Source organism: Rhinoraja longicauda, chromosome 18, assembly GCF_053455715.1.
Source record: "Rhinoraja longicauda isolate Sanriku21f chromosome 18, sRhiLon1.1, whole genome shotgun sequence".
NCBI lineage: Eukaryota > Metazoa > Chordata > Chondrichthyes > Rajiformes > Arhynchobatidae > Rhinoraja > Rhinoraja longicauda.
Genome location: NC_135970.1, coordinates 27,795,322 through 27,864,579, shown reverse-complemented (window position 1 = coordinate 27,864,579; position 69,258 = coordinate 27,795,322). Strand labels below are relative to the sequence as shown.

Below are 69,258 nucleotides of genomic sequence, written 5' to 3'. Positions count from 1 at the left end.
TGCATGCAGAGTTAGAGTCCTATAGCACAGAAACAGACCTTCAGCCCAACTCATCCATGCCAACCAAGATGCCCCATATGCCCATAATTAGCACATATTCCTCCAAACCTTTCCTATCCATGTACCTGCTGAAATGTCTTTTAAATGTTGTATTTCCTGGACTCCAAGGAAATTTGACAGGTATGTGGGTAGGAAAGGTTTTAGCGGAATATGGGCCAAACGCAGGCAAGTGAGATTTGTGTAGATGGGGCATCTTGGCCTGCCGAATCTCTCCCTCGATCTCAGGCCCTCAAGTCCTGGCAACACCCTCACGAATCTTCTCTGCACTCTTTCCAGCTTAGTGACATCCTTCCCACAGCAGATTGACCAGAACAAAATAATACTCCAAATCCAGACTCATCAATGTCTTGAACAACTGTTACATAATGAACCAACTACTCATCAATATCCTTACTGATGAAGACCAATGTACCAAAAGCCATCTTTACCATACTATCTCCCAGTGACACCACTTTCAGGGAACTGTGTAACTGTACACATAGACCTCTCAATTCCCAAGTAATACCAGCAACTGGAGAGATCCACAATAGTGGGCCGCACCGGGCACTGAAAAGTCCCGCAGCCGAGCTGCGCCGGCGATGTTAAGTCCCGCAGCCGAGCCGCACCGGGCACTGAAACGTCCCGCAGCCGAGCCGCGCCGGCGATGTTAAGTCCAGCGGCCGAGCCGCACCGGGCGATGGAAGGCCCCGCGGCCGAGCCGCACCGAGCACTGAACCGTCCCGCGGCCATACCGGGCGATGGAAGGCCCCGCGGCCGAGCCGCGCCGGGCACTGTTAGGTCCCGCGGCCGAACCGCGCCGGCGATGTTAAGTCCAGCGGCCGAGCTGGAAGGCCCCGCGGCCGAGCTGCGCCCCGGGGAAGAGACCCAATAAAAGAAAGGTTTCCCCCACCCCCCCACACCCCCCACACATACACAGCCAAAAACAGAAACAAAAACCATCCCAACACCGACACACACAAAAAAAAGACAAACAGACTGCCAGAGAGCCGCAGCCGTTAGGCGCAGCCACACGTGACCGGAGCCATCACTTGGTTCCCTCGATTTCAGGGATTTATTTTTCTCCATGTTAAATGAATTTGATAACAGCACCTCCACAGTTCCCCAGGCTGGGAAACTATTGTGGGGGATGACCGTTTAGATGAGAGCAACAACAGTCTGTGGCAGCGGACCTAGCTCTGAGACACAGAGAGGTAGGTGGCAGGGTGAAGTCAGGCAGAGCGATAGTGATAGGGGATTTGATAGTTGGGGGCAAAACAGAAGATTTTTATGGCAGCAAATGGGGCTCCAGGATGATCTGTTGCCTCCCTGGTGCCAGGGTACCAGATGACCAGATGACCATCTGCACAAATGACATGGGTTGAAAAAGGGATCAGGTTCTTGCAAAATTAATATAGGGAGTTAGGCAAAAGGCTAAAATGCAGGACCTGGAGGATGGTCATTTCTGGATTACCAGTGCCACGTGCTGGTGACGGTAGCAATCGGAGAATAGGACAGATAAGTGCGTGGCTGAGGAGTTGGTGCAGGGGACAGGGATTCAGATTTTTAAACCATTGAGATCTCTTCTGGGGCAGAGGTGACCTGTGCAAGAGGGAGGGGTTGCACATGAACTGGAGGGAAACAAAAACTTCCTTGCAGAGAGATTTGCTAGTTCTACTCTAAGCTAGAATGGCAAGTCAGCAAATGGAATGGTTATTAAGAAAGTGAAGGATATGATAAGTAAGTCTCAAAGGAAGGACAGGCATGAATATGGGGATAAAGAAGGACTGAAGTGTGTTTACTTCAATGCAAGGAATATTGTGGGCAAAGTGGATGAACTTAGAGTCTGGATCAATGCTTAGAATTATGATGCTGTGTCCATTACAGAAACTTGGTTGGGAGAGGGACATGATTTTTGAGGTGCAGCTTAATGTGCCAGGGTTTCAATGTTTCAGATGAGATAGAGAGCTAGGTAAAAGAGGTGGAGGAGATGCTTAGCTAATCAGGGAGAATATCTCGGCAGTACTCAGAGAGGATATACTGGAGGGTATTGCTACTGAGGCAATATGGGTTGAGCGCAAAAATAAGAAAGAAACAATTACTCTATTAGGATTAAATAATAGGTGATTTTAACTTCCCCAATATTGATTTCTGACTTCCTCTGGGCAAGAGGATTAGAAGGGGCAGAATTTGTTAGGTACATCCAAGAAGGTTTCCTTACACAATATGTGGATAGTCTAACTTGATTAGGGACTATATTGGACCTTGTATTGGGAAACAAGCTTGGCCAGGTGATGGGTGTTGTGGTGGAAGCAGAATTTGGGGATAGTGAGCACAACTCCATAAGTTTTAAGATTGTTTTGAATAGAGACAGGTCTGGATGTTGTGGGAAGGTTCTTAAATGGGGAAAAGCAGAATGAGAAAGCATACAACTATACGCCTGTTAGCGTGATATCGGTTGTTGAAAAATACTGGAATTCATTGTAATGGAGGTAATAAAAAGACAGACATTTAGAAAATCAAATTTGATTAGTCAATAAGCACAATGAAAGGGGAATATTGTTTGACAAATGTATGGCTTGTGAGGATGGAACTAATGGACAATGTGTGTTTGGATTTTAAAAAGTGACATTTGATAAGGTGCCATACAAGGTACTGCAAAAGTTAGACTCCTGGTGAAGAGAATAATCTTTGAGCAAAAATGTAGTAATGTACAGGTCATCCTCAGGTGACAAATGTCGAACTTACCTACATCTGGTGGCTACGAACAAGCGCATACAGGGTTGACTCACATGCACACATTAATTCTCTGAATGGCAGATTCGCACGGACAGAGGGGAATGAGAACACTTGATTGGAAGACAATTCAAGTTTCCTGTTGTCATCATGTGAGTGCCATATTGAAAACAGTCAAGTACAGACTGCTGGAGTAATTTGATGGATTAAGTAACATCTGTGCAGTCAAAATGATAGTTTCCATATTGAGAGCAACATTTGTGATTCTTAACAAATGGTGCACATTGTACTGTACTGTGTAATTCAAACCAAATTTGCCATCCCATTCCTCCCAAAACCCAAAGTGATACATGTGATGGTAATCTAAGAAAAGGAAAACTCCAACTGTTGGAGTTTTTGCAGACATCTTCAATCTCTCATTACTAATGTCTGAGGTTCCCACCTGCTTTAAAAGTGCATCAATAATACCAAGAAGATGCCTCAATTATTGTGTCCAAGAAGATGCCTTAATTATTGCCAAGTGCTTTGAGATGTTAGTTATGGTGCATATCAACCACCCAAAAGCCAGGACCACTACAATGTGCCTACCGCCACATTAGATCAGCAGAATCCGATCTTGTTCACTCTCCACTCTGCAGTTGATCACTTAGACAATAAAAACATGTATCGGGTTGTTATTCATAGCCTACAGCCTAACATCTCCTCCAAATATGTTATCGTTCAGGGACCTGGGTCTCTGCGCATCTCTATTCAACTGCATCCTTGACTTCCTCATCACACACTACAATCAGTACAAATTAGCAACAACACTTCTTCCTTGATAATCATCAGCAGAGTAGCTGGACTGCGTGCTCAGTCTCTTGCTCCACTCCAGACCCATGACAGTGCAACACAGACCAAATCCATCTTTAAGGTATCACAATTTGTACCAGCATCTGCAGTTATTGTAATGGCAGTTTCCTACAGTTATTTTCCTACACAATTCCATCTTTAAATTCACTGACGACATCTCCATTGTTGGATGAATTACGGGTAATGGTGAGTCAAAGTATAGGAAGGAGATTGATTGTCTGATTGAATTGTGGCAGAACAACACCTTGCTCTCAACATCAACAAGACCAAAGAGCTGATTACTGACTTTAGGAGGCCGAGGATCCACAATCCTATCTTCATCAAATGCATGGCGGTGGAGAGAATCAAAAACTTCAAATACCTGGGTGTGCATATTATATCTGAAGATCTGTCCTGGGCCCAGAACATTGATGCAATCATAATGAAAGTCAAACAACGCCTTTACTTCTTAAGCAGATTCAGTCTTCTATAGGTGTACGGTAGAGAGCATATTGACTGGTTGCATCACAGCCTGGCTCAGCAACTCGAAGACCCAAAAACAAAGGATTAGAAAAGTGATGGACACCACCCACTCCATCACCGGAACTGGCCTCGCCAGCATCAAATGGATAAGGTACAGCCTCAAAAAGGCAGTCAGCATCATCAAGTACCCACATCACCCTGGCCACGCACTCATTTTACTCCGGCCACGAAGAATCTGAATACCATGACCTCCAGGTTCAAGAACAGCTTCTTCTCAATAACCATCTGTCCCTTGAACATTACAAACACTAACTGAACTATGAATTATGGATTGTCTTAGTTGCACTCGGGACTTTGGGCTATTTGCAATAACATTGTGCTTTAAAAAAAATTATTGATATTTTTTCATTTATTATTGGATCGATGAGTACTGTGTTTACAGGCCTGTTATACTGCTATAGGTAAGAATTCTATTGTTTCATTTTCAGTGGATTAGAGTTAAACACTCTTGATCATCACAATTGAAGTTACAATGAATATAACTAAGCAATTTGAAAGGGAGAAACCCCATTCAGTATTGGCAAAGCATTTGGCTTTAATTGTTCAACAGTAGGTACCATCGTAAAGGACAACTTGGGTATGTTCAAGGATCAGCCCTGATGCAGGCTGTCATCATTACAAAGCAGCAAAGTGGGTTGATAGAATGTAGGAAGAAGGAACTGCAGATGTTGGTTTATACCAAAAATAGACAAAGTGTGGAGTAATTCAGCAGGCCAGGCAGCATATCTGGAGGAAAAGGATAGGTCAGAATCGTTCTTCAGAAGGAAAAACTGTTGGTGACTTGGGTTGAAGATCAAAATCAACACTGATGATCCAATCAACTTGATGATTATTCAAGAAACATCAAGAAGCTTTTGTTAATCAGAGCCTGTACAAAGATTAGAATATAAAGCATGGTAATGAAACTGAGGAATTCATTGCAAGTAGAGGGTGGTTAACATGTTGCCAACATATTTAAAGCAAGGGCAAAAATGCATAACATTAAAGTGCAAGGGGAAGCAGAAAGTGCTGACCATTCTGCACAAATGCATTTCCTGATAATTTGGCTCAGGTAATTGGTGGAGGGTTTATTGTGCCAAACAAATGTTTAATGTGGACAAGACTGGGTTACTTTGGAATCATACACCCATATGTACAATGTATTGCAAGGAAGGAAAAGACTGTTTCAATACATTAAGCAACAAAAGAAAAACTGTTTGCATTGCTTGGAGGAAATGTGATGGAAACTGGGCCTTTGCTTGGTATTGGTTTATTATTGTCACGTGTACCAAGATACAGTTTAAAAAAAGGTTTGCGTGCTATGCAATCAAATCAGATAAAACGATACAGTTTGAAAGGAAATCAAAACAGAAGTCCCGCAACATCTCAAGAACCACCTCGGAAGCATCAATTACCTTTTTACCTTTTATAAATTCCAACAACTTTTCCGGTTTTGCACCAGACATTCCTTTAGGTTCAGTGGTTTGTCAGCCTTGAAAACAGACTTTGTGCTCTTCATGATCAAGTTCACTTTTTACAGCTCAATACCCAATGGTTCCTGTAAATATGCTAAGCCATGTCATTAATGCTGAGGCTGTATCACAATCTTTCATGTTTTACAAAATGAATATTGCTCATAAAATCTTGAAGAATTTGTAAAACTAATATACATGACGCTATTGAAATGTCTTTAACAAAAGGAAAATATTCTGGAATTATAGAGAAAAGGGAGTTCAGCAAGAATGTGAAATTTAAATAATTAAATATTAGAAAGGACGGAAAAAGAGAATGAATGACAAATCTATTAGCAGTCTAGTCGCCCTGTTGCAGGAGGGATGTGGAGGCTTTGGAGAGAATGCAAAGAATTACCAGAATGCTGCCTGGATTAAAGGGTTCAGATACAAGGAGAGGTTGGATGAATTTTGATTGTTTTCTCTGGAACCCTGGAGGTTGAGGGGAGACTAAAAAGAAGTATTTAAAAGTATTGAGACAGATATGGTAGATATTCAGAACCTTTCTCCCAGGGTGGAAATGTCCAACACATAGCTATAAGGTGAGAGGGGAAAAGTTTAATAGAGATGTGTGGGGCGTTCTTTTTTACAAAGTCAGTGGTGGGGGTCTCGAACGCAATTGCCAGGGGTGATGGTGGAAACAGATACAATAGTGGTGTTTCAGAGGCTTTTCGATAGGCACATGGATCTGCAAGGAATGGAGGGATATGAATCATGTTCAGGCAGATGAGAGCAGTTTAATTTGACATCATATTCAGCACAAAAATTGTGAGCCAAAAGCCTCGCTCCTATGCTGCACTGTTCTATGTTCTCTGATCCAAAGGTAATTATCTCAATAGGCAGACACAACAAACTGTGAAAGGTTGAATCTTGAGCAAAAACCAATGCTGAAGGAACAGCAGATCAGGCAGAATTTGTGGAAGTCCAAAATCTTTATGCCTTTGTTGTTCATCACTCGTTCTCGAGTAAAACCACAACATCTAGTTAATAGCGCTGTAATGTGTGCAGAGGTGGCTGATTTTACTAGTCTAGGTTCCTTCCATAAAACTAACAGCTGTAGTGATGCTGTAGCATAATTGGTTCCTGAGTTAAGACTTATTTTAATCTTTGCTTCCTTCATTCTGGCTTCTAGCTTTGAGAGTGATGTTCACATCCTCGAAATGAAAATTAAAACAAAAATAAGAAGATTAACTTGCCTAAGTGTGAGAATACTTCAGATGTGTTAAACCATATTTATAAATCTATGTCCTGAAAAGAACATATATTTTGATATATTGTTGTTGAACACCAGGAAATGATTATCAGTGTTATTGGGTAGAACAAGCCGAAATGCATTCTCTACTCATTCAAGTTTTGATAGAGAGCCGGGGAAAAGTTACATTGATGGAAAGAGTTGTGTGAAATGACAATAATTGAGAGAGAATAGAAATGTACATGTTTAAAACATTTTAAAATTGACAATTCGCTTAACAGGCAAGTAGAAAGACAGTTGTATTGCCGACGCTCAGGGACGAATGCTGTGTCATTCGGGTCTAAATATACGTATAAATAAAAGTCTAAATATATAACTACATCCATCAAGCTAAATGTTCACTGCTCTTCCCCGTTGCACACTATCAAATGCAAGTAAATGTGTGGAATACCACAAATGCATATCCCAAATATGCAACTTCTATCATCAAGAAGATGAAAGGCAGTTGTCACATGGAACCACCATCTTTGAGGTTCCCTCAAAATACATGTTCTACTTCCATAGATTACTGAGGCAATTCAGTGTATTGCCAAATACTCTTTCAAACCAGTACAGGTGCATAGTAGGGAGTACACTCACCAGTTGCACCACGGCTTGGTTCCCTAATTTGAACATCCAGAAACAGAGGAGGCTCGAGAAAGTGGTGGACAGTGCCTCAGATCATGGGTACTGTCCTCCTCATCACACTGCCTCTAAAAGACAGTTAACATCATCAAAGGCTCATCATCCTGGCTATGCTTTCATCTCGCTCTTATTATTCAGAAGGTAGTACTGTACAGGAACGTGAAAACCGTGACCAGGTTCAAGTGCAGTTTCTGCCCAGCAACCATCAGTCTCTTGAACACTGCACAACACTAACCACTCCCTCGGCAAAAATAAAATACTATTAACTTTTGCTCTATGGTGTTCTAATTACCTAGTGTTACTGATTATTAATTAAAAGCAGTATGGATTATTGTATATTTATTTGTGTGTTTTTGTGTTAATGCACCTGTAAAGCCGCAGCAAATAAGAATTCCATAGAGCTCCGTTATCGGTAAATGGACAATTAAACACTCTTGAGAAGCATGTAATCCTAGCTTGAAAATATTGGTCCATTGTCGCTCCGTCTAAATTCTGAAACACCCGTTACCCAATTGTGAGAGTATCCTCGTCAGGACTGTAAAAGGTCTGTTCTGCCAGCTCCACCACCCAAAAGGAATCCGAACCTGAAAGAAAGGTCTCGACCTCTTCCTTCTCTCCAGAGATGCTGCCTATCCAGCTGAGTTACTCCCCGCATTTCGTATCTAGATTCAAGATAGCTTTATTTGTCATCCAAAAAAACGATTTTTTTGGACGAAATTCAGTCACCCACATTCCAACAATAAAAGCATTAAAATAGGCAGATTACACAATAAAGCATTAAAATAGGCAAATTACACAACCCCAAAAACACACAAAAAAGGAAACATCCATCACAGTGAGTCTCCTCCAGTCCTCTCCTCACGGTGATGGAAGGCCACAATGTCTTTTCCCTTCCCCTTTATCTTCGGTGTAAACCAGCATCTGCAGTTCCTTCCTATTGCAGTATCCTTCGCCAGGGCTGTGAAAGGTGAACAAATGCCAACTCCACCAGACCAAAAAGGATTTTCTGTTGGCGCTTTCCTTCTTCGCGGCTGGCTGTTCACCGTTCGCGTTATCCCCCAGCACCTGCGCAGGTGAGCGATATGGACTACATTTCCCTAGCGACCACTCGAGGCCTCGGCGGATGTGGGTTCTCGCTGGCGGAAGCGGAAGGCGCTGAGTGGGTTGGTCGGTCGGACGGGCGGGTGGCTGGTGACGGGCCGCCTCGCGCCCATGTATCCGGCCTCGGCGCGCGACACTCTTCCTTTGGCGCCGGCGGCTGTTGAAACGCAGCTTCCATGTGCGCATCGCATCGGTGGGCCGCTCGCTGAAAGGCCGACTCCGCACAGGCAGGCAGCAGGGCCACGGCTTCACACATTGTCATAATTTTTTTTTTTTTTTAAAAGGAGAGGCGACGCGACATTTAAAAAAATAAATTAAACATCGATTTTCCTCAAGAGCGCGACAGAGAAACTTCCCTGGCCATGGATCCGAATAACATTATCGAGGCCCTGAGAGGGACCATGGACCCTGCACTCAGGGAGGCCGCCGAGCGCCAGCTTAACGAGGTAACGAAACAATTGAAGGCCAGGCCCCGGCGACTGGCAGGTGACCGTGTGCGCTCAGGATGAAATCAAGGCCTGGGACCGACCGAACAGGCCTCGGCGACAGTCAGTGCCAGCGCTACGTGAGCCGCGGCAGACCTTTTACAAGATGTTGCGCCCGTGTCGCCTCTCATGTTTTTGGAATCGACGATATTGTTAGCGGTAATACGTGCAATCAAAGTTAAACTTGTCGTTTAGGGATTTGTTCTCAGTCCAGGCTATCAATGTCGCGATTTCTGGTTCACGTATCCGGGGATTATGAGCTTTAGTGCGGACACAGCATTCGTTCCTGAGTTTTACAATACAACTGTCTGTTAAGTAAAATCATAGTTTTTAACGAATGTTTTAACCATGTGTATATTTCTGTTCTCTCGTTTATTGTCATTTCGCACAACTCGTTCCGTCAATGTAACTTTCCCCCGGCTCTCTGTCAACACTTAAATGAGTAAAGAATAACACTGATGACATGTTTTCCATTGTTCAACAATATAGGCCGGGGTGTTAGTAATTGGGGTAAGATAAGGAAGTGTTGGTTGTCACCGAGCCTTCACTTGCAAGTTTGGGCATTACATTTTAGCAAGTTATCTTTTTTTTAAAATACATCTTGATCAAGCAAATTCAGTTTCATCCTCATGAGAGATGACATTTCAGAACTGCTGATTCACAAAGCAAGTGTTGGGGCAGATGTAACTTGTGTTTTTTCGTAATCTCATAAGTTCTAATAGACACTTATTGAGACTCGTTGAAATGATGTGGGTTGTCCTTGCGTTTTCTCTCAGAAAGAATTGTTCCTCTTTTATTTGGGGATAAAACTCAAGGATGTTATTGACTATAATAAAATTAACACACCCCATCTCCAAGCCGAGAGGTGAATGATGTTGACTTTTGACCATGAGGATACTTCCTAAAGAATCCAATTTGAATGGGCCATTGAGGATGGGAAGCAAGACCGTGATCCCATATATAACATAAACAAATTAGAAATAAAAACAGGAAATACGGGCCATAAATGGGCCTGGGCGAGAGAAGGAATGAAAAGATGAATTGATGACTTAAGACATTATTGTGCACTTATCCTCTTATTTTTTGTCACTTATTCCTGGTTCTCAAATTCATGTTCATCTTGGATCAGTGTCTGATGTAACAAATTGTTTTGGAGAATTTGACGGTGCATTGTGTAAAAAGACAATGAATAATGTGCTGATCATAAACCACGGGTTTATATCTTGCTAAGAACAGAACTAGCCAACAGAATGTAAATTGACTGTAGCTTTTCAGTGAAGGTCATGTTCTAATTTTAAATCAATTATGATAACAGTAAAATTAAATACATAATGTATTTTAGACATGCAATTGTGGTATTTTTGAGAATGAAAGGGCTGCCTATTTAATAAAGTTTTCTTGTGTTTTAATAGAAATTGATAAGTGTTGGGTCAACCTGATGAGAAATGCATTTTTATGAAAAGGGATTATGTTTCAGAACAAGCATGTGTTTAGTAATTTTAAACTTATGCATTTTTGAATCTGTTAATTCCTATTATTTCTTCTGTAAGACAAGTATTTTTTTGCCTTGTCATTTGCCTTGATCAATGACCTTCTAAATCTTTTAATGCATGTCTGCTTATTCAGTTTTGTGGGTGAAAAAAGAATTCAAAAACCTATGTCATAAATTTGTTTAGTATCTGCACAGGTAGTTGATCTGTTTCTAACATTTTCTATTTTTCGTGTTCGTAAGTGATAGGAGCAGAATTAGGCCATTCAGCCCATCAAGTCTACTCTGCCATTCGATCATGGCTAATCTATCTTTCCCTCTCAGCTCATTCTCCTGCCTTCTCCCCATAACCCTTGCCACCTGTACTAATCAAGAATCTATCCCTCTGCATTAAAAGTATCCATTGATGGCCTCCACAGCATACTGTAGCATACTGAATTCCACAAATTCGTCATGTGTTCACATTCCTGTGATCATTCTCGTAAACCTATAGACCCTCTCGAGCGCCTGCACATTCTTCCTCAGATATGCACTGCGAATTGCTCACAATACTCCAAATGCGGTTTGACCAACGCCCTTTAAAAAAATATTTAAATAGGCTGCTTTGGGAATGGGTTTGTGATAGGTTAGCATCCCTCAAACAAGATTATAATTGCAATGACTACTGTTGAGGTTGTTCCTTCAAGTTGTTCAATATTTCCCGTTGGAAAGTGTACCCGTTTGACGGGATGCAATGTGGTAATGTTGTCCAAAAATGAGTAATTTGATTAATCCTCCACTGTCAACCTCCTTAATTGATTAATTCTTACTGAATATTTAACACATCTGATTGTTGTAACCATACTTGAACGGTAATTTTAGGAGGGAGTAAATTGGAAATATGGCAAGTGATATTCCTGAGAATTTGTTTTTTAATATTTCATATACAAGAAAGCATCAATCTAGGAGAAATAAGAACCTTGAAGTGACATTGATTGTTTCACATTTTCAACAATTGTAGCTATGTTCACTTCCAGATTCATTTTAGTTAAAATTGGAGTGAAAGAAAGCGTCTGGTGTAAATTGTCTTGAAGTGAATTCAAGGACTATTCAGCTAGTTTTGGGACAGAAACGAGGATTATAAAATTTGGTACAGCATTTAGCTGAAGGTAAAAATGTGAGGGATTGAGGAGGAGAGAAATATTTTTTCTGGTATTGTAGAGGTTGCTCACCTAAAATTAGGAGTAAAATGCATTGAGGTTGTAATATATTGTCAGGATGATTATAAAGGTCTTTGCAAGACATCCAGCTTTCCTGGAAGAATGATGGAAATGTTATTTGCTGACATCTTGTGTTTTTCACCACTGAATCCTCTACTTTTTTTAAATATACTAATTTTGATCTATATTTTTGTAATTAGTCATATCATTTGACTATTTTTAATAGATTATATTCTTGGATATTACAGGCAAACAAAGCTGTTACCTTTGTATCAATGCTGCTTCAAATCACAATGTCAGATCAACTGGATTTGCCTGTAAGGCAAGCAGGTATGTGTTTAACTCTCCAGTCCAGTAATACAGTACGGAAAAGCCTGAATTGGATATTCTATTTTACTATTGTCTACCTGTTGCATCAGTTTATGGTCAAAAGCAAAATAATCTGGAACTATAAAATACGGGGTACGACATTTGATAAACTAACCAATTGTCTGGGAGATTTATTTCACTTTGCCATCCATCCCCTTCTCAAATCATCCCTGTCCCAATTTTCATAATTTGGAGCATTTTGTTTGGTAAAGGATGTTTTCTTGTTAGTGTGGGTAAACCCCATTCTGTGCGCACAACAATTAAATACTTTAGTGTGGTATTGGACTAGACACTTTAAAAATAATTTGTTCTTCATCCCTCACTGCACGAACAGCAAATAGATTGCCTTTATAAATTGGATTGCTTAAGTTCTAACATTGTGATGCAGCAGTTTGTGTTGCAACCACATAGCTCCAGGAATATGCGTTGGGTGCTTGCATGTTATCAATACAGAGCTTGCATATTCTCACCATGACCACATGAGGTTCTTCCAGGTGGTCTTGTTTTCTCCCATATCCAAAATATGTACTGGTTGGTTAATTGGTTACTATAACCAGGTATATCTATTTTGTTAGGGCTTGAATTTTTTGCAATTAACTGAAGTAAAATGTTGCGTTAATGTGCCTGTGAATCTACAGCAAGTAAGAATTTCATTGTTCCTGGTGCATATGACAATTAGACACTTGTGTCTTGACTCTTAATTAATAAATGCCAAACATTAATACCAAAAACAGCTGAACTGAACCAGAGGTAAAAATTTAAAAAAATCAACCCCACTGTTATTATTGACAGATAAAGATTAAAATGGGATAGGGTAAAGACATATTAATTCAACACTCATTTTTACTTACCGACATGGTCCATTGCAGCACTGACACCAAACAAATTCAGTTCCCAATCTTAAGTTGATTGCTTCAGCTGGGAATTCAACTTGGCAGTGGCAAGTGAAATTTGGGGACTGAGCATGTGTTTGTTGTTGGCCTGCTATATTACCCAGTCGCTAACCATTTTAACTCGCCTTCCCATTCCCATAATGACCTTTCTGTCCTGGGCCTACTCCATTGCCAGAGTGAGGCCACAAACAAACTGAAGGAACAATGCTGAGTATTCCACCTGGGTAGTTTACAACCTAACCGTATGAACATTGAATTCTCCAATTGTTGGTAATTAACCTGGAAAATGAAGCATTCAATGGTTATGGCTGCGACCCTGCTATTGCCTAATTCAAGGTACTGATGTGGATTGAGAATTAGTTACTGGACTGAAAGCAGGTGATTTTCTTTTTGAAAAAACAGATTGTCATGCTTTGGGACCATTAGGATTGGTGCTCAAGCACCAGCTATTCATAATCTAACAAATGGATGAGAACATGGAGAGGTGGAAAATGATATTATTCACTTTGAATAAAAAAGCTAAATATTGAAATGTTGATGTTCAAATGGGCAGAAAGTTAGTGCAGGCTAATATACAGATGTTATGTGATCAGCAGGGTAAATGGTATTTTAGCCTTTGATGTGAGAGTGTTTGATTGCAGAAGTAAGAAACTCTCATTGTATCAGGGTCTTTGAGACGGCTTTTAAAGTGTGACGGTTTTGCCCTGCACAAGAAAGGATTATTGCTGTAGGAGTGCATCGATTAATGAATCTATGGCATCTGTAGTTGGAACTATTTGTAATAAAGACATTTCAAATAAGTCAAAAGTTTCACTTTCACAGCTGTCCACGGGCTATCTGCATTTAACACAAAAACGTTCAAATAAAAACTGGAAGTATAATGAAAGTGGGTAATTAATTAAAATAAGCCAAATGAAAGCACATACCACCAGATTCAAGAACAACTCTGCTGTTATCAGACTCTTGAATTGCCCTCTCATAAGCTATGGATGTTTTTCCGATCTTCTGACTTTGTTGTGGCCCTTGTACTTTTTTCTCTGCATTTTCTGTGTAGCATTATCTGTTGAAATCGGGTGTGGTATCATTATAATCATGTATGAATGATTTAACTGAACAACACACAATATGTCTGTTCATATCACAATAATATACCAATAGCTTTTGCAGGTGCGGAGAAGGTGGCACGATTAAATAGCTTAAGGAAGTGGTTTCAAATGGCAGGGTATACAATATAATCTCGGCTTCAATACATAGATCCACTGAAGTCAATTCAGTTTCATTGTTTCAGTGAGAGGAAGTTTAGATCTACTCTTTTTTGGGTCCAGTTGTGATGCTCATTTCCTTGCATTCTGTATCTTGTAGTGTTTATGATCAGTGCCACAAGTTGAAGTGTACTTGAGGTGATTGCAGAAGAAAATAAACTCGGTTCGTGTCTTCCCCAAGGTGCTATATTGCTTAAATTATTCTGAACTAATAAATAAGATGAATTTTGACAGAGATTAAAGGAGCTTTGTGCAGTAAGATTTGTTTATTGAACATAAATTTATAGTTGCATTTTTTTTAAACACATGTCAAAATGTGTGAAGTTCTCAGGCTTTCCTGCTTCACGTTTGTTTTTAAATTGAGAGAATTTCTGCATGCTTTCTTACATTTGATTATAGCCAGGGTGCGGCATGGCGGCGCCGGAGACCTGTTTTGATCCTGATTGCGGGTGCTGCCTGTACAGTTTATATGTTCTCTCCATGACCTGCGTGGATTTTCTCCGGATGCTCCTGTTTCCTCCACATTCCTAAAAGGCATACAGATTTGTAGGCTAATTGGCTTGGTGAAATTGTAGATTGTCCCACGTGTGTGTAGAATGGTGTTGGTGTGCGGGGATCTATGGTCGGCATGGACTTAGTGGGCTGCAAGGCCAGTTTCCGCGCTGTATTTCTAACCTAAATTAAACTGTGTTCCAAAGGTTCTGACCTGAAACGTCGCCTATATATCTTTTCCGGAAATGCTGCCTGATCCGCTGAGTTAGTCCTGCGTTGTCTTTTCTGTGTATGCCCTCCATTGCAGAAAGAAGTGGATAAAGCAGACAACAATGTCAATGTATGCTAATGTGCATATAAAACATACATGCAAATAATGCCGTGAAGCATACGATTTCACTGTCTGCTCTGTAGTCTCCCCTTCGCAAATAGATGGTACTGCCAGCAAGTTTTCTCGGTGTCCATGGTTGCAAAGGGGCCAATTTGGGTCCGTTTCCATTTGTGAACTTTGGGTGGGGATGTGTTTTTTCTGTGATGCTGGGAGAACCACTGTCCTCCTTTAGTGAAATATATGCAAATAAATATGTTACTGAAGTTTGTGAGTAGTGAGAAATCAAGGGGGGGGGGGGGAGAGGGGAAAGGTGAGAATAAATATTGCAAAAACAAATCTTAAAGGTGGAAATATAAGAAAGACACAGGTCCGATAAGATCCCAGTGCATCAGACAGGGAAGATGGTCAGAACCTTTTTTCACAGTGGAAATGTGTAAGACTCGAGAGCATAGCTTGAAGGTGAGAGGGGCAAAGTTTAAAGGAGACAAGACCAAGTGGACCGTTGGGCCCAAACCTCTCCTGCATTGGTGCAGCACCCTCTTCCCCCCCCTCTCCCTCCACCCTCTCCTTCCACCCCCCCCCCCCCCCCCCCCCTCAACTACCTTTGCTGGGAACTTGTTCCATATACCCACCACCCACAGAGTGAAAAAGTTGTGTATCCCAACTTTGGTACTCTAGCTGACTGACAAAAATGGAACACAGTACTTCAAGTGCAGTCTCACCAATGTCTTGTACAATTATAACATCCCAATTTATGTACCCAATACTCTAACCGATGAAGGCCTATGAACCAAAAGGCACCTTTACTCCCCTGTGATGCCCCTTTTAGAGAATATTAGTCGTACAGCGTAGAAACTGGCCTTTTGGCCCAACATCCCCACACTGACCAACGTGCCCCAGCTACACTCGTCCCTGTTCCTCCTGTGCAGAAATGTGGCCTGTGTTCCATGGCCTACTGTGCCGTACTGTGTAAGGGTCAACATATTGGGTCAGTTGTCTTATCAGAACTGTAAGAATTGTTGTTGATTTTTTCTTTTATTTTCCCCATTTTTGACTGAATGCTTTTATTTCAAAACTTGTGATTTGCTATCTGATTCATACAACCCAAGCACATAATTATCAATCTTGATGGTCGTGATCATTATTGTCATTCAAGATTGTGCTAGTTTCTGCAATAGTGGGCTATTCCAATAGGACCTCGACCACCAAGCGAGAGAACATCAGGCATGCAGGCACACAACCATATGCAGGTTACCCTTCAAGCCACATGTCATTTTGACTTTGAAGTATATTGCTTTTGTTCAACCCCCTGAACTCCCTCCCCAAGAGCATTCATGCAAGACACGAGACAGTAGACACTTGAATCTTCTGCACATCTCCTCTGGGCTCCAGTGTCCAGTTTTCTCCAGAAAGATTGCAGTTAACACAGGCAAATGGTGCTGGCGCAGATGGGCATCTTGATTGGCATGGACAATTGAGCTGTGGACCTGTTTCTGTGCTGCATGACTGCGCTGCTTCAAAATGATGCCTTGTCAGCAATTTTCACGCCCTGAGAAATAAATGAAGTTGGGTTTAAAAAAAATCAATTATAGGATCTCCAACTGTTGCACAGTACTTTGAATAGGCAAATTAGTTATTACATGATTTGCCGTTGATTTTAATTTCTTAAAAGTTGTGTTCTTTTAATAAAACAGATGACAGAATATGTAGAGAAATCTGAGGAGAGATTGCGTCAGCTGGGCATGTTTTCCCTGGATCAAAGGATACTACATAAGACCAGGCTAAGATAGGGTAAAAGATGAGGATCTCTTTTCCCGTGATGGGAGCATCAAAACAAGAAGGTGTAGTTTTAAGGTTGGAGAAAGTGGTTTTAAAGGGGATTAGATTTTTTTGTTCTTGCAGATAATTGATGCCATCGGCAACTCACTACTAGCAGAGATGAAGTCAGATACATTTGCTATGCTTAAAAGACCTGTAGACAGGAACTTAAATAAGCATGGCATAGTAAGATATAGACCTAATGTGGCAAATGAAACTATATGGGCAAAAAGGTTAGCATGGATGTGGTGAGCTGAAGTGTCTGTTTCTGCGCTATAGAAGTTTGACTATAAAAAATGAGGATCTTTTCATTATTACTTGTTAGCAAAGACTGAGTACATTCACTATTCTGATCTTATGGCTCTACCTTATTAGTAGTTTGCTGGTTCTAATGCTTACTTTTGAGGGGAAATGGTCCATAATACAAGTCACTGGATTTCCTGCAGGAAGATGCAAGGCAAAATAATCTGATTTTAATTGGGGAGCAGCTGTCAAGTAGTTTATTGATAAAAATCAGGAAGTTGCTGTCTATATTGCCCTGCTCCCTGAATTTTCTTTATAATGTGATTTTTTTTTTTTGCTAAGAGATCTGGGATTGAAATATATAGAACAACAAAATGTTTTTTGTGTGATTTCTACAGACTCGACAGCAAATCCATTCAAATTAAGTCACTTTTTAAATAATGATATATTAGTGAATAACATAACAAATAGCAAAAGTTACTTTTACTGTTGTAAGCTTAATGTAAAATAAAAGCCTTGCTAATTCATCAATTTTTCCACCACCTTTTCTTCTAAATTGTATGGGATTTGACATTGAATTAATTGTTCTGACTGGTATTTCCTGGTTCAGACTCATTAATGATTCTTCTATCTATCTCTAAAGTTGATGCACAGTTGTAAAACCTGTTTGCACAGGTTTCGGATTTCCTACAGAGGGCTCATTTCTGACATTGCATTTAAACACTGTAAAATGTAGTGCAAATTCCTTTAGAACCATGATGCACAACAGGACATACTGACTTAAAATGGTAGTGCCCTCCTGAGTAATGCTTTAACAGCTGGTTAGATAATAAAGCTGCACTTCCTAGCTGTCAAAATACATCAGATATCACTGATTGCAAATATTTTTAAATGTTGCAATAACCTAAAAATCTTTCTTCATACTGCAATAAAATGTCTATTTAACAGTGGATGGCATCATATTGTTGCTGTTCAAACTGCAGCCTGTGATAGCTGTGGAGATACTTGCTTTGTCCAAATGATTAAATGAATTAATTTTTGTGTGTATCTTGATCACTCCTGAAATCAATCTGGTTTCAGCTGTGGTTTTGTGTCTCGGAATTGCTGCTTTCAAGCACCGCTCTAAATACTACTACAATACAATAAAATACGGTATTGGGATAACTCAGCGAGTGAGGCAGCATCTCTGAGGACATGGATTGGCAAAGTTTCGGGTCGGGACCCTTTTTCAGACAAATTATTCTCCATCAATGTGAATAAGGCTCCCGATCCAAAACGTTGCCCATGCACGTTTTCCAGAGATGCTGCCGGACTTGCTGATTTACTCGAGCACTTTTAAAATAAATCAGCATCAGCAGTTCCTTGTGTCTACTTGACCATATAAGTAGGCTGGCGCTTCTATTCTGCATGAGTTCGGATGGCATGTTAAATTGCTTTCTTGGGTGAATATAAAAGACCATAGCATCATTCCAACAGCAGGGGTGAGTTCCTGGGAGTTCTCTATCACTTCTTGGAGCAGTTGATCTGGCTACTGTAGAGATAGCCAGGAATTTGCAGCACATAAACTGGTTAAGCAGCTCAACTAGGTGTATACTTTTCTGTTCCATGTAAGCCTCATTTTTCTATTACTTTTTCTTTTACTGAATGATGGTTAATTCATTAGCGGTTTTAAATGTTGTTTAAAAAAGATTAAGTTACTGCTTCTCATCAAATGCAAATATTTTGCAGCGTGAGTAATCTCTTCCAGATCATTTATTCTACTTCAATTAGAAATTATCCATTATTGGTGGCTGATATGAGATAATTTCAAATATATTAATTCCCTTAGGTGTAATTTACTTGAAAAATACAATAACGCAATTCTGGGCCGAGCGTGAAGCTGCTTCAAGTGATGCACCAGCATTTACTATACCAGATGAAGATCAGCAGTTCATCCGTGACAACATTATAGAAGCTATAATACAGTCACCAGAGTTGATACGGTTTGTAATTTTTTTAAATTGCATTAATTTGCAGTGGCCATGTCTTTGAAATAAAAATGAACAGCAAATGTCATAATTCCTGGGAAATTCGCTATTTAGACAAAATAATTAATAATAATGTTTTTTAAAAGCTTAATTTGTTGGTTTGAAGGTACAGCATCGCAACAGCCATTCACACTCATTCTACGTTATTGCACTTTCGCATCCACTTCCTACATACTACTGTCAATTTATGAAGGTCATCTAATCTGCATGTCTTTACGATGTTGAAGGAAACTGGCGTACCCAGAGGAAGCCCACACAATTGCTGGGACAATGTGCACACTGCACAGCACCCAAGGTCAGGATTGAACCCGGGTCTCTTGCGCTATGAGACAGCAGTTATACCAGCTTAAGCCTCGGCGGGTTGCTGCAAAATACATGCGAAGCCCAGGCAATTTCTTTTGGGGATGATTCAAAATTCATTCAATTTGCTAATGATGCTAGTCTTAAATCTTGTGACTCTACTTTAGCCTTCCATTCTACAGTCTGTATTGTTGGATCCTGGTTATGCATGATGGTCACTTCAAGTATTTCTTCCAAGTGATTATTCTATAGTTGTTTTTTTTATGGGATATGTTGAAGTCATGGACTAGAGGCCTGTGACTCAAATCAACGCTGGGTCCATTGTTGTATGTGGGTATATCAATGATTTAGATGAGAATGTAGAAGGTGTGATTTGTAAGTTTGCAGATGACACTAAAATAGGTTGTATCACAGACTGAAGATGGTTATCAAAGATTACAGAAGGTGCTTGATCAGCTGGGCAAGTGGGCTGTAGAATGGCTAATGGATTTTTGATGCACATAACTCTGATGTGTCACATTTTGGGAAATCAAACCAGGGTAAGACCTGGCCTGGGGAGAGTTGTAGAGAAGAGAGGTCTATGTGTACAGTTACACAGTTCCCTGAAAGTGGTGTCACTGGGAGATAGTATGGTAAAGATGGCTTTTGGTACATTGGTCTTCATCAGTAAGGATATTGATGAGTAGTTGGTTCATTATGTAACAGTTGTTCAAGACATTGATGAGTCTGGATTTGGAGTATTATTTTGTTCTGGTCAATCTGCTGTGGGAAGGATGTCACTAAGCTGGAAAGAGTGCAGAGAAGATTCATGAGGGTGTTGCCAGGACTTGAGGACCTGAGATCGAGGGAGAGATTCGGCAGGCCAAGATGCCCCATCTACACAAATCTCACTTGCCTGCGTTTGGCCCATATTCCGCTAAAACCTTTCCTACCCACATACCTGTCAAATTTCCTTGGAGTCCAGGAGACTAAGGGGTGACCTTGTTGAGGCGTAATTTTGATGGGAATTGATCTTTTACCCAGGGTAGGGTAATCAAGAATGAGAGGTCATTGGTTTAGGGTGAGAGTGGAAATATGTAATAGGAACCTTTCTGCTCAGTGATGAGTATAGAGGGGGTGATTGCGGCAGGTATAAATACAACATTTAAAAGACATTTCAGCAGGTACATGGATAGGAAAGGTTTGGAGGAATATGTGCTAATTATGGGCATATGGGGCATCTTGGTTGGCATGGATGAGTTGGGCTGAAGGTCTGTTTCTGTGCTATAGGACTCTAACTCTGCATGCAACATTTTTTTATGCAACATCATTGCCCAAGTATCAGAAGTGATTGCATGTCAATTTCCAAAGTAATTCTCTTATGGCATCTCATAGTGAATCTGGTGGCCTGTGTTCTTAAGAGACATTGATGTTTGATTAATGTGAGGCTAGTTCAGGTTGGTATTGTGTTATAACTGCAAAAAACAAAGTGTTTCTAATTCATGAATCGAGTTATATCCAATTCGTGTTATGGAAACTCTATAGCAGAACGACCAGTACAAGAATTAAAAACTCAAATGTAACTTTTCAAAGCTAAATAGTTAGGTTTGAGAGTTCTATGTCATGTTCAGTTATAGAACACAGTTGTGAGTATTTAATACTGATCTATTTTCTTGTTTTTATAGAGTTCAACTTACAACGTGCATTCACCAAATAATCAAGCATGACTATCCTGGCAGGTGGCCAGCAGTTGTGGATAAAATCGGCTTCTATCTACAATCTGACAACAGTGCCTATTGGCTTGGGATCCTTCTCTGTCTCCATCAGTTAGTGAAAAACTATGAGTAAGCTCTTCATTTATTTGTGGCTTGAACAGTTTTTCAATTTAGTCAAATAGTTGGCATATCTACTAGTAATTGAGTTTTGACATGTGTGCTGAAGATCTACTTATAATATTTTCCAGCCATCTTTCCAACTTTCTCTCAGCCTCATTTCCCAACAACTCTTGCCTGGCAGAATGACATTTTGATAGGTGATAATTATTAATGCAATTGACATTTAAACGGGAAGAATCTATTGAATGCAACTGAAGAGCATTGCGACCTCTGACTCAATCAGGGAAACTGTTTATTTTGGCACTGTTTTGCGTTATGAGGGAATTTATATTTGATGTCTGGAAATATTTTTCTAATGTTTCTATTCATTTACTGCTTTGCATACTGTTTGCACACAGATACAAGAAATCAGATGAACGTAGTCCTTTGGTGGCAGCTATGCAGCACTTCTTGCCAATGATGAAAGATCGATTTGTCCAACTGCTCCCAGATTCTTCAGACCAATCTGTCCTTATTCAAAAACAAATCTTCAAGATTTTCTATGCACTTGTTCAGGTATGATAATAGAAAATATAATGGCTTCCTTTCTCTGTATTTGGATTATATTCTGTCTCTTCACTTGTTAGATAATACAGTAAATTTGAATGTGGTTACTCCATCTTTACCCCAATTCATGAAAGGCAAATGTAATGTCAATGCTGAGTTCACACAGACAATCACTCTTAAGTAGTTCATTGTTTTGTGTAAGTACCTGCTAATAGTCAGTGGAAGACGGCTTCGTTTTCATGTAAAGATACTTAAGACACAGGTGTAAATTGGTAATGTTCCTTTCGACCTTTCCACCTAACATACAACTACAAACTTGCATCATTGGTCCCTCCCCCACCCTGGTCGTCATACTAGTTTCACTGTCATTTAGACCCTTCCCTCCCCTGATCGTCGTACTAGATTCACTGTTGTTCTGTTCAGTTTCACTGTTTGTATCATTCATTATCATCTTCTCCACAGTCAACAATGCACCATTGTGGGCTCCAGTTTTCTTTAATCATCGGTGCTTTTTTCATTAATTTCTATGTATCTTCTATATCCCTCGTTTCCCTTTCCCCAGACTCTGAAGAAGGGTCTCAACCCGAAACGTCACTTATTCCTTTACTTCAGAGATGTGCTCTGACCGGCTGAGTTACTCCAGCTTTTTGTCTATCTTTGGTGTAAACCAGCATCTGCAGTTCCTTCGTACGTAAATATAGTCTTCTGTAAACACCATAATATACAAAAAAGTGTTCTTTACATAAAAACAAACATAATTAATAGTGCAAAGACAAAAGCAATGCCCCCAAGCCTGTGTAGTTTGGAGCTTATTTGGAGGGTGCCGTGTTTAATAGCCTGATAGTTGTAGTGAAGAAGCTGCTCCTGAACCTGGACGTTAGTTTTCATGCTTCTATACCACCTTCCCGAAGGCAGGAGTGAAATAAGAGTGTGGCCAGGGTGGTGTGGGTCTCTGATGCTGGCTGGTTTTTTTTTGAGGCAGCGATTCCTGTTGATTCCTTTGATACAGTAGTCTTTGTGGATGGGAATCGAACCTGGGTCTCTGGTGCCGTGAGGCAGCAACTCTGCCACTGTACCACTGTACGGCCGTGTAATACGGGCATTAATCATTTTTGTTAGTGGTTGCCGTTTGGGAGACATGGATTGGCAATACAAGTGAAACACTGGAGGACCTTTGCCACACATTATCTTGCTTCTGATGCAGGAAATACCCCGCTGGTCAAACAGCATTCTGTGGAGAGAGAAAAACATTAACATTTTGGGGCCTTGCCTTTCCCTGACTTTGTCTCTTTCAGGGTCAATATTTGTATGGCCAATCATGTGGAGTTTCTGATAAATGTAATTATCTGCAACCCCCAGCACCTGTGTTAAAAAAAATATGGTTTTGAATGAAAAAAAGGAAAGTAAACTTATTTAAATAAGGCAGAATGAAATGAATGATTCGATTGAATCTGCAACTTAATTTTTTATTTTGTTTTCACAGTACACTCTACCGTTGGAGCTGATAAACCAACAGAATCTTACAGAATGGATGGAAATACTGAAAAGTGTTGTTGATAGGGATGTTCCTCCTGTAAGTTATTCTCATTTTTGTTTTTGTTCTCCTTCTCATCGCTGTTTACTAAGGAGTAGATGAGTAAAGATGAAGTGAAATTAAAATTGAAACTTTTCATTGGGTTTAAATTCCAAAGTTTTGAATAAGCCAGTGGTATTATTTGAATCCTACATGACATACATAGATGTCATAATTAGTTTGAAATGTGAAGTTGCAAGGGAAATAAACTTAATTGTGATTAAAGATAGACACAAAGTGCTGGAGTAACTCAGCGGGTCAGGCAGCATCACTGGAGAAAAAGATGGGTGACGTTCCGCGTCCCAACCGAGATGCTGCCTGACACGCCGAATTATTCCAGCACTTTGTGTCCATCTTTGGTATAAACCAGCATCTGCAGTTCTTTGTTTTTACAATCATAATTTTGAGTAACCCTGTTAATTAGTTTCATACAAGTAAAATGCAACAATTTAAAATGATTTTTCCTTATTTCTTATTGCAACGTTGGGCATTCTATGTTTTGAAGTATTCCTTGAATTTTTTTTTTCAGGAAACTCTTCAAGTTGATGAAGATGATCGACCTGAGCTTCCTTGGTGGAAGTGCAAAAAATGGGCGCTGCACATCTTGGCCAGATTGTTCGAGCGGTGAGTTTTCATTGCTTTGGGCAATATGTTAAGCATCCAGGCACACCCCAACTTGCATAATAGGCAACTTGCGTAAACTCGCACTTGCATAAGTAATTTTTTAAGCCCACTGACGACCATTGATCTCCTCATCAAATAGTACATTTACACGTGCGCAGCAGCACTTCTGTTTCTGACTTGCATAATATCCGACCTTTGATAGGATCAGCAGGACGTAACCCAGATGTAGGTCTGGGAGCGTTTGTGCTCGTTTTCTTTTCCAAATTACAGCACTTTGCATAATTTATTTTAAAAAACACACCTTGTTCCGAATGTTCATGTAGCTGAGATTTCATTTAATACCATGGGTGTCTATTATTTGTGATCAACAAGATATTGTTAACCCGCTAAGTTACGCCAGCATTTTGTGTCGCCTGATCCGCTGAGTTACTCCAGCATTTTGTGTCTACCTTCGATTTAAACCGGCATCTGCAGTTCTTTCCTACAGATATTGTTAAATGTTGGGGATATTACAGCTGAGCCAAATCAGTCAATGCCTTGTGTTCACACTGGAGTGTGAGTACGAGTGTCCCTGGATAAGGATCAAGAGTCAAATTTGAGGCTATTTTGGCCTATTTCTAGCTCAATAATTCAACATTCAAAAGAACAAGATTGATTATTTCAAAGGTGCTTTCTTCAATGAGTAACTACTGAAATGGATTTAAATCCACCAGATATGGAAGTCCGGGTAACGTTTCCAAAGAATACAATGAATTTGCTGAAGTATTCCTCAAAGGTTATGCTGTCAGTATCCAGCAGGTAAAGTATTATTTTCATACTTTTTCTAAGCCTTAACCTTTTAAGTTTTAATGTTTTATCCTGTGTGTTTCACATTATATTGGGAGGGATAGGAGGTTTTTTCAAATTGTCTTGTATTACAATTGATTGCTGGAGAATCTGTTTCCAGATTGGAAAGAGAGAAGATTGCGGGGGCCTTGACAAGGATCTTTGTTTCTTCTCTAGCGCCAGATGAGGTCCTGGAAGACTGGAGAGTGGCCGATGTTGTTCTTTTGCTTAAGAAAGGAAGGAGGATATAAATATGCTGAGGCAGTTTGAGGTCGAGAATGAGGTGGTGCTGAGACTCTTGAAGAACATTAAGGTGGATAAGTCCCTGAACAAGTGTGAAGTGTTGCACTTTGGGAGGTTGGATGTAAGGAGCGACTATACAGTTAATTGCAAGACCCGTAACAGCATAAATGTGCAGAAGGATCTTGGAATCCAAATTCATGGCTCACTAAAAATGGCAGCACAACTAGATAGGGTGGTAAAGAAGGCATTTGGTGTGCTTGCCTTCATTGCTAGAGGCATTGAATATAAGAGTCAGGATGTTATGATACAGCTCTAAAGGACTTTGGTCAGACTGCATTAGGAGTATCGCATGTAGTTCTGGTTGCCCTATTGCAGGAAAAATGTGGATGCATTGGAGAGAGTGCAAAAGAGGTTTATCAGAATGCTGTTTGGTTTCAAGTACAGAGAGAGATTGGATGGATTGTTTTCTCTGGAACGTTTGAGATTGAGTGGAGACTTGATAGCAATATATAAAATTATGCGAGGCATAGATAGGGTGACAGTCAGAAGCTTTTTTTCCAGGGTGGAAATGTCCAACACTAGAGGGTATATCTATGAGGTGAGACGGGGAAAGTTTAATGGAGATGTGCAGGGCATGTTTTTTTTTACATAAGGTGATGGGGCCTGGAACGCATTGCCAGTCGTGGTGGTGGAAGCCAAGATGATGGTGGCATTTAAGAGGCTTTTTGATACGCACATGGATGGGTATAGAGGGATATGGATCATGTGTAGGCAGTTGAGATTGGTTCAGCTAGGCATGTTCAGCACAAATGTTGTGGGTGGAAGGGCCTGTTCCTGTGCTGCACTGTACTATGTTCTAATGACACCAGGCACCTTAAGGTTTTCTTCAAATTATTGTCAATTGATACACGTGTCGGACCATCTGTTTAGTGTCTTATGAAAGACAACTACATTACAGGTGCTCCTCAACTTACGATGGGGTTACGTTCCGAGAAACCCATTGTAAACCAAGAATATCGTAAGTCAAAATGTATTTAATACCCCTGATCACGTGGTCGGAAGTGAGCTGCGGGTCGCTGCCGTTTGCACCATCGCAAAGTCAAAATGTCGTAAGTCGGGGAGCATCTGTATTGCACTCCCTCAGTGCTTTCTTGAGTCATTTGGGGGGGGGTTGTGTCGTAACATCTTTAGAATATGTCGATCGTGTGATTTCAGATTTGTTCTACAAGTAAAATTCCTATAATAGAGATCTTTAAATCATTGTATCTTGTTACAGGTGCTGTTGAAAGTTTTGTATCAATACAAAGAGAAACAATATGTAGCTCCTCGCATATTGCAGCAAACTCTGAACTACATTAACCAGGGGGTTGCTCACGCTGTTACTTGGAAGAATTTAAAGCCCCATATTCAGGTGCTTGTTATACTGCTGTGGTTTAATAGTTTTCTAATTGATTCCGAACTGTTACTAAATTGAATACATTATTATCATTGTTTTTGTATATGTTTTTTTTTAATCCTGTCTTCAAACCAAAGTAAATATTTTTGTTCAACCTGAGTTCATTGACGCATGTGCAGATGACACGGGTTTGCATTACGCAAAATTGCGACAAGTCTTTTCAAGGAAAGCAAACCCCTTCCCCGCCACCCAATACATTGTTACATGGGGTTTACCTGCATCTGGTTCGTACTCTTGAACTATGGTTGCATAATTTGTAGGGTCATACAATACGGAAATGGGCCCTTTGGCCCAAATCGTCTATTCTAGCCAAGGTGTCCCATCTAAGATAGACCCGAGTTTGATCCTGACTATGGGTGCTGTCCGTAACAAAACTGCATCGGTTTTCTCCTGCTGCTCCGGTTTCCTCCCACAATTCAGACTTAGAGGTTTGTAAGTTACTTGGCCTCCACAGCCATCTGTGGCAATGAATTCCATAGATTCACCACCTCTGAAATTCCTCCTCATCTTTTGAAAGGTACTTCCTTTTATTCTGAGACATTATTAAACAGTAAACAAGTATCAGTAGAAGTGATTTCTCGTCAATTTCAATGACCACCTGTGGTTGAAATAGCAACTGTGTTCTAAAGAGATCAGCTTAACCTGGCATCATGTTCGCCATGAACATGGTGCTGTTCTGTTCTATTATATAGCTCTGAATCCAGCTAAATAGTGAGCAGAGGTGGCTCACTGAACTAGGTTTTCTGTTCTTTTTACACCCTTCCATTTCTCTTTCTTCCATTCACCCCCTGTCCAGCCCACAAAATTCCAAACTCAATCGCAGAGGCCAATTCTACAATGTCTAAGGTATCGCAAAGTGCTGGAGTAACTCAGCAGGTCAGGCAGCATCTCTGGAGAGAAGGAATGGGTGACGTTTCTGGTTGAGACCCTTCTTCAGACTGATGTCAGGGGGGGGCGGGACAAAGAAAGGATATAGGGAGACAGGAAGACGGGGGAGGGGAAGAGAGGGACAGAGGAACTATCTAAAGTTGGAGAAGTCAATGTTCATACCATTCCTCTACAATGTCTATATCATCAACTTTTATTATTTTAATGAGTTGAGAATTGTGGGAGCATTGCAAAAAGCTAAGTTTAGCATCGTGATAATCAGTTTCAATTTTGGGTGCGGTAATAGAAAAAGCAAATAATTTTCACATATACTTCTCAGTTGAAGTTTCATAAATCTGCTAATTTTAATGTGATTTTCCTGGGAGGCAGGAGAATGTATTTGGGGGCAAAAAATACATCAGATTTATCTTGATTGAAGTCATGGATAATTTTGAGAGAGACTACTTGGTGTGATGAAAATGAATTTGCAACGAGTGGCATTCTTGGCTCAGGAGACAGTCATGAATTTGGCTCCTGATGGATGATCATTTGTGTAAGAAAATATTAAATGTTCCCATTCATATTGCACTGTATTTCAAGAGTTGCCATCTTAAGGAAATTCGTGAAATTATTAAGTGCTTTCCATATCAATTGATTTTAATAACTATTTTAAACTTTGTTCATAGGGCGTTATCCAGGATGTTGTCTTCCCATTGATGTGCTATACAGATGCAGATGAGGAACTCTGGCAAGAGGATCCATACGAGTATATTCGTATGAAATTTGGTAGGGATGCTATTTATTTTCACTTCAGGGAATGTTTACTCAAAATTGAAACGGGGGCACCTTTTAAAGATTGAACACCTTGAATGAAAGTTAAACAGCCTCTTTGAAAGTAAAACCTTTGCATCAGATATCTGAAATTTTCAATTGACCAAGTTATTGTTGACATTATGGTTGTATCTTTTGTAGTTTTTCCTATCATCACCATAAGTGATTGTGGATATGGTTTCATTTTGTATTGTTGTTCATGGATATCTTTCATCTAAGAGGACTGTTCCCTTCGAACATAAGGTATAACAGCCGGATCGCATTCATGTTTATAGCTGAATTCTGCAGATCGAGCAGGGTAGTTTAATTTTTGTGGTCAACAGATTTTTAATATGTAGACACAAGCAGGTAATGTTTATTTAAAAAAAAAAAAAAAAAATGCTGGAGTAACTGCGCATCAGGCAGCATCTCTAGAGAACATGGATTGGCCATGTTATTGGGTTGGGATCCTCCTTCAAACTGATTGTCGTGGGGGGAGAAGACAAAAGGCTGTGGGAGGCTTCCCGCAGGACAGGAGATCCAAATCATCACCTATCCAGAGATGTTGCGTGATCCGTTTTGATACGCCAACATTTTTAATTTAAGATTTTCAATGTGATGTGTTATATTTTGTTGGCTGTTTGCCAACAACCCCTGTGCAACCAAAAAGATTAGAATTTAATGGCATTTAATAATTAAAACGTTTGGTGAGCTGAGATCTATGATAAAACTACCATTCAGCTTTTTAGAAAATATGTTGCCACAAAGACCTTTTACTGCAGGTAGCTGCAATAATAGCATAAAAACAATTGTGTCAACAGGAAAAAGAATGAGGGGCTGTGATGTTTCAGGCTCTCAATAAGAGTAATTTTTTTAACAGAATTTTCTAAACTAAATGACATTTTATGCAAGTTAAAATACAAAGGCTGCATTTTACATTGTTATCAAGTGTCAGTAGAGGTGATTACTCGTCGTTTACAATTACCATCTGTGGTTGAAGTAGCAACTGTGTTCTTGAGAGACAATGGTGTCTGATTACTGTGGGGAAGTTGCATGTAAACAGTTTTCATCCCGGGAGCTTTTTCTCTGGTTGTCAGTTACCAAAATAATTTGAGTGGATCTCTAGTTCCCAATTGAAATTGTGCTTTACACCAATTCGGCCCATTTAATACAAATTTGTGTTTCCTGATTCATTGTGTTTTATGCTATTCTCGTTTTCGAAATGCCATTAAAGCAGAACTGCCTGTATTTACTGTTTGAATATCTATATATGTTCTCGCCCTCCAACTCTATCCTGATATTGTATTTTATATATATATATATATAGCTGTTTAATGGACCAGTATTGTCTTTTGCAGTTAATATTTGGACAATATCTTCAAAATATAAGATGTATAAGCATAGTTCCGTTTGAGTTTTGATCATATAGTGTATTTAAAAAGCATTAGTGTGGCTAAATTTGGTAATGAAGAGATTGGGTGCTATTTGAATTTAAAATCCATGTATTTAAACATGTTTTAAGAGGATGCTGGAATTTAATTATAATTGAATTTATTTTTTATTTAGATGTCTTTGAAGACTTCATCTCGCCAACAACAGCTGCTCAAACGTTATTGTACACAGCATGCAGCAAGAGAAAAGAAGTTAGTATTTTGTTATGGTCATCTGAAATTGGTGCCACCTATCATTTGCAATGATCCCCTTAATTGCCATAATCTTTTTGTTTCAGGTGTTGCAGAAATCAATGGGATTCTGTTACCAGATACTTACAGAACCAACGGTTGATCCCCGGAAGAAAGATGGAGCCTTGCATATGATTGGTTCCCTAGCAGAAGTACTACTAAAGGTGATTACAGTGCCACTAATAAAGATGAGCTGATGTTATGTGGACAGGTTTCTGTGCTAATGTCTCTTACAAAAAGAATGTATTCTGCTAATTAGCACTAAAAATGCAAGGCAAGTTTTGTACATTACACTAAAGACCATGTGCAAAACTGTAATGTCACTTTTAAATTATATTTGAACAGGTATGGATAAGGGTTTAAAGGGCTATGGGCCAAATGCAGGCAAATGGGACTTGCCCAGTGTGCCAACTTGGTTGGTGTGGACATGATAGGCCTTTTTGTGCTCTATGGCTCTTGACTCTGATAATGTTTGAAGAGGAATCTTTCTGCTTTTGTCTGTCATAGATCAAGTAATCAACATTTTTGTTTCTCTGGAGAGAAGATGTATAGTTTACTGCTGTTACTCTTATAAAAATGTAAACCAAAAAGGAATTGGATCATATTCTCATCCGTCTACAATGAATTGATTTCCCCCCCAAAAAATATTCATTGTGTCATGGTTTTAAAAATACATTTTTTACTATGTCTGTGTTATGTGCCTGGTCTCATTAAAATGTTTAATATTCTGTTTGCTCCTGAAACAGAAAAAGATTTACAAAGATCAGATGGAATTCATGTTACAGAACCATGTCTTCCCCTTGTTCAACAGTGAGCTGGGCTACATGAGAGCAAGGGTAAGTTCCTCAAATTTGACTAATTTCAACACTTTTGTAATTGCCTTAGATGTCAAGGCAAGCCAAGATTTATTTAATTTATCTTGCTGTTTTGACACAGTTCCTCTTTGAATCGTTTAAATGAGAACCAAGGGAGGTTAGACCAAGAATGTGGCACATCTGTTACCAGAATCTTGGCCTCAAAGACTAGCTAACATGAATTATTGCTACGTGGTGTCAATTTATTTTCATTATTTAAGTTTGAAACTGATGGTCAGGTTTGCAAGAAACTTGTCTTTTCTGAATTTCTTTTGTACATACGGCAATTTTATGATGAGTTTTAACATTATTGGGTATGAATCTTGAAATTCAGCTTCATTGAAAATTGGGCAGCCCCTTGTTTTAATATCTTGCAGGAGAGATTGTGATATCTGATTAGTGAATCCCATGGTTTAAGAATCAATGAGAATTAAGACACAATGTCTTGCTGATACTGGGGCTAATGACACCATGTCAAGGTGATCAACAACCTTTTGCTCCTCTTGTTTTGAATGAGCTTGAGCTTGCAAATATGACTAACTTTTCACTGTTTTTATAATTCAACTCTTAATTGCGCAGATATTGGGGATCAGAAGGATGGCTGATGGGGCAAGAAAGACGGAGACATAGTTATGGCACAAAACAAATTGGGAATGTTCGGTAACCTGGTTGTAAAAAGAAAGTTATCAGGTCGATATTTCTATCAAATTAAGGCTAACTTCACCTGGAATTCTTTAAGCATAGGGAGTACAGCAACTTTGGGTATGGAACAAAAGGAAATTAGATACAAAAAAACGAACGTCACAGTTCTCATGCACAGCTTTCACCATTTCACAATCATCAAAATATTAACAGATTGAGGTCTTTGCAGTGAGTACAAATGTATACGGGCTGTTTTAATATTAATTTCATTATTCCCAATCAGCATCTCGACGTGAAATTCTCAAGTTTGAGTCTTGCTCCTTCAGGCTTTTGAATTCTTTGTGTGCCGTATTTAGAAAAAGTTGGATGTAATGTTTTTAGCTTCTTTTCTTTTACTATAATGCCGCCTTTACCAGGGTTGACGAAAATTTGCCCCTTTATTATTTTTTTTCTAGTGTTTATCTCCTATCTGTAAAATCTCATTGGTTAGAGAGATCCAATTGTTTTACCTACTTACTACCAAATAACCTTTCGTTTGCAACACCATTACCAGATTCTATTTTCTTCTCTCCAGAGATGCTGCCTGTCCCTCTGAGTTACTCCAGCATTTTGTGTCTACCTTCTATTTTCAACACCGGGAACAAATATTTTCTTTGAGTTAAAGGATGAAGTATGTGTAATAGCAGGTGTCATTGGATGCCTTGTGGGAAAATCTTGCTGATTATTTCATAACCATAAACTGACAGTGTAGTTGTAAATAAGTTCAGTATTTTGAAAAGAATCTTGCTACAATTGGAAGGCAATGAGTTTATCTATTACTATACTAAAACTCAGATCTTGTGTGTATGTGTATACATATATATATATATATATTATATATAATATACGTATCTATCTGTGATTTCGGCAAAACCGTCAACCGTAGTGCCACAATTTTTGCACCACCTTAATCGCCACTCACCGCCAGTGCCTATAACAATTTCATTTAAATCACTCTTATATTTTTACATATTTTACAGACGTTTAAAACTTCCAACAATCTCATTTCTAAAGACCTTTTTCCAAGCGCTGCTGTGCCTATGGCGTCACCATACCGCACGCACCGCCTCTCTCTTCACTCGCACACACAAGATGGACGCCGTTAGTGGAGCTGCCCGCCCGCAATCAGGGGCTCCCCTCTCCCCTCGTTTCTCTCTCCCCGCTCCTCTCTCCTCTTCCCCTCTCCTCTTCCCCCTCTCTTCTCTCCCCCACAACCGCCACCAGTAATCACAGCTCGGCTAGGTCACAGCCGCCGCCGCACTGCCCGTCTCCAGCAGGCCGCCACCGCCGCACTGCCCGTCTCCAGCAGTCCGCCGCTCCGGGAGAGTAAGAGTGGGGGGGGGTGGGGAGGGTGGCAAGAGGAGAGAGGGGGTGGGAGGGAGAGTGGGACTGGGGAGGGGGACAGCAGGGGTGGTGGGGAAAGGGGGGTGGGGGAGAGTAAGAGTGGGGCTGGGGAGGAGAGAATGGGGGGGGGGTGGGAATGGGCCCACTTTGTCTAGTATTAAATAAAATTTACCACGCAATATATATAACTTGAATTTAGGAACAGGGCTTTGAGAGAGAACTGGAAATCATTTGAATAAATTCAATTTAAAATCTCGTCAAATTCAAATCTCGTCATTTTGACGAGATTTTCAGTAGTTAAATGAACAATATTTGTGTTCTATTTTCTCTACATCTCATATGAAATTTGGCTTTCCCTGAAAATGAGATCCCAAGAATGCATCTTGTCTGCAGTTGTTTTTAATCTCTCTCTTTGGCTTTTTTTTCCCCCTCCATAACCTTTGGTTCAACCATTGGTACTCTTTTGAGTACCTGCCCACATTGAACATAGAACAACACATCACAGGAAGAGGCCCTTCAGCCCACAATGTCCATGTAAAACGATGCCAAGTAAAACTAATTTAAACTAATCTCTGCCTGTTCATGATCCATTCCCTACATATCCATATGCCTATCTAAATGCCCTGTAAATACCCCTATCCTATCTGCATCCATCACTACCCCAACCAGCATATTCCAGGCTCCCACCACTCTGTGTTTAACAATAAAATGTCCTGCACATAATGTTTAAATTTTGGCCCTCTCACCTTAAACCTAGTCTTTGACATTCCCACCCTGGGAAAAAGGTTCTGGCTCTATTAATGCAGCTTATAATTTTATATGCTTCTATCAGGTCTCCCCTCAACTTCTGGAGCTCCAGAGAAAACAATCCAAAATTGTCCAACCTCTCCTTACAGGCAGCTTCTGGGAAACCTCTTCTGCACCTCTGCAAAGTCTCCACATTTTTCCTGTATTTGAGCAGCCAGAACTGCATGCATGCAATGCAAGATTTAAATCAAATGCCTTACCAAAGTCCATGTTGACAACATCGACTGCCCTGCCATATCCATTGGTCACTTTCATTACCACCTCAAAGGAAAACCTCAGCCAAGTTTGTGAGGCATGACCTGTCACAGGCAATGCTATGTGTCTAATGATCCCATTCTCTTCCAAATGAGAGTAAATCCTGTCCAGAAGAATCCTCTCCAATAGCTTCCCTACTGCTGAGGTGAGGCTCACTGTCATAGAATTCCCTCAATTATCTCCACTCCCCTTAAAGGAAGAAGATTGGCTTCTCTCCAGTCTTCTGGGATCTCAACTGTGGCTAGAGAAGATACAAAGATCTTCAAGCCCCCTGCAATTTCCTCTCTTGCCTCTTTCAATAACTGGAGACGGATCCCATCAAGCCATGGGGACTTATCCACCTTGGTGCTCTTCAAGAACCCCACACTACCATCACCTTGATTTTCATTGCCCCAGCATTTTAGTATTTCTTCCCCCATTGATATCACCATCCTCCATATCTTTCTCCTTCGTGAATACAGATGCAAAGTGTTTGTTTAGTATGCCTTCTACATTCTCTGATTCCAAGCATAAATTACGTCCTCAATCCTTGAGCCTTTGACCTTCTATGTGATTACACTCTTGTTTTTTTTATAAAAGCCTTGATTTTCAACCTCTTTGGTCATACAAGGTTCTCTTATCTTGCCAACGTTATCTTTCCTCACTGGAACATGCTGGTCCTGAACTAGCTGATTTTTAAGCAACTGCCGCATGTCAGATGTGGACTTGCCCAAAACAAACTGCTTACAATTTATTCCCCTTAGCTTCTGCCAAATAATGCAGCAATTTGCAGCAGCCCAATTTGGTGCCTTCCCTCAAGTCCAGACGTCCTTATTCACAATTATCTTAAAACATGGAGTTGTGTTTCGTTCAACACCTTTGCTCAGTCTGCCTTAACCAACCTGATCTCCCGGTGGCTCAGCACTTCAACTCCCCCTCCCACTCCCAGTCTGACCTTTCTGTCATGGGCCTCCTCCATTGTCATAGTGACGCCCACCGCAATTTGGAGGAACAGCATCTCCTATTTCGCTTGGGCAGCTTACACCCCAGCGGTATGAACATTGATTCCTCTAACTTTAGATAACTCCTCTGTCCCTATCTTTCCCCTTCCCAGTTCTCCCGCTGTCTTCCTGTCTCCAACTACATCCTTTTGTTGTCCCGCCCCCTCCCCTGACATCAGTCTGAAGAAGGGTCTCGACCCTAAACGTCACCCATTCCTTCTCTCCTCAGATGCTGCCTGACCCGCTGAGTTACTCCAGCATTTTGTGATAACATGGAGTTGTGATCGCTATTCTCAAAATATTCTTCCACTGAAACACCAGTCACCTGTTCAGGCTTGTTTCTTAGTACTAGGACCAGTATGGTCCCTCCTGGAGTTGGCCTATGCACATCAGAAACCCTCTGGATACAGCTCTGAGTCAACATTGGGGAAATGAATATTTGCCACTTCAACAACTGCTTTTTGCAACTTTATTTTCCGTCCACATATCTATTCCAACCTGAAACGTCACCTATTCTTTTTTTCCCCAGCGATGTTGCCTGACCCGCTGTCTTCTCCCCTAAGATGCAGCCTGACCTGCTGAGTTACTCCAGCATTTTGTGAATAAATACCTTCGATCTGTACCAGCATCTGCAGTTATTTTCCTACATTGCCTGAACCGCTGAGTTACCTTAGCATTTTGTGTCTATCTTTGGTATAAACCAGCATCTGCAGTTCCTTCCTGCACATATCTGGTCCTCTATCTCCACTGGTTTGTGGAAGGCCTATAGTATAATCCCTTTAGTGTGATTGCACCTTTCATCTTTTTGAATTCTTCCCATATTGCCTTGGTGGTCAAACCCTCCTGTATGTCCCCTCTGTGTGCTGCTCTAGCATTTCCCCATATCAGGAAGACAACACCACCTCTTGCTTCCCTCTCCATCACGTATTAAACACTGAAACCATGGTACATTGAGCTGTCCCTTCTCGCAACCTTCTCCGTAATGGCCACAACATAATTACATGTGCTGATTCAGGCTCTCAAGTTAATCTGTTTTACTCACGATATTCCGTGCATTGCAATAAAAACACCAGCTCATCAGTTTTGCCATACTTCTTAACTCTCCCTGCCTGTTCTTCCTTTTGAGACTTGCTGGTCATAACCTCTATCTTCCCATCAGTTCCATTTGTTTACCTTCCCCCTACTCCAGTTCCTACCTCCCTCCCACTTTAGCTTAAATTCTCCCAAGTAGCACCAGTGAACCTCTCTGCATAGACATTGGCCCTCCAGGTGCAACCCATCCTCCTTGTACAGGTAATCTCTGCCCCAGAAGAGATCCCATGTCCAAAAATCTGAATCCCTGCACCAACTCCTCAGCCATTCATTCTTCCGTCCTATCTTCCTATTCCTACCCTTACTAGTATGTTGCACTGGAAATAATATGGAGATTACAACCCTCAGGTTCTTGCTTTTTAACCTTTTGCCCATGTCCCTCTATTCACTCTGCAAGACCTCATCCCTTTTCCTTCCTTTGCCATTTATGCCAAAATGCACAGTGACTGCTGGGTGCTTGCCCTCCACCTTGAGAATGTTCTGGAACTGCTCAGACCTTGACACCAGGGAGGTAACATGTCACCCTGGAACTGTTTATGGCCACAGAATCTCCCCTCTGTCCGTCAAACTAATAAATGTTATATCAACTGCACTGTCTGCCTTTGCCCTTCCCTGCTGTTCCTCAGAGCCAGGCTAGGTGCCAAGGACCTGACATCTGCTGCTCTCCCTTTAATTGTCTTTTTCTCCCTCTGCAGTACTATTTAATCTGCTCTCTTTCAAACCAAATTTAAATTATTATCATATGCACAAGTTCAGTGAGGTAGAGGTAATTAAAATGTTGCTTGCAGGAGTGTCACACAAAAACGCATTCTGTGCAAATTTAGTGCGGGACAAATTATGCAAGATGTTTGTGCAATACCAAAAAAAAAAACAAAGTCCATGGTAGTGCCAGAGGTGGTCCCTGGGTTTTCATTAATGTGGTAAGATTTGGTATGTGCAGTAATTGTACTGATCATTGTAGGAAAGTACATGTTCTTGAACCTGGTGGTATGCGACTGCAGACTTGTGCCTGTTGATAGTAGTCAGAAGAAGGCATGCCAGGATTTAGAAAAACATGAAGAAACTCGTGGCAACATTTTAACCAAAGCTAAAGTGGGTAAATTTATCAAAATATGGGACACTAGGTAGAAAATGTTGCAACCTAAACAGTTTGAGATATTATGTTTTGGGAAGTCAAACCAGGACAGGACAATAACAGTGAATGCCAGGGCTCTGGGGCGCGTTGTAGAGCAGAGGGCAGTAGGAGTGCAGGTACATCATTACCAAAAGTGATGTCACGGATAGCTTGAGTGGTCAAGGTGCCTTCCGGTACATTGGCCTTCATCGGTTAGGGTATTGAACATAGAAGTTGGAATATTTTGTAATTGTTGTTAAAGATGTTGGTTGGTGGCATTTGGAGTATGGTGTTCAGTTTTTATTTGGATTATTGTGTTGAGCATTTCTTGGAATGCAATAGGTTGAGGGATGATTATGTAGAGGTATATCAAATCATATGGGGAGTAGGGTGAATACAGATTGTCTTTTGCCCAGAGTAGGAGAATCAAGAACCAGAGGGCATTGGGTTAAGGTGAGAGGGGAAAAAATTAACAGGAACCTGAGAAGCACTTTTTTTCTACATACAGGGTATATGGGTATATGGAAGAGGAGGTAACAGAGGTAGGTACCATAACAGCATTTAAAATACATTTGCATAGATACATAGGTTGGAGAGGATTAAGAGGGATAGAAACATAGTAAATAGGTGCAGGAGGAGGCCATTTGGCCCTTTGAGCCAGCACCACCATTCATTGTGATAATGGCTGATCATACACAATCAGTAACCTGTGCCCAACCTCTCCCCATATCCCTTGATTCCACCAGCCCCCAGAGCTCTATCTATCTCTCTTGTAAATTCATCCAGTGATTTAGCCTCCACTGCCCTCTGTGGCAGAGAATTCCACAAATTCACAACTCTCTGGGTGAAAAAAGGTCCTCACCTCAGTTTTAAATGGCCTCCCCTTTATTCTAAGACTGTGGCCCCTGGTTTTGGACTCCCCCAACATTGGGAACATTTTTCCTACATCTAGCTTGTCCAGTCCTTTTATAATTTTATGTGTCTCTATAAAATCCCCTCTCATCCTTCTAAACTCCAGTGAATACAAGCCTAGTCTTTTCAATCTTTCCTCGTATGACAGTCCCGCCATCCCAGGGATCAATCTCGTGAACCTAGGCTGCACTATCTCAATTACAAGGATGTCCTTCCTCAAATTAGGAGACCAAAACTGTACACAATAATCCAGATGTGGTATTACCAGGGCCCTGTACAACTGCAGAAGAACCTCTTTACACCTATACTCAGCGAAATATGAGCCGGATATGAGCCAAACGCAGGCAGATGGGACTAGCATAGATGGAATGGAGCCTTTTGATCGGAATGCGCAAGTTGAGCCATTAGTGCCAAAGCACTCATTTGCAGCATTAGCAGTATTTCCTTTGTGTTACTTATAGAAAATATAGCCTGTTGTTTATAATGGACAAATAACAGGGTATTTGTCATTTTCAATACCATGGCCATATCAAGTGTACGACTCCTGGAATCTTGTTAAAATATGAATATCAAAGAGACCTAATCCATGGTTGCTAGTGGAGGGTTGCTGCTAACATTAACAAGAAATGTGATTTAGAAAGGAGAATTTTCTATTTTCAAATGCAGTTAAGTGGTGGGTACTGTAACACCCATTGCATAAACTTGTTGATTTGTGTAATTCCAGGCTTGTTGGGTCCTTCATTATTTCTGTGAGGTTAAGTTTAAGAATGACCAGAATCTTCAAACTGCGCTGGAGCTGACCCGAAGATGCCTGATTGAAGATAAAGAAATGCCTGTAAAAGTGGAAGCAGCTATAGCTCTTCAGGTTCTCATCAGCAACCAGGAAAAAGGTAATAAACAAAGCCAGTGGGGAAGCCTTATGTTTGTTTTATTGCATTCCTTTTGAGAAGGATGTTATAGAGTCGTATGTGATTCAGCCCAACTTGCCCACACCGACCAACATGCTGCCCCATCTGCCTGCGCTTGGCCCATAACCCTTTAAACCTATCCTATCCAAATGTCTCTTAAACGTTCAGATAGTACCTGCCTCAACTACCCACTTCTGGCAGCTCGTTCCATATACACACCGCCTTTTGTGTTTTAAAAAAAAAAGTTACTCCTCGGATTCTATTGAATCTTTTTCCCCTATCTCCTTAAGCCTGTGTCCTCTGGTTCTCGATTCTCTTTGGGGGAAAAAACTGCATTTACCCGATCTATCCTCTCACGATCGTGAATACCTCTATAAGATCGCCCCTCATCATCCTCTGCTCCAAGGAATAAAGTCCTAGCCTGCTCAACCTCTCTCTGTAGCTCAGGCTCTTGAGTCCTGGTAATATGCTGAGGGAGAATTTTTTTTTTTGTATTTGAATGCTTTTACAAACTGTTTTCCCCAGTAAATGCACCATCAAGTGCAACATTTTCTAATTATTTCAAACATTGAATTCAGAAATCTTTTTTTTTTTTTTAATTTAAAGCATATGTACAAATAATAATAAACGACAAACTGGTTATAGAATTTTTACATAGCTTCAATTTTTAAATTTTTAAAGAAAAAATAAAGATGAAAAGAGACTGGAAAAAAAAGACTATAAACTAATAGAGAGAAAGCAAAGAAAAAAGAGAATTACAAATATAAAGATTATGGGGATAGATCCGGGAGTTAATGAGTATAGTTGTACATCCAACCCTAAAGTTTTAACTTTAGTTTTAAATTTTAGTTTTGTGACAAACCCATTTACTTTTTTAAAAATTCAATAAATGGAGACCATCTTTTTAAAAATAGATCTGGTTTGTCAATTAAGGCAAACCTTATTTTTTCCAAATGCAAGGTCATTTCCGTAATCCACATTTTAATTGTGGGGGTTACTGTTTTCCCCCAAAATTTTACTGGTTACTATTTTTCCCCAGAAATCTTGAGCAGGTACAAATGTTGTCTAGTTTTACGTGCTTCAATGATTGAGTGAATTTGAAATTCCTTGAAACTTGTGAATTAATTGGAAACTGCCTCCTAAATTGATACTAATACTTTTGCATTTTAAGGATGTTGAAGATGTGATTAAAATGCAACTTATTTTCTCGCTGCTTTCTTAACTGGCAAGAAGGGTTATATTAACTGACCTGCTATGAAATGAAGAATAAACCCGGGTAGGATGTAAAACGGACAGCAATCCAAAAACTGCCGCTTTTCGATCTGTGGGTAGGCATTGCCTGGTGTTTGGCGTATCCCATGACCTGATTCATCGTGGTGCAGATTCTTTTCCTAATTTTACATTGGGCAGCTTAACCAGACATTGCATTGGCGGAGTGCATGGAAGCACCGATGAGAGGTTATCTTTAGAATGTTTGTGATTGAAATTGCCGTAGAAGAAAATTATACATCTGCGAGATTGTTTGAACCAGCTTGCATAATCTTTCTTATCAGGTGCAGTGAAGTTTAACAAGAAACGTAAATGTTTAAATCTTTGCCGTTTATCATCAAATCATTCTTTGTAGAATAACTAAACTATACATCGGTTTCCTTTATAGCCAAGGAATACATCAAACCTTTTATTAGACCTGTGATGCAGGCCTTATTACATATTGTGAGAGAAACTGAGAATGATGACTTAACCAATGTGATTCAGAAAATGATCTGTGAATATAGTGAAGAGGTTACCCCCATTGCAGTGGAAATGACACAGCATTTGGTAAGCAGTTTGTCTGCAAAATTTTGTCCTGTAAGTGTTCACTGTTTTGTGTAACTTGCTTGCCTCAGTTACGATAAAACTGAACTAAAAGCAAGCTATTTTTTTTTGGCTGGTGACGTAAAAAAATTGTAATAAGATAAGATCCTTTTTTTATTCTAGGCAATGACATTTAATCAAGTCATACAGACAGGCCCAGATGAAGAGGGCAGTGATGATAAAGCAGTAACAGCAATGGGCATCCTTAATACTATTGATACTCTCCTGAGTGTTGTGGAAGATCACAAGGAGGTTAGTTCTTCAAGTGGTAGAGGTTTATTGGAATCTTTAACTTTCTCAGTAGTCTGATGTGAACATAGGCTAGTTAATCCTTCAATGGAGTATTTGCTCCTTGGTGTAGTTTTAATTCTATTCGTATCTTTCTGAACAAAGCTAATGTTTCAAAATTTTGTATTTTTGTTCAGATCACACAGCAGCTGGAAGGCATCTGTTTGCAGGTTATTGGAACAGTCTTGCAGCAACATGTGTTAGGTATGTATTGCCTTAATGAGTGACAACACGGTTCATTGGATTGCACATTTATAAAATACTGAGTTCTTCATTTAAATTCCAGAATTTTATGAAGAAATCTTATCTTTGGCGCACAGTCTAACTTGTCAACAAGTCTCACAACAAATGTGGCAGCTCTTGCCTCTTGTGTTTGAGGTATTTCAGCAAGATGGTTTTGATTATTATACGGGTAAGAAAAAAACACCACTTATTTGTAAGTTGGACAAGACGTCAGTGTTCAAAATAAATGTAATAAATATATCAGTCTAAAATAGACAATAAATGCCATAAGTTCCAAGTATTTCGTAGTCCAGTAATTTGAAACCATAGACGTTTAGTCAAATAACTTGCCTTATATGAACTGAGGTGAAATAAACATGGCTACATTTTTCCCAGTTTTTACCGTTGTCTTACTGAACTTTACAGAATGGGATGGTCATTCGCTTGTGCTGAGTTTTTCACATGCTTGCTTAGAAGTATTTTTGTTGGTTAAACCTACTTTGGTAGTGTAAATTTTATCAGCCCATATTTCCAGTTTATTTTTCTGTCAAGCCAACATGATTTTGGAGATCTGATTACACAAATATGTAATTCAATGGGCAGCAGGTGCCCTTTCCCATATGGGAATGCTACATTTGGACAGCAGTCTCGGTTAGAGGCAGTCAAACTAAGGCATTATGAAATTATGCTTTCCAAGTTAGTTCAAATGCAATTTTGTGGTTTTTTTCCTTCCTGGTCGACAACAGTAAGATTTTAGAAATCTATTTTCAATCGCTTAAAATAGTTAATTGGGACATGAAATCAGTAAATGAAACACAAATTCATTTCAGTGCTTGTTAACCTGCTCTGCATTTATGGAAGTGTGTTTTACTTTTTTTCCCTTTCATAAGTACATTAAAATGTCCCTCCATACTTTTTGGTGTTACATGTCAAATGAAAGAAAATTCATTAATGAACTTCAGCCAGTTCAATTGTTTGAAGTTTTATTTTAATCTTTTCAGATATGATGCCACTATTACACAATTATATAACAGTGGACACTGATACACTATTGTCTGACACCAAATACTTGGAAATGATTTACAGTATGTGTAAAAAGGTGAGTCACTTTGTGGCATAATAGTATAATTTTTCTGAAGTGGAATTATAGGTATTGCACTCTGGAAATGGGCTGTTAGAAGTACAATTTGCCATGCATTAACTGACCACAACAAATTAATTCATTGTTTTCATTTATTTCTCTGCAATCTAACTTTGAATAAATCTGTTGTCTCTACTGTTAACCCAAATATTTGCAAGAGGTTTTCTGGCTTTCTCTTATTTCACAAAGCACCTATAACCTTTCAATCTTGACATTGGAACTGAAACACTCCATTCTTCCAGTCAGGCTTACTTTTACATTTGATAAATAGCGCTATGTTCTGCTTCAAGATTGAATAAAGTTATTTTTAAGTGATTTAATCATATTTGTATTTCATACCATATAGGTGTGTATGACTTGCTCATGCTTCCATGTCCTTCCACTAGTTTCACACAGCACTTAAACAGGTGTCTTAAGGATTTGTGTCGGTACAACATTATTGGTCTTATTAACCCAAGGAGCATTTATTCTTTGAGCCTTTACCTCCAAAATCAAATCTCCACTGCAATAAACAAAGTCCAATGATTTTTAATTTACCACAAATTTAATGTCTTGTCGGTATCAAATTATTTTTAACATCATGATGTTCCTTTTAAGCTAGGTTTAGCCTTGTAATGAATTTGACTATATTCATACATGGGGAATAGGCATGGTTGGCTAAGGCAGCATTTGGTGCCCACCCCAGTTCATTCTTCAACTGATTGGCTTGCTAGATAATTTCAGAGGGCTGCCCATTACATTGCTCTAAACCAGACCAGGTAGGTTCAGAACATTTCCTTCCCCATTATTAGTAAATCAGATTTGTGTTCCACAAATCCTGGTAGTTTATTTTTCACTTACTAATGCTAGTTATTTAATTCTAGGTTTAACTAAATTCTCCAGCTGATGTGGTGGGATCTGAATTTGTTTCTAAATCATTAGCTCAGCCCTTTCTATTACAGGTCCTGTAACATGAGTCCTTGCTGTTTGGGAGCATCTACAAATTTCAATGACTCCATGTCTTTGACATGCAAACAGTTCAATAGTAGTACCTTCTTCCAAGCACATCCTGACACACTCTATTTTCTTCTCACCAATTTTTCAATTTGATCACATCCCCGAATTATGTTTATGTTTGACTGCATCCATTGCAGCTTCACCTCCTCTATGTGTATGTTTCAGATTTGTGTAATTGAGCTTAGTTGGATGTTGAAGTCCTTTGGTAATTTTATCCTTGATTGAAGGCACTTAATTTTTTATCCATCCAACCTCAATAAATTCATGGATTATTGCTTTTTTTTTTATCATTCTCGTCCCTTGAACAAATTCACATTCTGCAGAGCCCTTTGTGTAACCTACATTTGCAAATGCAGTAGCCTCTGCATTTGCTGCCTCATCACTTTTCGAATAATTGAATACTTTACTGTTTCGTTTTGAACTTTTGTTTTGTCCTTCTTAGTTTTGTCTTTAACCTAACTTTTGTCTTTAACCTGGCTCGACTTTGTTTCCATTCCTCAACCTGTGGATCATGCAATCCTATTTCAATTGTAATAGGTTTCCAATCTGTGTATTAGTTTCAGCATCCTAAAACTTCCCTTAAATAAACTTGTTGAAATTCAAAATTATTTTTATTTTTAAAATTCCATTCATTTTAATCTGGATTATTTTGTTTGTTTTTCAACATATTGTCACTTTCTCTCTTTTTTCAGAATAGTTTCTAATACAATCTAATTTGGTTTCTCTTACATATTAGCTTTAAAAACCTCTGTCTATAACAATTTAAATATTCTTTTTTCCATCTAGTATATTTACTGCAACACGAAATAACTGGAATTGTTGGAAATATGAGCTAAAATTAGGATGTTAAAAATATGCAGCAAATCGGGCAGCACCTGTAGGGAGAGAAAGTTAACATTTATGATTGATCTTTAATCATCATGATGTATTATTTCCCTTTTCACAATTGCTGTCTTACCTGAGTATTTTCATTTTTCTGTTTTCAGCTCATTTGATTAGATTCATTACTGTGATCTATTTCTAATTTAGAGATACAGAGCAGAAACAGGCCCTCTGGTCCACCGAGTCCTGGCAGACCGGCGAGTGTCTATACACTAGTTCTATCCTACACACTAGGGACAATTTACAGAAGCCAATAAACCTGCAAACCTGTACGTGTTTGGAGCACCCAGAGAAAGCCCACACAGTCACAGGGAGAACGTACAAATTCTATACAGACAACAGCCGAGGTCAGGATTGAATCCGGGTCTCTGGCAATGTAAAGGATCATCTCTACAACTCTAGCGCTGCACCACTGTGCTGCCTAATGGTATATTTCAGCATATCTCCATCCCCCAGGCTTGCTAAATAAAATTGACAGAAAAAGTAAAATTAAGTGCCCTGGCAAAGTTGGCTGACTGTGAGTTTTGATTGGTCAGTCATTTTATCAGGAGACAAATATTCTGGAACCCTGTAATTTCTGTTTATTTCTGTTTTATGGAGGAATTACATTTTATTTCAGGTGCTAACAGGGGATGCAGGTGAGGATGCAGAATGCCATGCAGCTAAATTGCTTGAAGTGATTATTCTACAATGCAAAGGGCGTGGCATTGATCAGGTTAGTGCAGTAAAAATTACACTTAATTGAATGTAGATTACCTTCCAACATGTTGCACCACAAACATTGAATAATAAATATTATTTTGCTTGTGTTATTTTGATTAAGATAATAGAGGGAATCGTGTTAAGTTTGCTCTTTGGTTATCTGTTCAGCATTATCCAATAATAGAAGTGCACTGTAACCTTAAGACTGCATTGTGCACTATGTACAAATGCTCTGCAACAGGATAAGGCTTTATTTTAACGTCTACCAAGCCCTTAACATTCTCTGGGATAAGGTGACAAATTTGAATTCTACAACCACATAGTTTCATACTATGTTTCACACCTTCTTGTTTAGGAAATGTATCACTATCCCATCACTGTTATGAGGTCAAGTTACATGGACTTTGTTAATGACACAGGGAATTGCTTCATGCTGAGGATTATGGTAATTCCATGAAGTGGCTCAGCACCATCTGAAACAAATTTAGAGGATAGGCAAAAAATCTGAACTTGCCGGTCTCAATTTTTTTTAATAAGCGAGGTAATGTCAAGGTATTTTAGCAATTTGTCCATACCTCGTTTAAATTGCTTGTCTATTTTGGACCACGTCTGTATGCTTCCAAGACTGGTCATGTTGCCTCAATAACTTGGTGTTTCAAAATCTTGATAAGTTACGTAACATTTTCAGGTTTGCATTTATATACTGAAGCTGACGCAGTATTTTTTTCTAGTGCATACCTCTGTTTGTGGAAGCTGCACTTGAGAGGCTGACGAGAGAAGTCAAAACCAGTGAACTAAGAACGATGTGTCTGCAAGTAGCCATTGCCGCTTTATACTACAGCCCACACCTGTTGCTAAGTACTTTGGAAAACCTCCACTTTCCCAACAATACTGAGCCAATCACCACACAATTTATTAATCAATGGCTGAATGATGTAGACTGCTTTTTAGGGTAAGATTTTGGGAGAAACCCATACTGGTATGTTTTGAAGCTTTTAAAGTTAAGAAAATGATACACTAGTCTTCTATTTGTAATATCATCTGATCGCATTGAATTTTGTATCCTGGACTGGTGGCATTTGCTAAGACAGTAATTTACTGGGTATGAAAATGAAAGTTATAAAGGGATTTGATAATAGAGGAGTGTAAGCTGTTAACCAGGAACTGGTAGTGGCAAACCTTTAGATTACTTCAGGATACAGTACACCATGTCATACAGAAGTGCTTAGAACAATAACGACCAGAGGTTCCTCAACAATTATGGTATTGGCAATTGAGTCAAGTTTGTTTTATCGTTATATGTCCCGAAGTAAGTCACTGAAATTCTTTCTTACAGCAGCACAACAGATATGTAAACGTAGTACTCTGTAAAACCCATAATAAACTAAAGTTCAGTGTGTGTATATATATTTTCTTTTAATACGGGTGCTGGAGTTTGTACGTTCTCCCTCGATCGCGTTTTTCGCTGGGTGCTCCAGTTTCCAATCACATTCTGAAGGTGTGCAGGTTTGTAGGTTAATTGTCTTCTGTAAATTGTCCCTAATGTGTAGGACAGAACTAGTGTACTGGTGATCACTGGTCGGCATGGACTCAGTAGGTCAAAAGGCATGTTTTCACGCTGAATTAAAATGGGGAGGAAAGAGGTATTCTATTTTAATAAGAGATTTGTATTCTATTTTTCCCCAATTAAAGCTGAAATTATATGATTATGTTTTCAATTACTCAATAGACCTTATAAACTATGAAACATATTTAGTAAATCCAGGAGATAAGTAAGTGCATGGAACAATGGGAAGGGAATGAAACTTTGTACGCTAAATTACTTTGAGTAATATTGTATATTCTTCATATACAAGAAGAATAATATGTCTTCTAATATATTCTGAAATTTCCTAGCAACTTCAATGGGAAAAAGTTGAAGTCTTGACTTTTTAAAATATACTTCATTTGAATGTCATAACATTAATTGTGTTGAAACATGGCCGAGAACTGTTCTGTTCATGCCCATGGATATTGATTAAAGTTGTAATCTGGCCTTGCCCTCTGACCCCACCCTATGACTTAGGTTGTAGAGTTCTGAGCTGAGACTTGACTTGGGATAAATGTGAAATCCTCTGCCTCCGTGAATTGATATTTTTGATATTGAAAATTGGAATAATTGCTACTTTTAGTCAGCTCAAAGTAGGAATATTGCTAATGGCAGTATGATTTTTGGGATAGCACTTCCCTGAATAGTGAATGGGAAATGCAGATTTATAGTTTTGAACATCAAAGCGTGATATTACACAACATGAATTATTCTCTTCCATTTCGTTATTGAAATGGAATATGGTGCTTTTGAACTGCACTTAACATTTTCAGTATTATGGATGCAAATAATCTATTGACATAACCTACAAAAATTAAATTAACATGTTACTCAGTCCAGTGACTGCATTTATTACTTGCGGTTGCATGTCCCCATATAATTTAGATGAACTAATTTGTTATTGTTCGTTTTCAATGACTTCCTCTTCCTTTTGTCCAGTTTGCATGATCGGAAAATGTGCGTCCTTGGCCTTTGTGCGTTGATTGAACTTGAACAGAGACCACAAATTGTGAACCAGGTTGTTGGACAAATTCTACCAGCTCTCACTCTTCTTTTTGGTGGACTCAAAAGAGCATATGCTTGTCGTGCAGAGCATGAAAACGATAGTGGTGATGATGACGATGGAGACGATGATGATGAAAATGGTAGGCTGAGTTCCATTTGCATTTTTATATCCCATTTAGAATAAATAATACTTGGTAATAAATTGTAGACCTAATGTAAGTGGCGATTAAGAGTGGGTTGACATTTTCTGGTGTATAATACAAGATAATGTAAACTAGGAAAGCTAAGAATGAAAGATTTTATAGTGAGGACAATTATCTTAGTGATTCAGCCCTTTTCATTGTGCTTGATTTTTCTTGAATTGTGAACTCTAATGGGGCTAGGCAATGTGATTTGCTGAAGAAGATTAATATTAGCTTTATTCTGAATCCCCTATTCATAGCGATGCAAAGATAGTTCAAAGGTGCGGAGTGTTCTATGGAATTGAACTATGAAGTAATTGTGTTGAAAGGAACTGCAGATGCCAGTTTACAACAAAGATAGACACAAAATGCTGGAGAACTCAGCTGGACAGGCAACATCTCTGGAGAGAAAGAATGGGGTGACATTTTGGGTTGAGACCTTCAGACTGAGAGTCAGGGAGAAGGGAGACATAGGGATATGGGAGGGTGAGGTGTGAAAACAGATCAAAGGGGACAATGTTCCAAGAAATGTGGAATGGTTCTTTGCTAGCTGAGGGGAAGGTGACGACGAGACATACAATCAGTAAAATTTAATCAGGACAGTGAAACTGAGAACTAGGATGGGGAGGGACAGAGAGAGAGGTAAAGCAAGGGTTACTTGAAGTTAGAGAAATCAATATTCATACTGCTGGGTTGTAAACTTCCCAAGCAAAATATGAGATGCTGTTCCTCCAATTTGCGTTTGGCCTCACTCTGACAGTGGAGAAGGCCCAGGACAGAAAGGTCAGTATGAGAATGGGAGTTATTGTTTTGCAACAGGGAGATCGCGTAGGCCTAGGCGGACTGAGCGCAGTTATTCAGCAAAATAATTGCCGAGCTAGCACTTGGTCTCACCAATATATAGGAATCCACCCCTGGAACAGTGGCTCCAGTAGATGAGGTTGGAGAAGGTGCAAGTGGGCCTCTGCCTCACGTGAAAGGACTGTTAGGGTCCTTGGACAGATTTGAGGGAAGAGGTATTGGGACAGGTGTCGCATCTCCTGCGGATGCAGGGGAAAGTATCTGGGGTGGAACTAATTTGGGTGGGAAGGGATGAGTTAACCAGGGAGCTGCGGAAAGGGGTGGAGATGGGAAAATGTGGCTAGTGGTAGAATTCTGTTGGAGGTGGCGAAAATGTTGGAGGATTGAATGCTGAATGTGAGGCTGATAGGGTGAAAGGTGACGATGGGGATTCTGTCACTGCTGCGACTGGGGGGGAGGGGGAGTATGAGCGGGGCTGCAGGCTATCGACCCAGCAACAGACTGTTCCAGCTGCTACGGTCAGGCAAACACCTCCGCTGTCAAGCTGTGAAAACAGAGGATGAGACGGAGTTTCTTCCCACAGGTCAGCAGGACTGCTAACTCTTATATCACCAGGGACTAATTTACTGTATTAATTTATTTTTTGTATTGTCTTTTTTTTAAATTTCTATTCTGTTTTGTAGTTTTAGCACAATCCGCAGGCATTGCCACTTTCATTTCACTGCACATCTTGTATCTGTATGTGACAAATAAAGTAGACTTGACTTGACTTGAAAGTGGGGGCCTGGAAAATGGAAGTAATTGAAAAGACGATGGGCGTGTGAGGTGTCTTGGACATGGGTAGGGAGGGATTGGACCAGGGGGGATAGGATGGAGTTGTGGAATGTGGAAATGAATTCAGTGGAACAGGGGCAGGCAGAAGCAATGGGTTTGCCAGGGCAGTTCTGTTTATGGATTTTGGGGACAAGGTAAAACCGGGCCGTGCGAGGCGCGGTAACGATAAGGTTGGAGGCTGTCGAGGGCAGAACGTCGGAAGTGATAAAATCAGAAATGGTTTGTGAAGTTATGGCCTGGTGCTTATTTGTGGGGTCATGGTCCAAGGATAAATAGGAGGTGCCTGGGAGCTGGCGCCTGACCTCAGCTTGCCAGAATACCAAGGCATCTCCCCTGTCGCCAGGTTTGATGATAATGTCGGGGTTGCTGCAGAGTGAGCGGAGGGCTGTACGGTCTGAGCGGGAGAAGTAAGGAGAGTGGACAAGTTGAGACGGTTGATATCACACCGGCAGTTAGAAATAAAAAGGTGGTAAATACAACCCAGCGGTATGGATTTCTCTAACTTCACGTAACCCTTGCTTTCACTCTCTGCCCGTCCTTTCCCCCATCGAAGTTCGCCAATGATTTTCACTGTCCTCCTGATTAAAAAAAATACTGATTGTATACCTTGACACTGTCCCCTCGGCTAACAATCAACTATTTTACATTTCCTTGATCAGCATCCCCCTTGATGTGTGTTTTCACACCTCACCCTTCCATATCTCTGTCTCCCTCTTCCCTGAGTCTCCATCTGAAGAAGGATCTCGACCCAGAACGTCACCAATTCCTTCTCTCCAGAGATGCTGCCTGTCCTGCTGAGTTACTCCAGTTTTTTTGTCTGAAGTAATTGTCATTGTTTAAGATGTCATAAGTGGCAAGCTTCCAAACAGATTTTCATCCCTGATACTAACAATATACATTCCAAAAAGTGCAACGCCGGCACATTTTGACGGCCTTAATTGGTTTTCTCCTCCTTGTGGCGTTTTGTTCTTGAGTATGTTCATAAGTTATAGGAGCAGCGGGGGAAATGAAATGATGCAGATCACAGCAGTTTTCATGCAAATTCATTATTTACGTTAAAAAAGCTACTGATTATCTTTTCTTTGACAGAGCTGGGTAGTGATGAAGATGATATTGATGAAGATGGACAAGAATATCTAGAAATGTTAGCAAAGCAAGCTGGAGAGGATGGTGATGATGAAGAATGGGAAGATGATGATGCAGAAGAGACAGCCCTTGAAGGATACTGTACCATTGTTGATAATGAAGACAGCAATATTGATGAATATCAGATATTCAAGACTGTACTGCAAAGTATGTTTGAGTTTTGACTTTTCTGCCCTATTTAGTTTAGTCATCTTTCAGGTGTAGACTATTTTACCAAAGGAAGCCTACCATCAAACGATGGTCACAAATTGAATCCAGCATGAAATGGTGAATAAAAAGTGATCAGTATGGAAAAACTACATGCTCGCTCCCAACCTATGGTGGTGGGCGGGAGGCTTTATGACTGAAATTGGTTCTGTCCATACACCATGTAAATTTATAGTTTATGTTTTGATTGTGATGAAACACGGTTCAAAATGTTGGAATGGTTAAACATTCTAGAGACATCTATATATTTTAATTGTTGATTATTTGGAATTTATATATTTTAAATATAGAACCAATTAGGTACAACATTAAGCATTTATAATATTGGCAGCTATTCTTTGAGGTTTATCATGGGCCAACCTACTCATCTCACTGACACACGATTCTTAATGGAGACATGCTCAAGATTCGAAACACAAGAGACTGAAAAACGGAAATGTCATCTATCCATGTTCTCCAGAGATGCTGCCTGGCCTGTTGAGTTATCTAGCATTTTGTCTTTTTTTTAATTAGATCCATTTGTTCCCTTGCTGGATAAATGCTCAGTACCAATTCCCAAGTAATACCAGCAACTGGAGAGATCCACATTAACGTGACGCACAGATATAGCCTCTTTGTGGCATTTGAGGTTTCCCTTAGACTCTAATATGGCTGAAGGACAATTTGGGGCAGGTTCTGGTTTCAGCAAACAGTGTCCCCAGAACGGCTCCAATGACATTGTTCCACGAATCACATAGGTTGTTAAGATGGGCACATCTCCAAACACAAGTGAAGAGAAAATATTTATTTGTACTGTGCCATCATATTGTGTGCAATATGGATGGGTTTCGAAATAAGATTAATTCGGATTCTGTTGTGACCTGATCTTATTTTATAATGACTATGTCTAGTGTCTACTTAGCTGTTCTATTTTTCCAGTTGAATTGATTGTTATCTCTTGTACATCTTATAAAAGAGGTCACAGTTGGGAGAGAGGGGGGTGAGTTGGGGTACTGCTTATAATGGAAACATTTATCAGTTAAGGCAGTATCAGAAAAATTAGACATTCCACAGAGAATTCTGGATTCAGAAGTACTTCATATTAAGATATTTCACTAAATTTTTCTGTTCATTTCATGAATGGTTTTTTAACTAATTGGATGTAACAGAGTTTTAAAATGTCATTACTGTTCAAATGATCACTCAGTAGAGGCATGGGGTGACATGTAAAAAACATGATTTTCCTTTCACAGGCATTCAGAACTGTGATCCTACCTGGTACCAAGCCTTGACATGCAATCTTACGGATGAACATAGGAAGCAGTTGCAAGACATTGGGACTCTTGCAGATCAGAGGCGAGCTGCACTAGGTATTTATGTAACCATTTAAGTGGCTCCTTGTTCATTTGCATACAAGTTGACACTGTTGTATAATGTTGGTGCACCTACATTAATTTGACATTCTACTAAGAATAACAATTGTTTCAAGAGATGAATATCAAAGTAGCAGTAATAGTTGAACTTTCTATTATAATAGAGCTCTTGGGGTTAGCGGAATCGAGGGGTATGGGGAGAAGGCAGGCACGGGTTACTGATTTTGGATGATCACAATGAATGGTGGTGCAAGCTCGAAGGGCCGAATAGCCGCCTCCTGCACCTATTTTCTAATTCTTAGAAACCGGAGTATAAGAATTCAGATACATTTTAATGTATGAAACTTATCTAACTTTGCAGTGTGTCAAATGTGGAACTTTGAGCCTGTTGCCTAAGGAGTTGTTTTTTTTCCCTCCCTATTACAGAGTCCAAAATGATTGAAAAACATGGTGGATACAAGTTCAATGCTCCAGTAGTGCCAACTTCATTTAATTTTGGTGGTTCTGCCCCAGGAATGAATTGAGTTCGCTTTTGATTCATTGTACTGTGTGACTGGTTGTAGTGAAAGCTTGTGTTGTTCCTTCCAGTAGTGGTTCCAAACAAAAAAATCAGTTCTATCATCCACAAAATCCACTCAACTTCCTACAACATGGAATGGACAAAATGATCGGAGAAGTGGGAATTTGATCATGAGAGCCCTCTGGAGAAGAAAAACAAGTTTCAGAGGAACATCGGCCTGAGAGAGACTAATGTAAAGAAAAGTAAATGTCTCCAAACCATAGGAACCTGAAAAGCAAGGAGAAATGTCATGTTGACAGCTTATTCCTTAATTTCAATTCAGGCAAGGAAATCATTGGCTTGTGGAATAATTTCAACACATCTGTAGTTTAGGCTAGCAGGCTCCTTCAGTGTTTACATCCATAATAGTGTTAGTATTAGTCTGGTTTTCCACATTTCAAGTTCATTTTTAATGTAAATACGACACAACAGGTAGATAACGCTCAAAATTGTCTCCAAATTTTCCTGTTCATGCCAAGATTAAAAATGATTGTATTCAGATGTAGATTATCGGACGCTGAACATAACACTACATAATGGCAGATGTGTATTTGTAAATGCATAAATAGCACTTTGATATTACGAAAGCCTTCTAGCCTTCTAAATTGGACAGCATGTTTGCTGTTCTACAAGTTCAAAGGATATATGATCTAAATATAAATGGAGACATTAAGTTTGAAAATTTGAGGTGTTATGCCTATAGCCGCCACCTCCATTTTTGATTGGGATTTTGGCTATATGAGAGTCAATGATATTCCATTGCTGCTGAAAATGGCAGTGCCCTCAGTGCCCTTTTTTTAAGCTCTCTATGTACAAGTCTTTTTTTAAAAAATAAATTTGAATACATTGATATCATAAGCACTGAGTAATTCAGTACAAACAATCCTAGAAGCATGTAAAATTGGACTTGAACATGAAGCTCTAATATCTGAGAAAAAAGTACTGCAATTGGTTGAGTGTATGGATGAGCCATCTGTATATGCAGCAAGCTATTAAAGCAAAATTGGGTTGAACTTGTGTTGTAAAAAATTGTCTTTGTTTAACTTTTAATGTTAAACTTGAGGACCTTCAAGATTAGGAAGAAAATACTTTGGTTATCCTTTTCCAGGCACTTGTTTTCTCATGAGTAAAGAGTTCATCACACTCAGCACACAATTCTAATTGCAACATGCACTGTTAACATCACAAATTGTAGATGTGCTTGTGTTAATAAAATGCACGATGTGACTTGTGTGCAAAATGGTATTTAAAAATCAAATGGTTGCCTGCGCAGTTGGTTTGCAGAACGGTATGGCTGTTCGATGACTTGGTGAACATGATAACCTTTGTTTTTTTTTGGGAGCACGTTAATTTATTGTTGCATTATGCTGCACTTTAACACAGGTTGTGATCAAGAAGTGTCACAGTTGAGCAATGGTGATTGTGTGCTTCATTGCAATAGAATGGCGGTTGTTTACAGAGATTGAGAAATGAAGGAATGGTGTTTGGAGTACAGAAAATCACACTGGAAGGCTGATGAGGAATTGGATGGAAATAACAAACTGGTTAAAATTGACAAAGCTATTGTTTAAAAATAGTCTGAAATTCAGAACCAAGGATGATGAAGTTGGAACTTCGAGTATCTACCGTTTTTTTTAAAGAAAAACCATGCGGTGATATTGCAGAGCATTAACAATTTTTGCAGATTCCTGTAACCCTGTGGTGGTATTCTGTTACAGAACTTTAATAATAAAAAAATTGAGCATTCAAGACCAAACTTGAAAAGTTAATTGTACATTATATGCAATTAGATGAAATAGACCAAATTAAGGATGATGGTCGAGTGTGCAGCAAGTTCGCAGTTTCACTTTGGGAATTCACACAACTCACAAATCAATTCGGACTGAATTCGTAAAACAAGCAGGAATGTTTTTAAATCATCTGTTACATAAGGTCATAAGCGATAAGAGCAGATTTAGGCCATTCGGCCCATCGTCTACTCTGCCATTCAATCATGGCTAATCTGTCTCCCTCCTAACCCCATTCTCCTGCCTTCTCCCTATAACCCCTGACACCTGTACTAATCAAGAATCTATATCTGCCTTGAAAATTGATTCGGCCTCCACAGCCTTCTGTGGCAAATAATTCCACAGATTCACCACCGACTCATGAAATTCCTCCATCTTCCTAAAGGAATGTCCTTTAATTCTGAGGCTATGACCTCTGGTCCTGGACTCTCCCGCTAGTGTAAATCGCCTATCCACATCCACTCGATCCAAGCCTGTCACTATTCGGTACGTTTCAATGTCCCCCCTCATTCTTCAAAGCTCTCACAAGTACAGGCCGACTGCTGTAAAACGCTCGTATGTTAACCCACTCATTCCTGTGATTATTCTTGTAAAACCTCTGAGATATGGTGCTCAAAATTGCTTACATTACTCCAAATTTGGCCTGACCAGCACCTTATCGAGCCTCGGCATTACATACCTGTTATTGTATTCTAGCCCTCTTGAAATAAATGGTAACACTGCATTTGCCTTCTTTACTACCGATTCGACTTGCAGATTCACTTTTTGGGAATCCTGCACCAGCACTCCCAAGTCCCTTTGCGCCTCGGTTTCTAGTTTCTCTCCCCATTTAGAGAATAGTCTACGCCTTTATTCCTACTACCAAAATGCATGACTCCACACTTTGCTACATTATATTCCATCTGCCACTTCTCTGCCCACTCTCCCAACCTGTCCAAGTCCTTCTGCAGAGTCCTGCTTTCTCTGCACTACCTGCCCCTCCACATATTTTAAATGTCATCTGCAAACTTGGTCACAAAGCCTTCAATCCCCTCATCCATATACAATACAATATATCTTTATTGTCATTGTACAGGGGTACAACGAGATTGGGACATGAAGATTACAACATGAAGAGTAGCAGCCCCAGCACCTACCCCTGTGGAACTCCACATGTATCTAATTTTATTGTACTGACACGTAATGTAGAGGATACTTCGCTGCTTTACTGGATTAATTGACATTCTATTTTACCTTAAATTCTGCCTTTGCTGCTTATCGTTGACCACATAGTCACTGAAAAATGAAAAGAATTCTCAAACAAAAACCCAACAAACCTGTATTCTCAGAAATTGTCACTGGAAACTGAAAGGTGTGTAAGATTGAGGTATCATTACAAAAAGAAACTGAGAAAATAAGTTTGTTAAAATGAGTTAGCTAGTTTGTGACAGGTCGGGAAGAATTCAGATCCAGGTTGGTAATGGATTTTGGTATCTTTAAATTTGGCAAAGTCCATAAAATTGAGCATGGCACTAGAATATGATTACTGTCCAATGACTGACTGGAAGTCTTTGGATTGTGAAAATATAGCAATGTCGTACATTTTGGGCTCATGAATAATCACTGTTTCCACAAGGCACAGAGCTGCTTATGGAATTCTAATGGTCAATCACCTACTTAATCCTACCATTCCTTAGCTTCCTGAAAGAAAGAGGGAATGAAATTGTTGCATTATGTCGATAACCGCTGTGGTTTCTACCTTAGAATCAATAGACAATAGGTGCAGGAGTAGGCCATTCGGCCCTTCGAGCCAGCACCACCATTCAATGTGATCATGGCTGATCATTCTCAATCAGTACCCCGTTCCTGCCTTCTCCCCATACCCCCTGACTCCACTATCCTTAAGAGCGCTATCTAGTTCTCTCTTGAATGCATTCAGAGACTTGGCCTCCACTGCCTTCTGAATTCCACAGATTTACAACTCTCTGACTGAAAAAGTTTTTCCTTATCTCTGTTCTAAATGGCCTACCCCTTATTCTTAAACTGTGGCCCCTGGTTCTGGATTCCCCCAACATTGGGAACAATATTGGGAACATGTTTCCTGCCTCTAACGTGTCCAACCCCTTAATAATCTTATATGTTTCGATAAGATCCCCTCTCATCCTTCTAAATTCCAGTGTATACAAGCCTAGCCGCTCCAGTCTTTCAACACACGACAGTCCCGCCATTCCGGGAATTAACCTAGTAAACCTACGCTGCACACCCTCAATAGCAAGAATATCCTTCCTCACATTTGGAGACCAAAACTGCACAGAGTACTCCAGGTGCGGTCTCACTAGGGCCCTATACAACTGCAGAAGGACCTCTTTGCTCCTATACTCAACTCCTCTTGTTATGAAGGCCAACATTCCATTGGCTTTCTTCACTGCCTGCTGTACCTGCATGCTTCCTTTCAGTGACTGATGCACTAGGACACCAAGATCGTTGTACATCCCCTTTTCCTAACTTGACACCATTCAGATAATCTGCCTTCTTATTCTTACCACCAAAATGTATATCCTCACACTTATCCACATTAAACTGCATCTGCCATGCATCCGCACACTCACACAACCTGTCCAAGTAACCCTGCAACCTCATAGCATCTTCCTCACAGCTCAACACTACCACCCAGCTTTGTATCATCTGCAAATTTGCTAATGTTACTTTTAATCCCTTCATCCAAGTCATTAATGTGTATTGTAAATAGCTCCAGTCCCAGCACCGAGCCTTGCGGTACCCCACTAGTCACTGCCTGCCATTCTGAAAGGGACCCATTTATCCCCCACTCTGCTTTCTGTCGGTCAACCAATTTTCTATCCATGTCAGTACCCTACCCCCAATACCATGTGCTCTTATCTTGCCCACTAATCTCCTATGTGGGACCTTGTCGAAGGCTTTCTGAAAGTCGAGGTACACCACATCCACCGGCTCTCCCCTGTCAATTTTCCTAGTTACATCCTCGGGCCTTAGAAATGTAACATACCAACCGAAAAAAATGTTTTTTCCTACTTAATCCTTTCGCTCAAATCAAATACTTTTTTTCCAAGCAGAAAGCCACTTTTATGTGAAACCAGCTAATACATGTTGATACGTTTTCCTTGATCAAGAACAATTCAATCTTAATACAATACAATATACAATATATCTTTATTGTCATTGTACAGGGGTACAACGAGATTGGGAGCCCTCGTTATCCATCCCAAAGGAGGGTTTGAGGATAGTGATTGGGTGCAGATGCCATGAAATTGTATCAGCACTGGCCATATCTGTAGATTATCCATGTGTAACTTTAACTGTTTCCCTCTCCACCGATGCTGATCTAGACATTTCACATATTTTGCATGTTTTTGTCTTTTTCTAATGGTCTACATAAATGTTATCATGTCAATCCTGGCAACACACGGTCAGAGGCATTAACATTGTCCTATTCATCTCCCACTCCACACACCCCACCCTCTGCAACATAAAAGTTTTGTTCTTTTCCTAATTGTGATGAAGACCTGAATCATTAACTTTTTGTCTTTCAACAGATAGTGCCTGATAGTATATAAATACTTATTTTCCTACTTTGTGTATGATGTAGGTGTGTAATGTTTCAATGTGATTACAGTTTCTACCAATTTACAATCTAAATGTAACTTGAGTAAAAGTGCATTTAGTCGAAAGAAATGGATAACTAAAATTTAATTGAATGGATGGAAATGTTCGCTTTGTTTCTCACAAGTTTCCTACATATGCTTGTACGTCCCGTGACAAGCACCAAAACATATACCTCAGGCAACATTCCCAGCAAATCTTTTAAGCTTTAAAAGGAGTCTTGGATTAACTAATCGAGATCAGTTTCCTGCACAATGTATTTGCTGATTTGTGTTGGCTTCCTTGTTTTTAAAAAAGAGATCCTTGTTTTTGCAACCCTCTGTGACACACCACCCTCCCTGTTACTAATCTGTACTGATCTAATATCACACACTAATCTCCCACACTCAATTATGACCTCTTTAGCATCTCTAAGTCTTAATATCAACACATGTTGTGGCCCTTGCAATAGCCTCAGTTTAATTCATAAACCACATTTCCTCTTTTAAGATGCAACTTAAATGAATTACTATCCTCCGAGCAACCATTTGGTCATCTGCTGTAATACCATGTATGACTGTCAGTTTTTTTAGTACACTCTTGTCAAGTGCCTCAAGTCACTTGCTAATTTAAAAGTACTATATTAATTTATTTTGTTGTTACCAACTGGCTCATTACAAGTATCTGTGGTTGAAGAGATTGAAATGGTAGCTACAATTTAAATAAAATTACAATATTTTTTAATCACGAGACCAGAGAACAGTTTTGTACTCCACTTTCAAAAGCGAACAGGCCTGAAGAAATGTAAAATGTATCTTTCTCCTTTGTAACAAAGAAATGAGTAAACCACCAGGAACTACTCAAAAGTGAATAAATTTAATATTTTCATTTTTAACCAGTCTGGTCAGAGATTTATGCTCTTTTGTGAGGGGAGAACAAAGTCTTCCTTTACAACCTCTATGGAGTTACAAATTTAACCACACACTTCCAGTTATCCCCCACTTAAAACTTTCCATCCTGTTATCACTGACCTCATTTGTCTCAAATACACTTAATCCTTTGACCCGACACAATAATTAACGACACTAGAGTTTGTAGCATCCGATGATCCTCTATTGCTGTTCAGAGGCAAATGACCACACTGAACTTCTAACAAATCTACTTTACTGGTCTTGAATAACACTCAACTAACAGAGGTGACTGACTCAATGATGAATCAGACGTCCAATCACATGCACACTTTTTTTGTCACGCAGAGGAACTTTAAATCATTCCACATACTAGTGCAATCTGCCCTCAAGGAACCCAGTCCAATCTCGTTTGTGAACACAATCTGAGCTTGGTTCAGACATTTAGCTGCACCATGAACAGCAGACATTTCATGGGTTCCTTGGCCATTTCCAAAATCAATGCACTTTTTTTTCAATGTAGCATTATCCAACTCGATGAAATGGTCCCACTACAGCACCCAACGTCAAGTTAAACTATGATATAGTTGGGATTATGGAGACATGGCTCCAGGGTAACCAAGTCTGGGAGCTCAACATCCAGGGATATTCTATATTCAGGCGGGATAGACAGAAAGGAAAAGGAGGTGGGGTAGCGTTGCTGGTTAGAGAGGAGATTAACGCAGTGGAAAGGAAGGACATTAGCTCGGAGGATGTGGAATCGATATGGGTAGAGCTGCGAAACACTAAGGGGCAGAAAACGCTAGTGGGAGTTGTGTACAGGCCACCTAACAGCTATAGTGAGGTTGGGGATGGCATCAAACAGGAAATTAGAAATGCGTGCACTAAAGGTGCAGCAGTTATAATGGGTGACTTCAATCTACATATAGATTGGGTGAACCAAATTGGCAGGGGTGCTGAGGAAGAGAATTTCTTGGAATGTTTGCGAGATGGTTTTCTAAACCAACATGTCGAAGAACCAATGAGCGAGCAGGCTATTCTAGACTGGGTATTGAGTAATGAGGAAGGGTTAGTTAGCAGTCTTGTTGTGCGAGGCCCCTTGGGCAAGAGTGACCAAAATATGGTGGAGTTCTTCATTAGGATGGAGAGTGACAAAGTCAATTCAGAAACAAGTGTTCTGAACTTAAAGAAAGGTAACTTTGAGGGTATGAGACGTGAATTGTCCAAGATAGACTGGCAATTGATATTTAAAGGGTTGACGGTGGACATGCAATGGAAGGCATTTAAAGATTGCATGGATGAACTACAACAATTGTTCATCCCAGTTTGGCGAAAGAACAAACCAGGAAAGGTAGTGCATCCGTGGCTAACAAGGGAAATCAAGGATAGTATTAAAACAAAAGATGAAGCATATAAATTAGTCAGAAAAAGTAGCATACCAGAGGACTGGGAGAAATTCAGAGTCCAGCAGAGGAGGACAGGAAGGACAAAGGGCTTAATTAGGAAAGGGAAAATAGATTATGAGAGAAAACTGGCAGGGAACATAAAAACTGACTGCAAAAGCTTTTATAGATATGTGAAGAGAAAAAGACAAGTTAAGACAAATGTAGGTCCCTTGCAGTCGGAAACAGGTGAATTGATCATAGGGAACAAGGAGATGGCAGACCAATTGAACAACTACTTTGGTTCTGTCTTCACTAAGGAAGACATAAACATACCATTCGCTTTCTTCACTGCAGGGGACCGGGGGACAACTGCGGGTAATGTTTCATTTCACTACACATTTATGTGTATGTGACAAATAAACGACTATTGAGATGGAGGAACTGAGGGTAATCCAGGTTAGTCGGGAAGTGGTGTTAGGTAAATTAAATGGATTAAAGGCCGATAAATCCCCAGGGCCAGATAGGCTGCATCCCAGAGTGCTTAAGGAAGTAGCCCCAGAAATAGTGGATGCATTAGTGATAATTTTTCAAAACTCTTTAGATTCTGGAGTAGTTCCTGAGGACTGGAGGGTAGCTAATGTAACCCCACTTTTTAAAAAGGGAGGGAGAGAGAAAACGGGGAATTATAGACCAGTTAGCCTAACATCGGTAGTGGGGAAAATGCTAGAGTCAGTTATTAAAGATGTGATAGCATCACATTTGGAAAGTGGTGAAATCATCGGACAAAGTCAGCATGGATTTATGAAAGGCAAATCATGTCTGACGAATCTTAAAGAATTTTTCGAGGATGTAATTATTAGAGTGGATAAGGGAGAACCAGTCGATGTGTTATATCTGGACTTTCAGAAGGCCTTCGACAAGGTCCCACATAGGAGATTGGTGTACAAACTTAAAGCACACAGTATTGGGGGTTCAGTGTTGAGGTGGATAGAGAATTGGTTGGTGGACAGGAAGCAAAGAGTAGGAATAAACGGGTCCTTTTCGGAATGGCAGGCAGTGACTAGTGGGGTACCGCAAGGCTCAGTGCTGGGACCCCAGTTATTTACAATATATATTAATAATTTGGACGAGGGAATTGAATGCAACATCTCTAAGTTTGCGGATGACACGAAGCTGGGTGGCAGTGTTAGCTGCGAGGAGGATGCTAGGAGGCTGCAGAGTGACTTGGATAGATTAGGCGAGTGGGCAAATGCATGGCAGATGCAATATAATGTGGATAAATGTGAGGTTATCCACTTTGGCGGCAAGAACAGGAAAGCAGAGTATTACCTGAATGGTGGCCAATTAGGAAAAGGGGAGATGCAACGTGACCTGGGTGTCATGGTGCACCAGTCATTGAAAGCAAGCGTGCAGGTGCAGCAGGCAGTGAAGAAAGTGAATGGTATGTTAGCATTCGTAGCAAGAGGATTTGAGTATAGGAGCAAGAAGGTCTGCTGCAGTTGTACAGGGCCTTGGTGAGACCGCACCTGGAGTATTGTGTACAGTTTTGGTCTCCTAATCTGAGGAAGTACATTCTAGCCTTAGAGGGAGTACAGAGAAGGTTCACCAGATTGATCCCTGGGATGGCAGGACTTTCATATGAAGAAAGACTGGATAGACTAGGCTTATACTCACTGGAATTTAGAAGACTGCGGGGGGATCTTATAGAAACATATAAAATTCTTAAGGGGTTGGAGAGGCTAGATGCGGGAAGATTGTTCCCGATGTTGGGGAAGTCCAGAACCAGGGGTCACAGCTTAAGGATAAGGGGGAAGTCTTTTAGGACCGAAATGAGAAAACATTTCTTCACACAGAGTGGTGAGTCTGTGGAATTCTCTGCCACAGAAGGTAGTTGAGGCCAGTTCATTGGCTATATTTAAGAGGGAGTTAGATGTGGCCCTTGTGGCTAAAGGGATCAGGGGGTATGGAGAGAAGGCAGGTACAGGTTACTGAGCTGGATGATCAGCCATGATCATATTGAATGGCGGTACAGGCTTCTATTTTCGGAATGGCACCTATTTTCTATGTTTCCCCTGGTAATAGCATGGCAGTTGTCCTAACACTCCATTTGCTTTGTACTGTCATTTAAACAAACGTCAGAGTCCACATCTTAGCTTACTAATAAAGACCTAATACCCCCATTACTGTGAAGAAAGATTTGTGCCTCCACTCTGATCTTGATTTGAATTGCTCATTGAGGACAATTTGGCACCCTAGGACATCTCCCCTTAATCTGCACTTCTGGCTCTTAATGCTGAATTCCCATAACTCATCCTTTCCACCTCAGTTACCCTGCAAACAGAAGTGTTTGAGCTGCCAAAAAAACACCAGAAGTACTCAACAGACCATGCCAGCGAAACAGAGCTGAACATTAACTATGTTTCTCTTCCTACAAATTTCCAGCATCCACATTTGTGGTGACTTTTATTATTATTTTTATTTTAATTTTATTTTTTAAAATTATAATTCTATTTTTATTTTGATTTTCCAGTTCCATACATTCCGCAATGATACACATTCTCATTCACCTTAAACCCTCCTTAGTTAACAAATACTGCATATCCCAAAATAAAGCATACCACAGGTATTGGAAGCACTACAAGGATGGGTAATGACTTACTGGACATTTGATCATATCCAAAACTTAACTACACACAAAAACAAAAACAAAAACAACTAAAACCAACATTTGGGGTATACCTCTATAATATTTCATCACTACTTCTGGAGCGGTATGAAATCAAGGAAAATGAGATAGGACACGGAAGTAGGATACAAAGATCCGCTTTAAACGAATGATGGCCGTACGGGCATGATGTACAACATCCATTTTTCCCACCTTTTCAAAAATATTCCCTGTTGCAATCTTAAAGCAAAAGTTATCCTTTCCATTATAAAAATATCATATACAATGTTAATCCAGTCATCCACATTAGGTTTTCCAGGTTTCAACCACTTCCTAGTAATAGCTTTCCTGCTGGCAGCACTTAAGATCTGGAAAAGATACTTATCTTTAATAGAAGCATTTTGTACTGGTAAAGCACCAAAATATAAAAACTCAAATTTAAATGGAATATCCATATAAAAAACTTTTTGTAAAACTTTATGAATCTCCTGCCAAAATGGGATCACAAGACCAAAATATGTGAAAATGGTTTGCCTCAAGGCACCCACATTGTCGCCAGCATGAAGAAAAATTTGTGTAATGCCTTTTTTGAACTGGTGTAATAAAAAACCTAATAAGGGTTTTCCAGCAAAACACCCGCCAAACATTTGAACTTGAAGTTTTCCATTGTATCTCACATAAGCTCTCCCAGGTTTCTTCCTTTAGAACCAGATTACCTTCCCTTTCCCATTTCTGTTTTACATACAGTGAGTTGCCTTTTCTCTGCCGTAAACCCTTGTATAATTTTGAGATGGTTTTCTGTTTTGAGCCTCCATGGTAAGCATCAATAAATACATTTAACAAAATATTATCCCATTTTACTTCTGCACATTCCTTTTGTATTTGATCTATATAATGGCGAATTTGAAGGTATCTATAGAAATCATCATTATTCAAACCAAATTGCCTCTTCAGATTCTCAAAGCTGTTCATAGACCCCTTATGTAAAAATGTGCAATATGATGTCAAACCTTGAGAACTCCATCTTTTAAAACTAGTGTCCTGTCTTTTTGGTACAAAATCTGGATCAAACGTGCACCATCTCAAAACCTTCACAGCATCCTTCAGATGATTTTGGGTAACGACCTTATTCCATACCTTAAGTGATAATCGAATCCATGAGTTTTCCAAATTAATTAACTTATTTGTTAACTCTTTATCTCGGATTGCAGCCTAAATCGGAAATTCCTCTGTTATAGCAATCTCAATCTCCTTCCATCTAGCAGAATAGTCGGGGTTGCACCAATAAATTAATGTTCTCAGCTGAGCAGCTGCATAATAGTCTTTCAAGCACGGGAGTGCAACCCCACCTTTATTTTTGGTCAGTTGTAACCCCTGGTATCTGATTCTTGGTCTTTGTCCCTGCCAAATATACCTCGAGATATGTTTATCCCATTCTTGAAATTGTTGGTCTGATATATCTAGTGGAAGTGATTGAAAGAGATACAACAGCCTCGGTAACATAACCATTTTGACCGATTCAATACGAGATCCAAAATTAAGATAAGGTATTAGGTCCCACCTCCTAATGTCTTCCCTGATCTTATTGTTCAATGGGAGGTAGTTAAGCAAGTGCAGTTTAGTCAGATCTATTGGAATGTTTATTCCCAGATATCTCATGGATTCAGCATCCCACCTCAAGTTAAACTTTTCCCTTACTTTTACTGAGGGGCTATATTTGAAACTAAGAATTTGTGTTTTTATAACATTTAACTTATAGCCAGAGAAGGATCCATATTGTTCCAAAACATAAAATAACTGTAACAAAGACTGTTCAGGGTCTGACAAATACACCAATACGTCATCGGCAAATAAGGAAATCTTTTGTTCCCCTCCTTTCATTACTATTCCTTTGATATTATTATTCTGGATAATCCACTGACTCAAAGGTTCGATAAAAACCGCAAATAAAAGGGGGCTGATTGGACATCCCTGTCTTGTTCCTCTTTCTAGCAAAAATGGTTTTGAAACTACTCCGTTAATTTTAATTATTGCACTTGGGCTATCATAAAGAGCCTGTATTGTTTTAATAAAAGTATTGTGAAATCCAAATCTATCTAAAGCTCTAAGCAAAAAAGACCAATTTACACAACCAAAAGCTTTTTCAGCATCTAACCCCACTAGGACTGCTTCTAAGTTAAATTTTGTTATGTGGTCAATTATGTGCAATGTCCTTCTAATGTTGTCTTGGGTTTGTCTCCCTCGAACAAACCCTGTCTGATCCAGGCTAATAATTTGTGGTAGCAAACATTCTAATCGTTTGGCTAGTATGTGAGTAAAAATGTTGTAATCCTGGTTGAGTACGCTCACTGGCCTAAAATTACTGCATACAGATTTATCTTTTCCCTCTTTCGGAATCAATGAGATTACTGCCTCCTTCCAGGAGGGGGGTTATTATGTTCTCTTTGAGAACCCAATTGAAAGTACGTTGTTACGTAGGGACCAATGAGTCCACCATTACCCGGTACCATTCTGAAGGGAACCCGTCTGGGCCCGGGGCCTTATTTGGTTTAAGATGTACTATAGCAGACCTAACTTCTTTCTCTGTTATTTCAGCTACAAGGGACTTACTCTGTTCACTGGTCAATTTTGGCAAATTAATCTCCTTAAAGAAATCCTCCATTTTCTCCCCACTGATTTGAGGTTGTAAATATAATCTTTTGAAATATATATCAAAACAATTTTGTATTTCCTTCAATTTATAGTGTGTAAAATTAGTTACAGGGTGTTTTATTTTATGAATTGTATTCTCTGCATGTTGTTTTTTTAGTTTATAGGCTAATAATTTACTGGCTTTTCCTCCCCCATCATAATATTTTACAAAAATCAACTTTTTTTCTATATCTTTTGTATAAATATCATTTATTTCATTCTTCTTCTTCACAAGTAGTTCTCGGATTTTTTGATCATTTGTATCCTTATGGTTTTGTTCCAGTTATTTCAGTTCCACTTGCAGCCGCTCTAACTTTTCATGTCTAGCTTTCTTTATGTGAGCACTGTATCCTATTATCTTGCCCCGAAGCACCGCTTTACATGCATCCCACAGTATCAGAGGTGAAACTTCGTCATTGTCATTTAGTTCCAGATACTCTGCAATATCGTTCTTATGTGGTGACTTTTAAAACATTTACATTTACTAGAATTCGGTAGAATGAGAGGCAACCTCATTCAAATGTAAAATCTTGCTAGCACTGGACAGACTAGGTACAGAAAGGATAGTTTAGTTTATTGTCACGTGTACCGAGGTACAGTGAAAAGCTTTTGTTACATGCTATCCATCAGCGGAAAGGCTGTTCATGATTGCAATCAAGCTGTCCAGTGTACGGATACAGGTTAAAGGTAATAACATTTAATGCAAGATAAAGCCTGATTAAAGATAGTCCGAGGGTCTCCAGTTTCAGTTTAGTTTATTGTCAAGTGTACCGAGGTACAGTGAAAAGCTTTTGTTGTGTGCTAACCAGTCAGCAGAAAGACAATACATGATTACAATCTGTTTTCCTGAACAGTCGGTGACCCTTAGTGCTGTGGCCATATCCCTATGTTAAAGCCCATAGCGCTGTGTCCGATAGCACTATATTTAAACTCCATAGCGCTGTGGCTGGTAGTGCTATATTTAGAGCCGATCGCACTGCAGCCAACAACTCTTTGTTTAAATTCCCAGGCGTTAAGCCGACAGCGCTCTGTTGAAACCTTTACGTGCCAGGTCTGTAGCGCTGTGTGTATTGATTTGCGCGCCATTTGTAGCGCTGTGTATTGCTTTACACGCCAGTCTGCGGCTGATAGCACTTTATTCCCAAAGGGGAGGCGGGGCTTGCTGGGATGCAGTCCTCTGTCATTGGTTATAGTTTGAACTTTGGAGCAGCGCTGTTGGCCTGGATTTACCAGCTGTTATTTCAACACCATATTTCTTGTATAAAAGCAGGCGCCAGGAAGCCAGAAGTTAGTTCAAATTAATGTACGAGAGGGGTTCACCAATGGGCTGAGTCGCAATCAGTGCTGCGGATGGAGGCAGAGAAGGAGAGAGAGAGAGGTGTGTGCTGCTGTAAAACTGGACCCTGTGCATACCGAGACAAGTATTGTTTCTGTCCTCTCTTGCCAATAAAACTGATTTGCAACTAAACAGACGAGTGAGCCTTTTTCTGTTCAATCAGTCAGATCTTTGAACCTGTTCCCTTGTAACACAATCGATCCATATACAGTGTTGTAGCGACCATAGAGAATGGTCCAGGTCGTCGAACCCTCGGATTGGCCAGCGAGGTCACGTGGGAACGCGACCATGAGGATTGGTCCAGCAAACGACATCGCTGATTGGCCAGCGATGTCAGGTGCGCGTTTGGCGCCCGATTTAGCCAGTTCGGCGAAGTCTTCAAGGAAGACAGTAAGTTTATATTGCTTGTCCTGTAACTTGTTGTTTTGATTCTGTATTCGTGTATTGCGGCTGCAATAAACTTCGTCTACAACTAGCAAGTTTCGGACTCGCCATATTGGTGACCCCGAACGTGATCTGGACGATCACCAACTGAGCAGGAACCCGACGCCTCGTTGACGATGACCGAGCAGGGCACACCGGAGTCAGGCGCGGCAGGCGTTCATCTTCCGTTATTTTGGACGTACGCACCGCAAGCTTGGTTTATCCACGCTGAGGCTCAATTCCACATAAAGAAGGTGTCGGACGATTCCACGAAGTACTTCTACCTCGTCAGCGCCCTATCGCCGGACACAACCAAGCGCATGATGCGGTTTATCATAACTTCACCTGCGGAAGACAAATACGAAACCATGAAGAAAGCATTACTGCGAACCTTCGGGTTAAATAAGCATGGTGGTGCGGCAAAACTTCTGCACCTACCGGAGCTTGGAGACCAACTGCCTTCCGTCCGCATGGCTGAAATGATGGTGCTAGCCGGTGAGCATACGGATTGCCCGATGTTTGAACAGGCATTCCGCGAGAAACTTCCCGAGGATGTCCGACTGCTGCTTACGGATTGTTCTTTTAAGGACCCCGAAGCATATGCAGCGAAAGCGGACGCGCTCATAGCGGGAAAAAACAAGGCCAGTGATTCCATCAACAAAGTCTCGACATCGGTGACCACGCCACAGCGACGGAAAGATGGCGCCACGTCTCCCGCCAATTCCCCGAAAGCCCGCCAAAAAGATCCGCACAAGCGCGGCTGGTGCTATTATCACCTACGATGGGGTAACGAATCCCGCAACTGTCGTTTGCCTTGTACTTTCGCGGGAAATGCCTCGGCCGATCGTACATAGGGGCAGTTACGATTGGCCAGAACCGGCGCCTCTATGTCCATGATCGATTCACGGACACAGAATTTTTGGTAGACACCGGAGCCATCGTCAGCATAGTGCCGCCGACCGACCTCGAAACCAGATCGGGTAAGACAGGTCCCACCCTCATCGCGGTTAACGGCAGCCCAATTCGCACTTTCGGCACACGGAAGATGTCCCTTGCTTTAGGCCTCCGCACGTACGAATGGCCATTCATCATAGCCGACGTCAAACAAGCGATCCTGGGCGCAGATTTTCTCTGGGCTTTTTCACTGGTTCCTGATGTCCGCGGTAACGACCTCCGACCCGCTGCTGAAGACGAGCACGTCGCTCCGGCAATCGCCTCCTCGCCCAGCCCTACTGTCCAGGCCGTCGTCGCGGCCCCCGACTCGTATGCTGCGATTCTGGCAGAGTTCCCAGAGCTGCTCGTCCAACGTTTTGACGCACCTTCAGCTAAGCACGGTGTAGTCCATCACATCCGCACTGAAGGCCCTCCCGTTTTCGCTCGGGCCAGGAGACTACCGCCGGACAAACTGGTGGTGGCACGGGCGGAGTTCAGGAAGATGGAGGAAATGGGAATTGTTCGTCAGTCTGACAGCCCGTGGGCCTCGCCGTTACACATGGTCTCCAAGGCATCTGGGGGGTGGAGGCCATGTGGCGATTATCGGCGTCTCAATGCTGTCACCACGGCTGATCGCTACCCCATACCGCACCTACAGGACTTTTCATCTGGACTGGAAGGAGCGGTGGTGTTTTCCAAAATCGATTTGGTGCGAGGATACCATCAGATTCCGGTGCGACCGGAGGACATACAAAAAACTGCAACTATTACTCCGTTCGGGTTGTTTGAATGGTTGCGTATGCCTTTCGGTTTAAAGAACGCGGCACAGGCTTTCCAGCGACTGATGGACCGCGTGGGCAGGGGTT

At 40.3% G+C, this 69,258-nt stretch overlaps 1 protein-coding gene across 3 annotated transcripts; it reads left to right on the top strand.

The window, feature by feature from the left end:
- The first annotated feature begins 8,669 nt into the window (after positions 1–8,669).
- On the top strand, positions 8,670–58,898 carry ipo7 (importin 7). 3 transcript variants are annotated; one of them, XM_078415387.1, is made up of 25 exons: positions 8,670–9,059; positions 12,035–12,116; positions 19,023–19,176; positions 21,186–21,344; positions 21,734–21,890; positions 23,365–23,454; positions 23,984–24,078; positions 24,792–24,876; positions 26,423–26,557; positions 28,156–28,255; positions 29,846–29,922; positions 30,009–30,125; positions 30,708–30,797; positions 38,725–38,890; positions 40,566–40,726; positions 40,886–41,014; positions 41,188–41,254; positions 41,337–41,462; positions 42,274–42,371; positions 44,911–45,006; positions 45,725–45,945; positions 47,521–47,726; positions 50,493–50,696; positions 51,989–52,105; positions 52,700–58,898. In XM_078415387.1, the coding sequence occupies exons 1-25, from the start codon at positions 8,976–8,978 to the stop codon at positions 52,774–52,776; spliced, it is 3,093 nt and encodes a 1,030-aa protein (XP_078271513.1). In that variant the 5' UTR covers positions 8,670–8,975; the 3' UTR covers positions 52,777–58,898. The 3 variants fall into 3 exon arrangements, with proteins under 3 accessions (XP_078271513.1, XP_078271512.1, XP_078271511.1); XM_078415386.1 differs by having other exon boundaries at positions 52,697–58,898; XM_078415385.1 differs by having other exon boundaries at positions 52,535–58,898.
- The last annotated feature ends 10,360 nt before the right edge of the window (positions 58,899–69,258 follow it).

What these genes read in the sequence shown, in the direction of transcription:
- ipo7 (XM_078415385.1), top strand. Translation starts at nt 8,976, where the DNA reads ATGGATCCGAATAACATTATCGAGGCCCTGAGAGGGACCATGGACCCT. An exon ending in GTATATTCGTATGAAATTTG is followed by an intron (nt 28,256 to 29,845) that starts GTAGGGATGCTA and finishes TTTTTTATTTAG; the next exon opens with ATGTCTTTGAAGACTTCATC. An exon ending in CATCAGCAACCAGGAAAAAG is followed by an intron (nt 38,891 to 40,565) that starts GTAATAAACAAA and finishes TTTCCTTTATAG; the next exon opens with CCAAGGAATACATCAAACCT.